The sequence below is a fragment of the Brienomyrus brachyistius genome, unplaced genomic scaffold, assembly GCF_023856365.1.
Source record: "Brienomyrus brachyistius isolate T26 unplaced genomic scaffold, BBRACH_0.4 scaffold73, whole genome shotgun sequence".
Classification (NCBI taxonomy): domain Eukaryota; kingdom Metazoa; phylum Chordata; class Actinopteri; order Osteoglossiformes; family Mormyridae; genus Brienomyrus; species Brienomyrus brachyistius.
The window spans coordinates 895,924-968,012 of record NW_026042348.1 but is presented as its reverse complement, the minus strand read 5'-3'; the positions used below and the strand labels follow the sequence as shown (position 1 = coordinate 968,012).

The 72,089-nt window shown below is 44.8% G+C and overlaps 1 protein-coding gene across 2 annotated transcripts; it reads left to right on the top strand.

Moving 5' to 3' along the window:
- The first annotated feature begins 28,778 nt into the window (after positions 1 to 28,778).
- Positions 28,779 to 66,214, top strand: LOC125726503 (NACHT, LRR and PYD domains-containing protein 12-like). Of its 2 annotated transcripts, XM_049002882.1 has the most exons (10): positions 28,779 to 28,861; positions 35,722 to 35,828; positions 36,042 to 36,120; positions 37,328 to 37,595; positions 37,741 to 37,782; positions 38,112 to 39,954; positions 62,329 to 62,502; positions 65,202 to 65,375; positions 65,828 to 66,046; positions 66,092 to 66,214. In XM_049002882.1, exons 3-9 carry the CDS (start codon positions 36,097 to 36,099, stop codon positions 66,009 to 66,011), a joined length of 2,709 nt encoding a protein of 902 aa, XP_048858839.1. In that variant the 5' UTR covers positions 28,779 to 28,861; positions 35,722 to 35,828; positions 36,042 to 36,096; the 3' UTR covers positions 66,012 to 66,046; positions 66,092 to 66,214. The 2 variants fall into 2 exon arrangements, with proteins under 2 accessions (XP_048858839.1, XP_048858840.1); XM_049002883.1 differs by lacking the exon at positions 65,202 to 65,375 and having other exon boundaries at positions 65,828 to 66,213.
- The last annotated feature ends 5,875 nt before the right edge of the window (positions 66,215 to 72,089 follow it).

The following is a 72,089-nucleotide window of genomic DNA, read 5'->3' as shown; positions in this document are numbered from 1 at the left end:
GAGGGGGTGGCAAGGGCATCTGGGCACCTGCCCGTTTTGTCTGACGGGGCATAACCAGACCTTTTAAAGTGGGGTGGGGGTGGCAAGGGTGTCTGGCCACCCGCCCGTTCTGTCTCATGGGGCATAACCAGACCTTTTACAGTGGGGTGGGGGTGGCAAGGGTGTCTGGCCACCTGCCCGTTTTGTCTGACGGGGGCATAACCAGAACTTTTTTAGTGGGGTGGGGGCGGCAAGGTTGCCTGGGCACCTGCCCTTTTTGTCTGATGGGACATAACCAGGACTTTTACAGTGGGGAGGGGGTGGCAAGGGCATCTGGGCACCTGCCCGTTTTGTCTGACGGGGCATAACCAGACCTTTTAAAGTGGGGTGGGGGTGGCAAGGGTGTCTGACCACCCGCCCGTTCTGTCTCATGGGGCATAACCAGACCTTTTACAGTGGGGTGGGGGTGGCAAGGGTGTCTGAGCAACTGCCCGTTCTGTCTGACGGGGGCATAACCAGGCCTTCTACAGTGGGGTGGGGGTGGCAAGGGTGTCTGGGCAGCTGCCCGTTCTGTCTGACGGGGGCATAACCAGAACTTTTTCAGTGGGGTGGGCGTGGCAAGGCTGCCTGGGCACCTGCCCTTTTTGTCTGACGGGACATAACCAGACCTTTTACAGTGGGGTGCGGGTGGCAAGGGTGTCTGGCCACCTGCTCGTTCTGTCTGACGGGGGCATAACCAGACCTTTTACAGTGTGGTGGGGGGGGTAAGGGACCCTAGGCACCCGCCCGTTCTGTCTCATGGGGCATAACCAGACCTTTTACAGTGGGGTGCGGGTGGCAAGATTGCCTGGCCACCTGCTCCTTTTGTCCGACGGGGGCATAACCAGACCTATTTCAGTGGGGTGGGGGTGGCAAGGGTGTCTGGCCACCTGCTCGTTCTGTCTGACGGGGGTATAATCAGAACTTTTACAGTGGGGTGGGGGTGGCAAGGCTGCCTGGGCACCTGCCCTTTTTGTCTGATGGGACATAACCAGGACTTTTACAGTGGGGTGGGGGTGGCAAGGGTGTCTGACCACCCGCCCGTTCTGTCTCATGGGGCATAACCAGTCCTTTTACAGTGGGGTGGGGGTGGCAAGGGTGTCTGGCCACCTGCCCGTTCTGTCTGACGGGGGCATAACCAGGCCTTTTACATTGGGGAGGGGATGGCAAAGTTGACTGGGCACCTGCCCGTTTTGTCTGACGGGGCATAACCAGGCCTTTTACAGTGGGGAGGGGGTGGCAAGGACGTCTGGGCACCTGCCCGTTTTGTCTGACGGGGCATAACCAGACCTTTTACAGTGGGGTGGGGGTGGCAAGGGTGTCTGGCCACCTGCTCGTTCTGTCTGACGGGGGCATAACCAGAACTTTTACAGTGGGGTGGGGGTGGCAAGGCTGCCTGGGCACCTGCCCTTTTTGTCTGATGTGACATAACCAGGCCTTTTACAGTGGGGTGGGGGTGGCAAGGGTGTCTGACCACCCGCCCGTTCTGTCTCATGGGGCATAACCACACCTTTTACAGTGGGGTGCGGGTGGCAAGATTGCCTGGGCACCTGCCCGTTTTGTCTGACGGGGCATGACCAGGCCTTTTACAGTGTGGTGGGGGTGGCAAGGTTGCCTGGGAAACTGCCTATTCTGTCTGACGGGGGAGCAACCAGACCTATTACTGGGGGGTGGGGGTGGCAAGGGTGTTAATTATTTAAGAAAACTAATTTCATTATTTATTGAAATATATTAATAATTTTATTTACTTTAATCCACTGAACCAGGACAGTAACAGGACAAAATTTTATTTTCCAATGTTTTTTGTGTCTGTTATGTCTCCAGTTAAATGATTATTATACACATTGATTCAGTGTCATTGTGTCAGTTATGTTCAGCTGCAGTAATACAGTGAATTTAACTTAATCCAGCAGACTGTGGTTTCATTATGTTACTCAGTTATGCTTTGGGTGACGCTGAAGCAGGACATTAATAGGACAGAACAGAAAGCCTTTATTGTCACTGTACAGGGAGGAAATGCAGTAAATGGACATAAATATATAATATATAAAATGTACATATGGAGGGGAGAGGGAAAGCCCCCCCCCAATCAGGATTACATTTAATTACATTTTAGTCAAAGAAAAAAACTATTAAACTATATTTTTTCATGTCATTCAGCTCACTGAACACAGACATGTATTTTTTGTCAAACACACATTACTGTGCAAAAGTCCAAAGAAATGTTTAAAGCTGTTTATCTGGGTAGCAAGTGTACTTTGGCTTAGAACAAAAAACACAATTTAACATTAGAACATGTGCACATTAAGAGTAACACAATAAAAACTAGTAATAATTTCTTCTGTTTTCTAAAAAGTTACTGATATCTAGTTGGATGGCTAGATGAACACCGCTTCAGTTCCCAAACTTCTCCTCAGGGGCACCTCAGCCGTTCCATGATTTTGTTAAATTTCCCCAACAGCTCAATTAAATAATTAAACATATTGGTTTAAAAGGTCAGTGAGAGATTGACTAGCTGTATGAGGTCTGCTAGTGGCCAAGTCAAAACATACATGGCTGCACTGGACGGTCGCTGCAAATACTAGGATGATTTTAGCAGAGGTTCTGAAATGGCGAAGCTGACACACTTTGACAGGCATCATATCATAGTTTTACACCAACAGGAGGATAATCTAAACATCATTTTCTTTGCCTGCCTAAGACTTTTGCACGGTTCTGTACATTTCAGAGTAAAAAGGATTATAAAGGTTAAAAAGCAGAGATTTTACCTTTTTGCCAGGAGAACCAGCAACACGTCACAGTGACACTGAGGAGTTTCCACGAACATAAAATCCTGGATAGAGGGACTCAGTGAATGAGGAGGTGAATCTGTGCAGGGGGGTCAGTCCATCAGAGGAGACTCTGTAGAAGGACAGAGCACCAGCCCCCCAGTCCAGATACACTCCTACTCTGCGGGAGCCTGAGGGCTCTATGGGTATGAGAGTCTGTTTATTATTGTGCCAGACAGAGTATCTGTCAGTATAACAGCTCAGACTCCATGACTTGTCATTGTATCCAAGCCCACTGTCACTCCCTCCTTTCCTCCTGATCCCTTTATAAGTCACTCCTATCCAGGCTCCATATCCATCCCACTCAGCCTCCCAGTAACAGCGGCCAATCAGACTCTCTCTGCACAGAACTTGTTCCCAGCTGTCAAATCTCTCTGGATGATCAGGATATGGCTGCACTGCCCCCCATGTCACCTTCCTGTTCCCCCCCCGACAGAGATAGGAGTCTGTTTGCTGTGTTGGGGTCCAGCGTCAGCTGGCAGGAGTCTGTAGGCAGGAGAAGAATTATTAATCCCATCAGGCCGCCTGTACTTTATGTTTCTGTACGATATAAAAACAGCACAGCTTCCCCTAACGAAGCGGGAACTGAAGTTTATGAAACATAAAGTGGGCGCGCGACGGCGGTGGGAAGAGCCGCCAAAATGGGGCGCGAGCTAAACTAACAGCTTAATTGATTAAATTAAAAAATGACAAAGCACCGACATTCCTCAGACATATTCATCACAAGCATATTTACCACAAAACGGCACCAGAGACCAATACTAAAGTCAGTGTCTTTCCTTCTAACCGCTAATTCCGGCGCGTGCGGCTTGAAAATGGCCATCAATAACAGAATATTTAAGTAATATTATTACATGTTTAAAGTGATATTTAATAAACATTTGGATCCGGATTCTGATATAAATGATGATTCCGGAACAGATCGTGCATCATAAAAAACAGGAAGGTTCTCATTAATTCAGAAAAATATTGCTCTGAAAAACGGGATTATTAAGAACATAAGAACTATACAAACGAGAGGAGGCCATTCGGCCCATCAAGCTCGCTTGGGGAGAACTAAACTAATAGCTCAGAGTCGTTAAAATCTTATCTAACTCTGATTTAAAGGAACCCAAGGATTCAGCTCTGACTGCACGCTGTGTAAAGAAGTGCTTCCTTAAATCCAGCTTGAAATGTTCTCCCGCTAATTTCCACCTATGGCCACGAGTTCGTGTATTTAAACTAATGCTGAAGTAACTATTTGGTTGAACAGCATCCAAACCTGTTAGAATCTTATATACCTGGATCATGTCCCCCCTCAGTCTCCTTTGCTTGAGACTGAACAGATTTAGCTCAAGTAACCGTTCCTCGTATGACATTCCTCTAAGACCAGGAATCATTTTTGTGGCCCTACGCTGCACCTTTTCTAAGGCCACAATGTCCTTTTTAAGATATGGTGACCAAACCTGCACACAATATTCTAGGTGAGGTCTCACCAAGGAATTGTATAATCTTAGCATTACCTCCCTTGACTTAAACTCCACACACCTGGAGATATACCCCAACATCCTATTGGCCTTTTTTATTGCTTCCCCACACTGGCGAGAATGGGACATGGAAGCATCAACATACACACCAAGGTCTTTCTCATGATCAGCTACCTTTATTTCAGTGACACCCATGAAATACCTGTACTTTATATTTCTGCTCCCTAGATGGAGTACCTTACATTTATCGACGTTAAATTTCATCTGCCAGGTATCGGCCCAGTCACTAATTAAATCAAGATCCCGCTGTAGCTGCTGAGCCGCTAATTCAGTATCTGCTACACCACCCACCTTGGTGTCATCTGCAAATTTCACCAGTTTACTGTATATATTGGTATCCATATCATTTATGTAAATTAGGAACAATAGTGGTCCTAAAATCGAACCCTGCGGTACCCCACTATGAACGCAAGCCCACTGTGACATTGTGCCTCTTATAACTACTCGCTGTTTCCTATCTGTTAACCAGTTATCAATCCAGGTCGCTACGGTACCTAAAATACCTGTCGCTTTGAGTTTAAGTAGGAGCCTCTTGTGGGGGACAACATCAAAAGCCTTTTGGAAATCTAAGTAGATGACATCATAGGCCTTTTTATCATCAACTTCCTGAGTAGCTTCCTCAAAAAACTCCAACAGATTTGTTAAACAGGATCTACCTCTCCTAAATCCATGCTGGCTATCCCGCAAAATGTTATTGGAGTCCAGGTAATCTACCATTTTCTCTTTGATTATAGCCTCCATAACTTTACCAGTTATACAAGTTAGACTGATTGGCCTATAGTTAGACAAATTACTTCTATCCCCTTTTTTGAAAATAGGCGTTATGAAGGTGTGCTTCCAATCAGAAGGTACCACACCTTCAGATAAGGATTTTTGAAACAGTAAAGTTAAGGGTCGGCAAATAATATCCCTCATCTCTTTTAACACTATAGGTAAGATGCCATCAGGGCCCTGTGATTTATTTATTTTGAGCTTAGCTAGGCTTTGCAAAACATCTGCTTCAGTTATATACACACGTGGACAAAATTGTTGGTACCCTTCAGTCAATGAAAGAAAAACTCACAATGGTCACAGAAATAACTTTAATCTGACAAAAGTAATAATAAATAAAAATTCTATGAAATTTAACTAATAAAAGTCAGACATTGATTTTCAACCATGCTTCAACAGAATTAATAAAAAAAAAAAACTCATGAAACAGGCCTGGACAAAAATGATGGTACCCCTAACTTAATATTTTGTTGCACAACCTTTTGAGGCAATCACTGCAATCAAACGATTCCTGTAACTGTCAATGAGACTTCTGCACTTCTCAGCAGGTATTTTGGCCCACTCCTCATGAGCAAACTGCTCCAGTTGTCTCAGGTTTGAAGGGTGCCTTTTCCAGACGGCATGTTTCAGCTCTTTCCAAAGATGCTAAATAGGATTGAGGTCAGGGCTCATAGAAGGCCACTTTAGAATAGTCCAATGTTTTCCTCGTAGCCATTCTTGGGTGTTTTTAGCTGTGTGTTTTGGGTCATTGTCCTGTTGCAAGACCCATGACCTGCGACTGAGACCACTGAGAGCTTTCTGACACTGGCCAGCACATTTCTCTCTAGAATCCCTTGATAGTCTTGAGATTTCATTGTACCCTGCACAGATTCAAGACACCCTGTGCCAGATGCAGCAAAGCAGCCCCAGAACATAACAGAGCCTCCTCCATGTTTCACAGAAGGGACAGTGTTCTTTTCTTGATATGCTTCATTTTTCCGTCTGTGAACATAGAGCTGATGTGCCTTGGCAAAAAAGTTCATTTTTTGTCTAATCTGTCCATAGGACATTCTCCCAGAATCTTTGTGGCTTGTCCACATGTAGTTTGGCAAATTCCAGTCTGGCTTTTTTATGACTTGTTTTCAACAATGGTGTCCTCCTTGGTCGTCTCCCATGAAGTCCACTTTGGCTCAAACAACGACGGATGGTGCGATCTGACACTGATGTTCCTTGTGCTTGAAGTTCACCTTGGATCTCTTTAGAAGTTTTTCTGGGCTCTTTTGTTACCATTCATATTATCCGTCTCTTTGATTTGTCATCAATTTTCCTCCTGCGGCCACGTCCAGGGAGGTTAGCTACAGTCCCATGGATCTTAAACTTCTGAATAATATGTGCAACTGTAGTCACAGGAACATCAAGCTGCTTCGAGATGGTCTTATAGCCTTTATCTTTGACATGCTTGTCTATAATTTTCTTTCTAATCTCCTGAGACAACTCTTTCCTTCGCTTCCTCTGGTCCATGTTGAGTGTGGTACACACCATGTCACCAAACAACACAGTGACTACCTGGAGCCCTATATATAGGTCCACTGACTGATTACAAGATTGTAGACACCTGTGATGCTAATTAGTGGACACACCTTGGATTAACATGTCCCTTTGGTCACATTATTTTCAGTCTTTTCTAGGGGTACCATCATTTTTGTCCAGGCCTGTTTCATGAGTTTTTTTTTTATTAATTCTGTTGACGCATGGTTGAAAATCAATGTCTGACTTTTATTAGTTAAATTTCATAGAATTTTTATTTATTATTACTTTTGTCAGATTAAAGTTATTTCTGTGACCATTGTGAGTTTTTCTTTCATTGACTGAAGGGTACCAACAATTTTGTCCACGTGTGTATATATTAGCTATAGACGATGCTGGATAGGTAATAACTGGTAAATTACTAAGGTCCTCAACAGTGAATACCCGTGCAAAACTATCATTGAACTCATTTACTATATCAATGTCGTTTACTATTATAAGACCCTTACTATCCTGCAGATTAGTAATTTCAGGTTTTAGAGCTCTTTTAGAGTTAAAATACTTATTATCTCATTAATTCGGAAAAACAGAATTGATGTTTTTAAGATGAATGCAACACGCTTCCATAGAGAACCGATTACCGCGCGCGTGACTGTAGATGCTGCGCCGCTGCCGCGAGGCGTGAGCCCCGCATCTCGCGCACGCGGCCGCTCTAATCCGTTAACATGGGCGCCGAAATGAAATCTGATATTTTCCGCCTCACATCCAGTGTGTCCCGGGCGCTAATTTCTTGTAGCACCGTGGATCAGGAGAACTTTTTAATATTCATGAGCGAAGCCCTACACGATTGGCTAGCTGATTAATATTTATGAGAGGGGCACTACCTCATTGGCCAGTTAACATCGACTTGTGCTGCCTTTTTCTTCTACCTAAAGCAAGGGTGTCCAAATCCAGTCCTGGGGGGCCGGTGCCCTGTGTAGCAAAGTTCTTTCCCTGTTCCACCATAAATAATTCAGCTCAAGAGCTGTGTGGTTATTAGCACAAGGAGATGAATCAGGTGTGTTAAATGAGGGGAAACCCAAAAATGTGCAGGACTCTGGCCCTCCAGGACTGGATTTGGGCTCCCCTGGTTTAAGGGATTCAGTGACCAATCAGTAATATTCTCTCATGAATTTTAAGGATGTTCCAGAACCACCCTGTAAAAATGCAAATTCACATTTTGCACTTGAGGAGAGAGTCCGGTCTCACTGCCTACAGGTGCCTCCTTAGGACAATACTAACGAATCTCACACAGAAAACACATACACTCACGGCATCCGCAAAAAGAACAAATGCAAAGGATTCTTTTTTTGTGAAATTATAGATGTATAACTAATTCAGAATATATTTATTTAACCATCCTACACTCCCACACAAACACCAAGATAATACAAGCAGCTATAAAGCATTTGTAAAAAATATTTTTAAAAACGATTATATGAATTGATAGTGTTTTTGGTGATGATTTTGATTTTTTGTTTCTCGTTTGGATGTTGTCTAAAATGACATGAAACTCACCTAAACACAAACATGGAAATCCATCTACACACAGTGCAAAAAGCCACACTCATCACAACAATTGTGTGAATACAATCATAACATACAGTAGTATTCATCATCATCATCATCATCGTTATCATCATCGGGAACCCTTTATTGCTGATGCAATATACCATGGCACCAGTCACAAGTACCGGTGAAGAGCAGGCCATCAACCGACCTTACATATACACAGACATCACAGTAGGGGGAAGACCGGCCGGGAGACAGGGGAAGTGAGAAGAATAGAAACAAGATAACATGGTGGGAGAGGAGGAGAATAAAAAAACACCCCCCAGAATGCACTCCAGTAGGGAGTACATTGTGGGAACCGAAAAAAAACACCTCAGCAACATAAGCACATGGGCACTACACCTTACATAAAAATGACACGACTTGCAACGGGTAGCGGAAAGGGGGTGTGGAGGTGACCCAGCAGAGACAGACAGCCATCCGGTCCTGCTGCCATAGAAACGGCGCTGGTCAGACCCGCCTGTTCACGCTGGGGGTATGAAGCGGCGGAGGCGTGGGATGGGGTGAGGGTAAGTCCTTGGGATTGGGGGAGAGGAATGCAAGAGAGTCTCACTGCCTTGTTCTTCTGGGGGAGTTGTTAGTTCCAGCAGCAGCCTTGGCCAAGGCCAGTGCTGATATGGGGGAGCCAAATACTTGATAGAATAAGGTTGTTTGGGTTTCCATGCGGGGAGCTGAAATTTCCAGCTCCTCTAATGTCCACGCTGATCTCCGCCATCCAATAATTTTTGCAAAGCTGTTAGCTTCTCCACGATGTTATCCAGTTTGCGATCCATCTGCACAGTCTGAGTGCTAACAGCTCTGCCCACTCCATCAATCATTCCGGCCAGCCTAGTGGGGCTTTGAGAGGCTGTCACCGTCTTCTTCAATCTTTGATAAACCAGGGCAATGCCTAATCCAATCAGCATAATACCTGTAATCATGGTTCCGAATAAGTAAATGTCTTCAATGTCCTCCACGGAAAGAGCTGCCAGGCACACGACCCTCCACCGCTCCCATCCGTCCATCGTGTAGCCAGCTGCGTACGTTCCTGCAGGACAGTCAGGTTCCCCCGACCCTAGGCTTCTCGTCGAGAAGATGGTGTCAATTGCGTTGAGAGACCAGCTGATCAAATCCATAATTTTTCGTAGTTTGGAGAGCAGGGCTGAGAGAGTCTCTTCACAGACACAGTATAAGACAGTAGACTAGACGAGACGAGAGGAGCGAAGCAGGGAAGATAAGGGGAGGGAGAGGGTAAGAAGTGCGACCGCCTCCGCTGAGAGCCAAACGAGAATTAATGGTATTAATGGTATTATTAATAAAAACATGCAAACACACTTACATTTCTGTAAGCCTGGTCTGGTCCTGCACTCTCCACCGTGATCCACACTATAGGAGAAGCAGAATGACATAGTACTGCTGTATCCATTTATTTATTGGTGCCTCTTCTTCACATACATACATAATAGTGATGGGAATTCCGGCTCTTTCAGCTCCCAAGTGGCTCTTCAGATTTTTTTGGTGCTTAAATGAATTTATTACCAAAAATATTGTAAAATTATTAGTGAAATGAATTACTATGGTTGGAAATCACGTGCAATCATTTTAGCCAATTCCTCATCAATTGTGTTCTGTCTTACTGGAGTCATAGCTTTTTGCACAAGCTGTCTCATAGAGCTCTAGGTTGTACGTCTAGAAGAATGTGGTTCTGTACTGGATGACGGTGTAGACATTGACAAACTGGCACTTTCAACAGTTGCAGAAAACAAACTGTCACTTTCATTAGAAGCAGGTGCTGCAAAACGTCACCATATCACATGGTACAAAAACCTCACGAGAGGAAGACGACTTAAAGCCCAAGTTGAACGCACCCTATAGCACCGCCCCTCCCCGTCCTGCTCAGAGCAGACGCGCATCGTGCAGTTGACCAATCCGTACGGCTTGAAAAAAATAAAATAAAATAGCGGCTCTGACTCCAGCTCACAGGTAGGAGCCGGCTCCGATCGCTCACTTCAAAGAGCCGGCTCCGAGAGCCGTTTCGTTCGCGACCGACACATCACTAATGCATAAGTATCGGTAGCGTGTCAGACACACACTCTGTACTCACTTCAGCTTCTCCAGTTTACAGCTGGGATCCTTCAGTACAGCAGAAAGCAGCTTCACTCCTGAGTCTCCTGGGTGATTGTAGCTCAGGTCCAGCTCTCTCAAGTGTGAGGGGTTTGACCTCAGAGCTGAAGCCAGGGAAGAACAGCCTTCTTCTGTAACTCTACAGCCTGACAGCCTGCAGAGAAAGACAGACAAAAATTTCCCAATAAATAAGATCACCTCACCATTACAAGCATTACTCTTAAGCAAAAGTGACTCCTCTAATAAATATTTCAATAATCACGCAAAATTAACATCTTTTGAACATTTTATAAGAACCTATACTTCTCAGAACAAGAACCAGATCCAGTTGATATAGAATCATTTAAAAATAATCTAGACTTACCCATATTAACCAATGAAACAGCAGATACCCTTGACGCCAGAGGTGGAGATTTCAGGTCCAGAGAGTACAAATCCAGACCAAGATTTTGTTTCAACCAACCAGATAAATAAAAAGAGTCACAGTCACAGAGACTCAACTGGTTTGTTGAATCAAAATCTTGGTCTGGATTTGTACTCCCTGGACCTGAAATCTCCACCTCTGCTTGATGCACCATTAACATCAGAAGAACTCCATAAGGTCCTCAACCAAATGCCTGACAATTAATCACCAGACCGGATGGTTACCCTGCAGAAATCTATACACATTTTTGGGGCATATTATCTCCACTCTTAAATAGACTGGTAAGAGAAATTAAACATGCATCACAAATCCCATCAAATATGAGCGCAGCAACCATTACAGTGTTATTGAAACCTGATAAAGACCAAACACAGCCCTCCAGTTACCAGCCATTACAGTGTTATTGAGACCTGATAAAGACCCAACACAACCCTCCAGTTACCGGCCATTACAGTGTTACTGAAACCTGATAAAGACCAAACACAACCCTCCAGTTACCGGCCATTACAGTGTTTTTATGAAACCCTCAATATATGAAATTTAAATTTCATTAATACCTTTTCAAATATATCAAACTACACAATAAACTGGAAAAAACCCCATGATATTCTCACTGCCTGAAGATGCCTGGGATTCAGCTCATCAGGATGGTCCATTTCACACTGGAAATATCCGGTACTTGGGTATCTACATCTCCCACAGGCTGTCAGACTTGGTTACCCTCAACTACTCTCCCTTATTCAAAACAATAGATGAGTCTCCCACTTGAATCAATAAAAGTAAAATTACTCGTCCAGAATAATTTCAGAAAAATTCTTTCAAACTCTTAACTCATTAATGTCACATTTTTGCTGGAAAAACAAAAACACAAAATCAAACATTCCACATTACAGAAAAATAAATCTCAAGTTGGATTACAAACTCATTTTTCTTAATTATTACTTAGCAAATCAACTGCAAGACTTAACTAAATGGTCACACTACAGTAGTAACAGCAGCTCATGGTTACAGCAGGAGCAGCTGTACTGTAAAAATCTCAGACATGCAGACTTACTCAAAATGTCATTAAAGAAACAAAACTGCTTTAACAACACAGTGCTGCCATTTCTACAGCACTGACAGCCCAGTGGAAAGCCATTAAAATCACTAACTGTACTCTCATACCCTGTAAATACACGCCAATCTGGAATAATCTGGACTTCCTACTTCACAATATCACCATTCACCATCACTCACGGGGACAGAAAGGGATTACACATCTCCACCTCCTTTTCAGTAACAGTCATTTCATGACATTCGAAGACTTAATCCATAAATACGAGTTGAGAATATGCAATTTTTCTAATATTTACTAATTAAATCCAGCATCAAAACCAAAATGGGACTTCCGGTTATGGCGGCCACCTGAGAAGACGTGTTTCACACTGCTCTGTCTTAATTACTATAATTTGCTACTAAGAATACTGCCATTTGCAACAAAACGTGGTAGCATAGTGTTGATGTTAATAATATAATGTCGAAGTCTGGCAAAGTAAGTAAAGAAAATGGCAAAGCGACGAAGCAGCCGAAGTTAACTGTTTATCGCGTTTGCGGTGAGACACAGAAAGGTAACGAAGATATGGCGGAGGACGGGACCAGTGGTGAAGGAGTGAAGGCGGATGAAATATTAGCTGCCATAAACTCCATGAAAACTGAATTTTCATCCAGATTTGATGGAATTATGACGGCGATAGAAAGTATGAAGAAGGAAATGATCGACTGCAATGAACGAGTGTCGCAGGCGGAATTGAGGATATCAAACGCGGAGGACGGCGTTGCTCACTTGCAAGCTAAAGTAAATAAGTTGGAGTCAAAAAACAAGTCTCTGGAGGATAAACTCGTGGACTTGGAAACCAGATCCCGCTTGAATAACTTAAGAATGGTGGGCCTTCCGGAAGGTGCCGAGGTACGAGATGCATGCTCCTTTTTGGAGAAGTGGATCCCAGAGGTGTTGGATGCTGTGACGTTACAGTCCTCAGGTATTATCGAAAGGGCGCACAGAATTGGACCCATGAAGGACTCCAAGGCGCCGCCGAGAACGCTAATAATGAGGTTTCTGAACTACAAGGATAAACAGGCGGTCATCGCAGCTGCACGGGCTAAAAAAGACATTCGGTACAAGAACCGACAAATTCGGTTTTATGCTGACTTGGCCACTGGAATACACTAATTGAGGAAACAGTTTGACCCAATCCGCCAGGAACTGCGCGACTTGGGAATCCGACACGGAGTGGTTCACCCAGCCAGACTGTTGGTAACTTACAAAGAACAGACCCATAGCTTTAATACACCAATTGAAGCGCGGGAGTTTATCAAGAAAATTCAGGAGGACACTGGCGCGAGTTAAAATGATCGTAGAACATTCACATAGTATAGCACTTTGAAAGTGTATTAGCGTTCAGAAGTCAGACTCTGGTACAAAATATATATATATATATATTTTCAAATATACACGTTATGATTTGGCTATATCAGACATTATATTTAAGTTAAGAATAAGAAATTTGTGGTATAGATTTAAAGTAAACGTGTTGCAGATGTTGCAGATGAATGTTATAAGATAGAGCAGCAGTGAGTGTTCAGTTAAAAGGATAACAAAGGGTGGTTTGACTGATCCTCACTAGGTGTGGAACAGTCTTTAGTGATACTGGAAGTCAGGGTGGTTTTAGGGGGGATCTCACGGGAGTGGGAAAGGTGTAGTTCATGTTCAATGTGTTGGATGTGGGTTCAAGCATCCAGGTTTGCTATGTTTCCCTGTATTTCTCTATTGCAAATGTAACAAAGTTGTTTTGGTATGTATAATTACTCAAAATTCCTTATTTATTAAAATCCTGGTAAAATGAATAGGAGAGGGAGTAAGGAGAATTCCCAGAAGGCCCTGCTTCATGGTGCCTCCCACTGGTAAAAAGGGGGCGTGACGTGTTTCCTCTTCCTCTTTCCCTGTCTCTTCGAGGAAGAGGTAACATGGCTCTCTCATTAATCTAATTAAATAGAAAATAATCCTTTTATTATTATATAAAATTCCTGTAATAAAAGTTTAAACATATCATTATTAATATATATCAAGCAATATTTTAATGTATGAACTTAATTTGGTTTGTGTTTTTCTTTTTATTGTCGGGGTGCACATGGGCAGAATGTTGAGCTGCTACATGCTGCTGGGGAATTAATACTTTGCTCTTCATTACCAGAGAGAGGAAAAGACACGTGCCAATAAAGGGACGTCGGATCCCGAGTCCAGAGGAAGCCACGCGGTGTCGTCTCTCCCTCTCCCGCACCCACACACCACACACAACAAAAAAAATACACAACGCAGAGTGAGAGCATCAGCTCTCGGACTTTAACCGGGACTATGTTTTAACTGGACTCGCTTGGCGCGATCGGGCCGTAAACAAAGACCCAAACGAGACCGGTTACATTTGGTGCCGTGACTTCTCAATATTGGTCAACTCTAGAAGCTCAGCAAGTAACTCACTGCCAAAACTCGTGCCCTGATCAGAGTGCAGTCTTTCAGGAAAGCCATAAACACAAAAGAACCCATCCCAAAGTTTCTTTGCCACGGTCTTTGCTGTTTGGTCCCGACAAGGAAAAGCATGTGCCAGCTTAGTAAAATGGTCAGTAATCACCAACACATCTACAGACTTATCATTATGTTCTGCTGACCAAAAGTCAATACAGACCAGCTCAAGTGGAGCTGAGGTCTTAATATTCTCCAAGGGAGCTCTCGCTGAAAGTTCAGGAGTCTTACTGACAACACATCGCCTACATGTTTTCACGTGGGCACGAACATCTTTCTCCATGTCACACCAGAAGAAGCGCTGCCGAGCAAGAGACAGAGTACGGGGAAAGCCCTGATGACCAGCACTATCGTGAATACCAGTTAGTGCAAGTGATCTCAAGGACTTAGGAACCACAAATTGGAATCGCTTATGTTTGGTCATAGGATCTTTCGTGACACGATACAGGACACCATTCAATATTGTCAACTTATCCCACTGCTTTAGAAGTTTTAATGTCTGAACAGTCACATGGGCTCGTTCCCGCCTCGAAGGCCTACGCTTCCTCACCACGTAAGGTACCACACTGGCGATTACCTGATCTTGGCTCTGATGGGACTGTAAGTCAGACAGGGAAAGGGTTTGAAACACCTCGTTAGCAGGAGGGACCACATCACTCAGGCTTCCAGCCAAAGTCAATGCACGCTGGGCTGAGGCTGACTCCCAACCATCATGTGCGGACAATAAAGAAGAGACCACCTCAGATGACAACGGGGCAGATGCAGCGTCTGAATGCACAAGCGAGTGAGGCATGCAAGAAAGCCGAAAAGCATCCTGAAGAAGCTCATGCCTCAAACCCTGCGTCTGGTCAAGCAACACAGAGTATGATTCCGACATTAGCCGACGGTAAAGTGGTTTCACAAAGGGCTCCCTGCTCAATGCATCAGCCACCACATTCTGTCTGCCAGGAATATACTTGATGTCGAAAGAATAAGCAGCTAGTTTTGACACCCATCGCTGCTCGCAAGCGTCCAGCTTCGGCTTGGTTAAAATATAAGACAGTGGATTGTTGTCTGTCCATACCGTAAACTCATGACCCTTGAGCCAATGACTAAACTTGTCGCACACTGCCCACTTTAAGGCAAGAAACTCCAACTTGTATGCAGGATAATTAACCTGACTACGTGTAAGGGATTTACTGGCAAAGGCTACCGGCCTAGCTTTCTCCTCCCCCTCCGGGACCTGCGAAAGTACAGCTCCGAGACCATCAAGCGAAGCATCAGTGGACAGAACAAACGGACGACTGAAGTCAGGATGTGCTAGGACAGTGCTGCCCAACAGAGCAGATTTAAGATCAGCAAAAGACTTATCGCAAGCTGAAGACCAATCACTTGGTGTTAGCACACGGAATGTTCCTGGTTTCTTTCGCATTGATCGGCCCTTTTGCACACGTTTCTGACCTGCAGTCAAACCAAACAGCGGTTTAGCCAGAGATGAACAATCTGGAATAAAGTGCTGGTAAAACATGACCATGCCGAGAAAGGATCGAACCTTCTTCTGAGATGGAGTGCAGCCGTCTGCTTCCATCAAGTCCTCCTTCTTGAATTTTGTTATGACATTAACTTTCTCCTGATCGACCGAAACTCCACTTTCACCCACCACATGCCCTAAGAACCGGACAGACCTTCGGAGGAAATGACACTTCTTCTGGGATAACTTCAAATTGTTAGCTCTAAGACGCGAGAACACCATCTCCAGACGCTCCAGAGCTTCACCCTCCGATGGTGCAAAAACAAGTAGGTCATCTAAGTAACAAAGGAGATTGGAGAAATTAAGATCCCCGAAAATACTGAGCATCATACGCATGAATGAAGCAGGACTGTTGCAAAGGCCCTGAGGCAACCGGTTATATTCGTACAACCCAAGAGGAGTCGTAAAGGCTGTATAATGTTTGTCTTTTTCATGCAGAGGAATGTTGTAAAACCCTGAAGTCAAATCCATTGTACTAAAGAAAACATTACCACCAAGAGCCGCAAGACAGTCTGCCGGGTTCGGTAAAGGATGCGCATCCTTGAATGTTCTTGCATTCAGCATCCGAAAGTCTGTACAAATACGCAAGCCTCCATCTTTTTTCCACACCATCACCAAAGGTGAAGCATACTCACTCACTGACTTACTGATGATATTCTTCATTTCCATTTCAGTCAGAACCTCTCTTAACTTATGGTAGTGAGCTGGTGGAACCCTGCGGTAAGGCAATCTAAATGGCTTCTCATCAGAGAGTCTAATACGGTGTACGAAATCTCTCACTTCACCACAATCTAGATTCCCATGAGAAAAGACATCCTGGTACGAAAGAAGAAGCTCTGCCAACTTATTTTTCCACTCGCCGGACACCTCACACCCTTCGATGTTAATGTCACCTAATCCACACCCCGCAAGACTACGTACAGGATCAGGAACTGCTTGTGGAGACGAAGCATCAGTCACTCGAGAAGAATTAGCTAGCCCTTGCATGAAGGTCAGATCTTCTAGGGCAAGACAAGGGAATACATCCGCCAATTTCGCATTGCGACGCATGGTTACAGGGTGCTGAGAAGCATTCAGGATCTTCATGGGCACCCATCTGTCACCCCACATAGGTGTAACAACCCGGCCCACCATAATGTTCTTAGGTGTAGCACGGGAGGATGTTGGTTCCACAACAACAGTACTCCCTGGTGACATTGGAGCCTCACTGGGCAACTTTCCCCACACTACATACTCGCTGCGTGGAAGCAGTGTGATTGCCTGTCTGAGTTTTACTGTTCCAATTTTATTGGGCACAGTGGAACTAGACCAGCGGGAGACACAACTAATAAGCTGGAGAAACTGTTCACAGTCAGAATTAGCTGAACGAGAAGAAATAAGATCCCAATACTTCTCAGAAGATTTCATGGAACTAATGACTGACCGCAAGACATTACTACCTACGATGAAATCATCTAGTTGACCAGGCACAACCAGTGTAGGTACTGAAAATTTTAGACCATAGACATCAATGTTCAGTTCGTAAATGCATTTTGGCTTTGTGGTCAGTCCACCACATCCGACGAGGACTACTGACTCTGGGACAGGCTGAGCAGCCAAAGGAACATTAGCTGCCTTAAGAAGTGCTTCAGCCGTTTCACTGAGAGTGCAAGACATACTCCCTGAATCAAGCATACCTCTTAAAGTACACAAACCACTGACTGAAACTGGAGTGTAAAACAACTCATTTGCTCCTTCAAGAGCCTGGGGTTCGACTGGGGTGGCGGACTGGCTGTTAGTGAGACCACAAGAACCACCATCATCAGAGCGGTCGAGGGAAGTCCCAACATAGCTCATGCTATCCCTCATTCCACATGAGCTAGTTAGTTTAAAGCCGGCGTAGACGAAGAAAGACCCACCGAACGAGACTGTGAAGGAAGTAACGACGGGCACTGACTCCTGAAGTGACCAGGCTTCAAGCAATGGCGACACAACTTATCACGCTTACAGTGTGCATAGGTGGAATGATCTCTAGCACTACAGACTCTACATGTTGTACTTGTCACATCCTTCTGACATCGAGAACGGTGAAAACCCATAGCAGGCAACGACTGAGACTCTGCAGAACATATAGTCAAGGCTTTGTCAAGGACAGCAACCAGCTGGCTCAGACCAGAGTCAGAGGAATAAGCATTAGGGGACTGGACAGCTGAATGAGGAACCACTGGGGCCATTGCAGCTAGCGGCCTGGCAGAAGAGGACACCGGCTGCACCGAACTGTTCACATGGGTGTTGGGACTATTAAAATATGTGCCACCCGTGTTAGAAGGCGTCGGCCCCAACTCACATTCATGACTCGGCGGAACAGGTACAACCACACACTGACCATAAACAGACATGCTCTGAGAACGGTGCGCTTTAGCATTAGCACCCTTCAGATAACTCACGTGGCTGTCCAATCGCTCCTGCACCTCAGCAGCAGTCCACTTTTCAGCTGGCTTGAACTTGAAAGACATCGCAAGCTCGGGATCAGGACAGTGAGAAATAAACATGAGCACAACTTCAGCGTTTGGATCCTCAATAAGTTTCCCTCGTCTGCGCAAACATTCCCCAACCGCATCAATCATTTTGTTAAGCCTTATCCAATAATCTAAGGCCGACTCACCTGGCTTTGGAACTGTACTGTAAAAGTCTCTCATAGGCATATTAGAATAAGCAATATCACTGAAATTTCGTACAAGGATGTCAAAGACAGTTGCAGCAAGCTCTTCTGGCTCTAAATCGGCACTGCTCCGTAAAGACACTTTAACCACATCCCTAGCTTTACAGGTTAATCTGCTCATTACAAAATCATACATTTCACCATGAATGTCATACGACATTTTGGCAGCATACCGCTCCATCATCTCCTTCCATTCATGGATGGTAAACTTATCTGAACCATCACCTCTGTAGAAGGGAGGCAGATCTGAGCTTGGCTGAACCACTACCCTTAGCTCTGAAGCATCATGGCGTCCAGGAGTTTGTGAAACACCCAGGGACTTTGACAGGCCACTGCTGTGGTGATTCAGGGTGGACAAGTTAGCAGTAACACTCTCCCCAATTTGCTTGGCTAAATCGGCTATGATACTGCCCATAGCATCAACAGTAATCACTTGAACTGGATTATAGGAAGAGTCTGAAGCAGGGGTAGAATTAGCCACAGGAACTGGCTCAGGCTGTCTAGCTATAGGTGTAGTCTCACTTCTACCTGCATGGTTTAAAAACCAACCCCGTCCCCTACCAAGACTGCAAGGTGAAACTTCCCTATTAGTGTCTGACAAACCCAGCATACTAAACATACCTACCTTTGACATGGCTAGAAGAATAAATCACAAGCAGTGATATGAAAGTCAGTACTCACTTAAAAGAAAGTTGAAAGGGGAAAAAAAATCCTCTGTGATTATTACCAGCTTTAACTGATTAAACAACTACTCAAGGTAATACACTGTTAGACTAAACACTCACACTTAACTAGCATGACTACAATAATAAAACTGCACAACACGTGCTACTCCATACAATTGTACTACAGCTCACAATGTGGTCAGCAGTCTAAACATTCTGGTAATATACAGGAAATGTAAACAATCAGAGAGGGAAAAAAAAAGATTCATTAAATAACATGAAGTCACCCAAAAAAAGGACAAATTTCAACACTGAGCTGAACGACACTTTTTTTCGGTCATTAACAGCTGTTAGTCCGGAGAGCGCGACGGGGAAAAGCAGCGTCCTCGCGGTGATCCTCTGCGCGGTTTCGGCACACACACACACACCATCCGGGTCACGGCACCAGAGGAAGCCACGCGGTGTCGTCTCTCCCTCTCCCGCACCCACACACCACACACAACAAAAAAAATACACAACGCAGAGTGAGAGCATCAGCTCTCGGACTTTAACCGGGACTATGTTTTAACTGGACTCGCTTGGCGCGATCGGGCCGTAAACAAAGACCCAAACGAGACCGGTTACACAAGGTAATCTATCTTTATCATTTCTTAGAGGTGTCTCAAGGAGTATCTCTTAATTTTGTTTCTTGGAACTGCAGAGGTCTACAACAACTCAGAAAAGTTAAACAAGTCATGAATAAATTAAAGGAAATGGATTCCAAAATAGTATTTTTACAAGAAACACACCTATTAGAAAAGGATATTATAAAGATAAGGAGGAGATGGCAGGGTAGTGTATTCTCAGCATCATTCTCATCACAGGCCAGAGGAGTTATAACCCTTGTTCATGGTACAGTCCCATTTCAAGTGAAACAAGTACTCAAAGATAAGTTTGGGAGATATTTAATAATTCAAGGTTTTCTATTATCAGAAAATTTAAATTTAGTAAACCTGTATGGCCCAAATACAGATGATCCTAAGTTTTTTGTAGATTTGTTTCTTACTCTTTCAACATTAGCAGGATTATACATAATAGCAGGGGATTTCAACTGTACACTGGATCCCTGTATGGATAGATCCACAGGATTGGATCAGTCACATAATAAATGTAGAACAGCTATTCTTCGTTTAATCAGTGAATTTAGACTGTTGGATATTTGGAGAGAATTGAAACCACATGCTAAAGCTTATTCTTGCTACTCAAATGTATTTAAGACATATTCTCGAATAGACTATTTTTTAATTTCTTCAGAATTACGATCTAAAATTCATAATAGCTTCTACGATAACATCGTGATCTCAGATCACGCCCCATGTTGTATAGAATATGTAGATAGAAAATTAACAAAAGACCTGGCTAAATGGCACTTTCAGCACAAATGGTTACAAGATGAAGAATTCGTGAAATATATAGAAAAACAGATAGAAGATTGTTTTTAAATTAATACTACACAGACTTCTGCATGTACAAAATGGGAAGCATTTAAAGCTTTCCTCAGAGGACATATTATTAGTTACACAGGCTCAAAATCAAAAAAGGCACGTGAGGAGAGAATACAGTTGGAACATAAAATAAAGACTCTTCAGAAAAAAGTTTATGAGAGTAGTGATCCACAAATACAAAGTGAGTTACTAATTTTAAGGGCTGAATATGATAAACTGTCTGCATTCAGAGCCGCCTCCAGTCTTATGAGATTAAAACAATCTTTCTTTGAACAAGGAGATAAATCAGGTAAATTACTAGCATGGCAGATAAAACAATTGGAGGTAAAAACACCAATCACAACTGTTATAACAAATGGAGAGGTCGTAGTGGATCCTACAGAAATTAATGGTGCCTTTAGAGGTTACTATAAAGAATTATATGATGCAAAAAATGAGACTAATATGCTAAATTTAAATAGGTTTTTAGATGAACTATCCATACCTCATCTCCCAGATGAACATAAAGAAGACCTGGAGATGGAAATTAACAAAGAAGAAATAGGGAAGGCTATCGATAGTATGAAGTCAGGAAAAAGAGCAGGACCAGATGGTCTCCCAATAGATGTGTATAAAAAATTTAAAAATAAACTGCTAACTCCTCTTCTGGAAATGTTTCTGGAGGCATTTCAGGAAGGTCGTTTCCCACCCTCTATGAATAGTGCTCTAATTATCTTATTGCTAAAACCAGGTAAACCCTCTAACAAATGTGAAAATATGAGACCCATAAGTTTGTTAAATTCCGACCTTAAGATAATATGTAAACTTTTGGCAAAAAGGTTACAAAAATTATTGCCAAACATTATTAATAAAGATTAAAATGGATTTATAATGGGAAGACAGGATTCCATAATGTAAGAAGGGTATTAAACATTATTCACACTAATAAAGAGATGTCAGATACAGCACTCCTATCATTAGATGCCGAAAAGGCCTTTGATAGGGTCGAATGGCCTTACCTTTTCAGTGTTTTAGAAAGATTTGGACTTGGAGATAGCTTCATAAAATGGGTTAAAGTAATATACAAAAATTCAACCGCAGAAATTTTGACTAATAGAAATATTTCAAAACCAATAAAAATTAATAAAGGTTGCCGACAGGGTTGCCCAGTCTCTCCTTTGTTGTTTACGCTAGCAATTGAACCTCTTGCAATTGGAATACGTTCAAATCAGCAAATTTGTGGAATAACAATAGGACAGACAGAACACAGAATATCCTTGTATGCTGATGATGTCATTCTATTCATGTCAAAACTAAGTAAATCAGTTCCGGCTGTGCTGCAGCTAATTAAAACATTTGGTGATATCTCTGGTTATAGGGTAAACAACACAAAATCTTCTGTATTACTGCTAAATTCAAATGAAAGAAGAAATCCAATTTTAGAGGTAACTCAGTTTAATGTTGTTGAGCAGTTTAAATACTTGGGAGTACAGATTTTGCCAAGATTGGAAAATATTGTTGATGCCAACTATGAACCTTTAATGGAAGAATTTAATGAATCAATAGATGGATGGATGCCACTACCAGTATCTGTAATTGGGAGAATTAATATTTTAAAAATGAACATACTACCCAAACTACTTTATTTATTTCAAAATATACCCTTACCGCCTCCTTCAGGTTTGTTTTCAAAAGTCAAAACCATGTTTGTCAGATTTATATGGAACAATAGGAAGGCAAGACTTCGTTTATCTTTGTTGTATTTACCATTTGACAGAGGAGGTTTAAAATGTCCAAATATATTGTGGTACTACTGGGCAGCACAACTGAGGTCTATTATGTTCTATTTTTCAGCAAATGAGTCTCCGCATTGGATAGAAATGGAATCTCATAATCTAACCCTACCTCTTCCCTCATATATATATTCGGACACAGCAAAAAATTTACGGAAAAGAACTAAAAATCCAATTGTAAGACATATGTTAAAGATATGGTATGATGTACAAAATTATTTAAAAGACTCTCATTCGTTATCTCAATATAGTCCAATATGGGGGAATCAGTTCTTTGTACCAGGAAGAACGGATGCAACGTTCAAACTGGGAATCGAAGGGACTTAAAATGATCCAAGATCTCTATTTGACGGACTCTGATATTATGTTGTCTTTTGAGGAGTTGAAGTTTAAATTTAGTCTTAATAGGAAACATTTTTTCAAATACCTCCAGCTGAGAAGCTTCGTTAAAGTAAGTCAAGATAATGCTCTTAGTAGGCCTCCACTTTCATCTTTAGAAAAAATTATGATAATGGATAATCTGAGAAAAGGTATTATATCTGAATTTTATGAATTGCTAACAGCTTACTCACCTGAGAATTCACAATATAAGTTGAATGCATGGAAGGAAGATTTGCAATTAGAAGTTTCAGAAGAAGATTGGAAAGAAGCTTGTACTAAAGTTCACACAATGTCTATAAACACACGGCTTAAACTTATACAGTATAAATGGGTAATGCGGATGTATGTAACACCGGTTGAATTAAACAGATATAATAAAGACATACCAGACATATGCACAAAATGTAAGGAAGTTAGAGGAAGTTTGTTTCACTATTTGGCAATGCAAAAATATTCAATTATTTTGGGAAGAGGTAAAAGTCATAATTGAAAAGATAATTTTAAAACAAATTGTACTGGACCCTAAGCTTTTTCTGCTGGGATTATACCCAGAGAAACATAATTATAGTAGAAGTGAACAAGCATTTATAGACCTCAGTGTGCTTTATGCCAAAAAATGTATAGCTCTGTTATGGACTAAGATGCACAGACCAAGTACTAATCAGTGGATAAGACAGATGTTGTCGAGTCTTCCATTAGAAAAGATAACGTACATATTAAAGGCCAAACAGTATGTATTTGAAAGTATATGGACTCCTTTCATTAACTATATTAAAGATTTGGATTTAATGGATAAAGAAGTGGATGACTAATCTTTACGGACAAAAGCAGTTCCGACCTCATAGATTGATAAAATCTTTAACATATTTGTTTCATTTAGTACTCAGTAGGATTATAAAAGCCAACTTTGAATAGATTACCATGGGCTGAAACAGGAGTAACATTCTTGTTTAGTGTTGTTTTGTTTTTCTCTTTTCTCTTTTTTTTCTATCCCTCTAGAGTAAATGCAGCAATCTTATGTTTGTATGATATTTGGAAAACTGCACAATTGTAAAAGGCTGTATTTCAAAGTGTTTAAAAAATGAAAATAAAATAAAAAAAATATTGTGGAAAAAATAAAAATAATGGAATCTATAGTATATGATCAAATTAATAGCTATTTTTATATAAATGATTTATTAACAGAGTTTCAGCATTCATATAGAAAAAGCCACTCTACTGCCACTGCACTGACTCATATGTCTGATGACTGGCTTAAAGAGATTGAAAAGAAAAATATTATTGGTGCTGTATTTTTAGATTTTTCTGCTGCCTTTGATATCATAGATCACAAACTGTTATTAGCAAAGTTATCTTGTTATGGTTTTGAGCTGTCAGCAATTACATGGATGTACAGTTATCTGTCTAACAGAACACAGACAGTGTTTTTTAATGGCAGCTTCTCAGGTATCAGAAATATTACATGTGGAGTCCCCCAAGGCAGTTGTCTGGGTCCACTATTATTTAATATTTTTACTAATGATTTACTGTACATTTTACATAAGGCTAACATTGTCATGTATGCTGATGATTCAACTATATATACATCAGCAAGTACACAAATGGAATTAGAATCTGTTTTAAATTTAGAATTACAATATGTAGTAGATTGGATTAAATTAAATAAATTGGCATTAAACCCAGTAAAAACAAACTGCATGATTTTCGGTTCAAACTATAATATTAATCAAAATCCTGTAATTAATATTCAAATTAATAACGTAAATATTAAACAGGTGCATGAGACCAAACTGCTGGGTGTAATAGTTGACTCTAGATTATCGTGGAAAATACATATTAGTAATATTATTGCAAAAATGGGAAGAGGTATATCTATTATGAAAAGACATGCATATTTTTTAACTTCAAATATTATGAATTATGCTATGAAAGCACTACTATTGATATACCTCGACTATTGCCCTGCAGTTTGGGCAAATGCTACTGGTGAATATATGAATAAATTACAACTTATACAGAATAGAGCTGCTCGTGGGGCGGCATGGTGGTGCAGTGGTTAGCACTGTCGCCTCACACCTCTGGGACCCGGGTTCGAGTCTCCGCCTGGGTCACATGTGTGCGGAGTTTGCATGTTCTCTCTGTGTCGTCGTGGGGTTTCCTCCGGGTACTCCGGTTTCCCCCCACAGTCCAAAAACATGCTGAGGCTAATTGGAGTTGCTGAATTGCCCGTAGGTGTGCATGTGTGAGTGACTGGTGTGTGAGTGTGCCCTGCGATGGGCTGGCCCCCCATCCTGGGTTGTTCCCTGCCTCGTGCCCATTGATTCCGGGATAGGCTCCGGACCCCCCGCGACCCAATAGGATAAGCGGTTTGGAAAATGGATGGATGGATGGAGCTGCTCGTGTAGCACTTAGGTGCAGCTATAGGAGAAATATTATATTAATGCACAAAGATCTTAATTGGTTGTTGGTTGAAGACAGACTGTTGTATTCACTGTTAATCTTCATAAGAAACATTTTCATCTCAAAATTGCCTTCTGTTTTGTTTAAGCATCTTTCTTTTAGTGTAGACAATCATCAGTACAGTACCAGACATGCAACTAAAGGCAACTTCACCTTACCCATAGCAAGAACAAATGCCATAAAAAACACTTATGTTCAGAGGTATGAAGGAATGGAATAAATTGCCAAAGCATATCATACTTACTAACAATGTAAATAAGTTTAAAGTATATGTAAAAAAGCATCTATCAAAATAATATATCTGACTGCTTATATTCATTTATATATGTGTGTGAATGTGTGTATTTGCAATGTGTAGGTATATTTTTGGGGGATTATTTATGGGTGTATGTGTATAAATGCGTTTTTATATGTGTATATTTCATGCCTGTATGAGGGTATATTTGTACGTTGATTTGTGTATATACATGTGTATATGTGGGTGTATATGTGTATATGTATTTATCTTTTTTAATTATTTGTTGTATGTTTAATGATTTTTTTTTCAGGACCCCAGGAAGAATAGCTGCAGCATGGCTGTAGCTAATGGGGATCCTTTGAATAAAACTCAAACTCAAACCCCAAAGGTCTTGCCCATGGTCTCTGCAACAACGGAGTACTGAGTGTAACCTTGTCTGCATAGAAACATCACATTCCCGTCCATTACAAACCCACCAACATGCTGAGACTCGTCCACCCCAAAGATCGGATACCGAAACAGAAGAAAAGCATCGTAGTTTGTGCCGTTCAGTGCAGCGAAGTGTGAACTTTACATTGGAGAGACCAAACAACTGTTACATAGGAGGATGGTCCAGCACAGAAGGAGCAACACCTCAGGGCCGGAATCAGCTGTGTGCCTCCATCTGAAAGATAAAGGACATTCTTTTGAGGACATGAACGAGTGAATGATAGAGAAGACAAGTGCTTTGAGAGAGGGGTGAGGGAAGCCTTGCGTGTGCAAATCCACAACCCCTCACTCAGCAGAGGTGGAGGCCTTGGGCACAACCTGTCTCCAATTTATCCTGCGGCCCTCTCATCCTTTCCCAGAAGAAAAGTTATTCCCAGGAAATATCAGACCCATTTCACACCTAGGGGACTGCTAAGGTGTGGCGGTTACATCTACCCACAACCCCCCCCCCTTTGTTTCACTCAACAAGCCAACTTAGAGCAGGTGGGAAGTGAAACCACCCAGGAGGATAGATATGTGGACACTGACAACCTTCCTCAGACTGAAGAAGCTGCTTGGATGAGCAGTGAAACGTTTCTACCTTTCAGAGAGAAGTTCAGTTGCCGTGACTCAACCACTAGACAAGCAGTTCACATTTGTTCACATTGACCGTGAGACACACACTCCGCCCCTAATAGATGTAATCTCACTCGAGACTTTTGAAGAAACTTGAAGATTCTGGATTTGGCTGGTTTTACCAAACACAAAGACACACTGTATGACTATGTAATGTGTCACTTTTTCTCTGAAAGAGAGGATCAGCTTAATTTTCCATTTGAATAAGGTGGACAGGAACTCCCTCGGTTTCATGTACCCTATTCTGCTCTCTGTGTGAGAGACAGCCTTTGGGGTCAGAGCCCAGGATCGGCCAGCATGCAGCATCCCTGGGGCAACTGGGATTAAGGCTCAAAGGTTCATCTTTTATATGATTACTCAGATAGCCACAGGATTCAATCCCACAACCACCTGGGCACTGACATAGATCTCAGTCCTGCTTTCTATGTGAGACACAGCCTTTGGGGTCAGAGTCCAGGGTTTGCCAGCATGCAGCACTCCTGGGGCAGCTGGGATTGAGGCTCAAAGGTTCAACTTTTATATGATTACTCAGCTGGCCACAGGATTCAATCCCACAACCATCTGGACAATGACATAGATCCCAGTCCTGCTTTCTGTGAGACACAGCCTTTGGGGTCAGAGCCCAGAGTCTGCCAGCATGCAGCGCTCCTGGGGCAGCTGGGATTGAGGCTCAAAGGTTCAGCTTTTATATGATTACTCAGCTGGCCACAGGATTCAATCCCACAACCATCTGGGCACTGACATAGATCCCAGCCCTGCTTTCTGTGTGAGACACAGCCTTTGGGGTCAGAGCCCAGGGTCGGCCAGCATGAAGCGCCCAATGAGCAGCTGGGATTAAGGCTCAAAGGTTCATCTTTTATATTATTACTCAGCTGGCCACAGGATTCAATCCCACAACCATCTGGGCACTGACATACAGATCAGTCCTGCTCTCTGTGTGAGACACAGCCTTTGGGGTCAGAGCTCAGGGTTTGCCAGCATACAACACTCCTGGGGCAGCTGGGATTAAGACTCAAAGGTTCAGCATTTATATGATTACTCAGCTGGCCACAGGATTCAATCCCACAACCATCTGGGCACTGACATAGATCCCAGCCCTGCTTTCTGTGTGAGACACAGCCTTTGGGGTCAGAGCCCAGGGTCGGCCAGCATGAAGCGCCCAATGAGCAGCTGGGATTAAGGCTCAAAGGTTCATCTTTTATATTATTACTCAGCTGGCCACAGGATTCAATCCCACAACCATCTGGGCACTGACATACAGATCAGTCCTGCTCTCTGTGTGAGACACAGCCTTTGGGGTCAGAGCTCAGGGTTTGCCAGCATACAACACTCCTGGGGCAGCTGGGATTAAGACTCAAAGGTTCAGCATTTATATGATTACTCAGCTGGCCACAGGATTCAATCCCACAATTATCTGGACACTGACATAGATCCCAGTCCTGCTTTCTGTGTGTGACACAGCCTTTGGGGTCAGAGCCCAGGGTTGGCCAGCATGCAGCACTCCTGGGGCAGCTGGGATTAAGACTCAAAGATTCAGCATTAATATGATTACTCAGCTGGCCACAGGATTTAATCCCACAACCATCTGGGCACTGACGTTGATCCCAGCCCTGCTTTCTGTGTGAGACACAGCCTTGGGGTCAGAGCCCAAGGTCGGCCAGCATGAAGCGCCCGATGAGCAGCTGGAATTAAGGCTCAAAGGTTCATCTTTTATATTATTAGTCAGCCGGCCTCAGGATTCAATTCCACAACTTTCTGGACAATAGCACTAATCATGGTCCTTTTATCTGCCCCCCCACTTCTCCTCACAGCTGCAGACCCTCTGCTGGACAGGCGATTGGGCCAGAGACAGATAATGTGACCCCTACAAAACAGCTCATTTCAGCCAGTTGTTAAGTTTTTGTAACATACTAAAATAAACTGTATCTCATAGCAAAGTAAAGCATTTTATTTCCTTCAAGTATAAGAAGAGCAGCTCTATAAAGCAAGACAAAATAAAGTACAAAAAGAAAGCAGTACAAAGTAAAGTATAAATTCGAAATATAACTTTAAAAAGTATTTAAAATTTTTTACCTGATAGTGTTTGTTGCTGCTCCGCCCCTTACCTGGAGAATAAGGAAATCGCTGCACCGCGGTGATTCTCTCTATAACGCCAGTCACCTACATACTGTACGTCTGCCTCCCCAGCCAGTTACCATTCAAGGTAAGACTGACAAATTTAGCAAAATGACATCAGTTATTTTAATAGCCTTTATTGTTTTTAATTTGAGGGCTAGAAGTGTGGAATGCTGAAGATTCAAGTAACAAAAATGTTGACTTTTATGAATTTATTTTAAACGACTATAATTAGTCAGATAAGAATGTTCCTATTAGCCATAACTCTCTTTGCGTGTGTGTCTCAGTGTTCCTCTGTCAGGTTTTTGTGGGGTATTCTTACTTACACAGTAATTACTACATCAGGTGGTTCTAGACCCTATTTGGGGGGGGGGGGGGGGGTGCAGGTTCAGCTGCCTTGTGTTTTGTCTTAGCCCCCCCAGAAAAACTGTAGAGAGTCTCGTATTTCTTCAGGATGGCTGAGCCCCCCTGAGTCAAATCCTTGAATCGCCCCTGAGTAGAACAGTGTGCTGATAGTGACAGACAGAGGGGTTTCTTTTCTTCATGCTTATACATGTCACACATATTTCCGTTGATAGAGAGCTTGCAATGCATCGATCTATGTGTCATTCTGTCTGTCAGTCAAATTTATTTGTTTTTACCTGCCCTCTAAATTATAGCTCCGTTCCCTTTAAATCCTCACACGAAACAACATACCTAAGTATCTGTATATACTGAGCGTTTAAACTTTGCGTTAACATTGTTGTCTTTATCCAGTATTCATGAATTATAAGAAAATGGTGAGATTTTCTTATAATATATAAATGGTGACATTCCGTTTGGGGGTTCTGCCATTAATGTATAGGAATTTGCAGTCAGTAAATGGTAACATGACTTTAAATATTAGTATTTTATAGTTTTTCTCAATTGCTTTGACAAAATTTTCACATCAGGAATGGTAAATGGACTGCATTTATATAGCGCTTTCGAGTACTCAAAGCACTTTACATTTTATGCCTCACATTCACCCATTCACACACCACATTCATACATATCAGGAATGTTATTCTCCTTACTTTCCTTACTCTTAACAATTTTCAAAGCAGGTATGCATTTCCTCACCTGAATTAGCATTTCTCATTGTGTTTTTGCACACTAAAGATGTTTTGTCATTGTGTTGATGCATTACTTATCCTACTCATGGAAACAGGTTGTATTTTGTTCAGTCATAATTACAGATCACTCAGTCACCTTAATACTGTCCAGCATTGCAATGGTGTTTTCAAATAAATCACTTTAAACTGTTTTCAGATACGAATGTATAAGCAAGGCCAATTACACACTATCAGGGTTAGTAGTAAATTGTCCTTCAATTGAAAGCAAACAGAAGCAGAACAGGCGTAACTGAAACCAATGGAAGCACACGCTCTGAATCTTGTATTACTGGTGGCTGTCATGGCACTGCAGTAATTACACAGAAGCTAATATGACGCTCATGTTTAACCCAGTGAACAGTGCTGATCATGGAGCAGGAAGAAGGTGTCAGGTAAAGAAGCGAGATTTGTGAGAAGACGTGGTGTCTGAATGTGTGGTATGGCAAGGGGGAGAGGACCACACAGAGAACATGGGGCTCAGGGGCAGGAGTAAAGGGAGAGGAGCACATAGAGAACATAGGGCTCAGGGGCAGGAGTAAAGGGAGAGGAGCACACAGAGAACATGGGGCTCAGGGGCAGGAGTAAAGGGAGAGGAGCACAGAGAGAACATGGGGCTCAGGGGCAGGAGTAAAGGGAGAGGAGCACAGAGAGAACATGGGGCTCAGGGGCAGGAGTAGAGGGAGAGGAACACAGAGAACAGGGGGTTCAGGGGCAGGAGAACAGAAAGAGGACCACACAGAGAACATGGGGCTCAGGGGCAGGAGTGGAGAGAGAGGAGCACACAGAGAACATAGGGCTCAGGGGCAGGAGTGGAGAGAGAGGAGCACACAGAGAACATAGGGCTCAGGGGCAGGAGTAGCGGGAGAGGAGCACACAGAGAACATGGGGCTCAGGGGCAGGAGTAGAGGGAGAGTAGCACACAGAGAACATGGCACTCAGGACAGGAGTAGAGGGAGAGGAGCACACGGATAACATGGGGCTCAGGGGCAGGGGTAGAGGGAGAGGAGCACACAGAGAACACGGGGCTCAGGGGCAGGAGTAGAGGGAGAGGAGCACACAGAGAACATGGCGCTCAGGACAGGAGTAGAGGGAGAGGAGCACACAGAGAACAGTTGTGGAGCATCTTATCAACCATGGCCTAAGTTTGGCTGGAGCTGGTGGACAGACCGTGTAGCCTCAGGGGATACGGTTTACGGTGGCATCTGTAATGCGTACATTCTGGAATGAAAACAGGGATCATCACATTTTTGCCGTTTATAAGTCAATTCAAGTCACGTTTATTTACAAAGCACTTTAAGAACAACAATAACAGTTGACCAAAGTGCTCGACAAGCAAGGAAATACGATCTGATAAACAAACAGAACATACAAAAATAAAAACATAAAAAATGAACGGAAATTAAATAAATAAATAAATAAAAACATTCACGCTGAATTGAATGGCAGGGCATAAAAATGAGTTTTAAGACAAGATTTAAAAACAGCCAACGAAGGAGCCCGGCGTATGTGCAGTGGCCCGGCGTATGTGCAGTGGCCCGGCGTATGTGCAGTGGCCCGGCGTATGTGCAGTGGCCAGGCGTATGTGCAGTGGCCAGGCGTATGTGCAGTGGCAGCGCGTTCCACAGCTTAGGTGCAATCACTGCAAACGCCCGATCACCTCTGCTTGTTAGTCTAGAAGGAGGAATGACTAGTTTCTCAAGAACTTTAGATAAAAAAGGAAGTTTTGAGATGGGTCTGTAGTTAGAAAGGATTGACGTGTCTAAGTTAGGTTTTTTAATCAACGGCTGTACAACAGCATGCTTAAATTTCCTTGGCACAACACCTGAGGCAAGGCTAACGTTCATAATCTCTAATATGCTGGAACCTGTAGTCTCAATTGTCTGTCTAATAAGAGGAGGAGGAAATGTTCATTTTCTAGGAGAAGTAGCAATACTATCACACACTTCCACATGAAACACTGAAATGAAGAGCACTGAGCCACTGCACCCATGTGTGCCCGGTGGGAAAACTGCAGGGGGTCCAGCCGGTGTCCTGAGGCCTTCTTCAGATGGGACAACACCAGACATTCAAGCGACTTCATGAGCAGTGATGTCAGGGCGACAGCTCTATAGTCATTCAGTCCAGTGATGAAGGCTTTCTTGCGAACCGGGATTGTGGTGGTGCGTTTGAAGCAGGTGGGAACTTCATACAGCTCCAGGGATCTGTTGAAGATCTGAGTGAAGACTCTCATCGTTGGTATTATTCCGGATAACACTTCACTTGACATGGAGCGAATCATATACAGGTTTTTTTTGGGTCCATAAAAAGTCTGCAATCTAATCCTCTGAATTTTAAGCCTTAAAATGTGCCAAATTCACAGGTATTAAAATTGACGGCATTATTAATTTAGAGTTACAGTAGGGTCCATGGATTCAATTATCTGCAGTTTACTGCAGTCTGAAAAAAAGTTACAAAATTTCAGGGCAGATCATAAGTTTAAAATCACGTGCAGGTTGTAAGTCAGGTTGTAAGTCAGTGAGTACCTACTAAAGGCTACCAGGCGGTAAGCCAGTGAGTACCTACTAAAGGCTACCAGGCCGTAAGCCATTGAGTACCTACTAAAGGCTACCAGGCCATAAGGCAGTGAGTACCTACTAAAAGCTACCAGGCCGTGAGCCAGTGAGTACCTACTAAAGGCTACCAGGCCGTAAGTCAGTGAGTACCTACTAAAAGCTACCAGGCTGTGAGCCATTGAGTACTTACTAAAGGCTACCAGGCTGTGAGCCAGTGAGTACTTACTAAAGGCTACCAGGCTGTGAGCCAGTGAGTAGCTACTAAAAGCTACCAGGCCGTAAGTCAGTGAGTAGCTACTAAAGGCTACCAGGCCGTAAGCCAGTGAGTACCTATAAAAGGCTACCAGATTGTGAGCCAGTGAGTACCTGCTAAAAGCTACCAGGCTGTGAGCCAGTGAGTACTTACTAAAGGCTACCAGGCTGTGAGCCAGTGAGTACCTACTAAAGGCTACCAGGCTGGGAGCCAGTGAGTACCTACTAAAGGCTAACAGGCCTTAAGTCAGTGAGTACCTACTAAAAGCTACCAGGCTGTGAGCCAGTGAGTACTTACTAAAGGCTACCAGGCTGTGAGCCATTGAGTACTTACTAAAGGCTACCAGGCTGTGAGCCAGTGAGTACCTACTAAAAGCTACCAGGCTGTGAGCCAGTGAGTACTTACTAAAGGCTACCAGGCTGTGAGCCAGTGAGTACCTACTAAAGGCTACCAGGCTGTGAGCCAGTGAGTACCTACTAAAGGTTACCAGGCTGCTTTCTTATTTACAAAATCCGTTCCACCTTAAATTGACATAATGCGTGATCTGCCTTATTGACAGCTGCTAAGAAAAATTTCACATTCATAAATTTACATAATGGAGCCAAAAAAATTACTTTTGCCGAATAATCTATAAAATGAGTTTTATATAATTTCAGCTTCGACGTCCTGCCAGGGTGACAGAAGGCAGGCATGGCTCCTTGTTCATTGGTCTGTTTCAAGAAAGATGCTGCACTAAAAAAATACAGGTTGCACAGAGGCAGGCTGACGGCGTGGGGCTTGATCAGGGAAACATGGATCGTAGGGTGGATTTGACACATGGACACTGGCACCTTCAGATGCACTGCAGTGGGGCTGACAACCTTCGTAATGGGGAATGGAACCACGAGACAGGGAGCCAGCTTGATATGACAGCAACGACTGATATGTAAAGGCAGGTTCCAAACCCGCTGACCCACCCGAAAGGAGGGTTCCTGTGACAGGTCCCTGATGCAAAAGCTGCCATTTGCTGCTAAGAGAGCAGCAGTGACCTCCAAGCCAGTGTCCAGGTCCATTGATTGCAGTGCAGGAATTGATGAACTGATGGGACCATGACCTCCTCCTCCAATGCAGGGAACAATGGGGACTGGTAACCCAGACAGCACTGAAATGGGGACAGGCCTATAGAAGACACTGAGAGTGAATTATCTGCATATTCAGCCCAACACAAGCAGAGATTCCGGGTGCTTGGAGAGCGGGAGGCCAGCCATCGTATCATTCTCCCTAAATCCTGACTGACTCGCTCTGTTTGTCCATTAGTCTGAGGGTGCAACCCTGAAGAGAGACTGAGGGAATCACGATCAGTCTACAAGATCCCCTGCAAAACTGCGCACCCCTGTCAGAAACGACATCCGTCGGCAAACAAAGGAGTCGGAAAACATGATCAAGAAGGAGCTGAGCTGTCTCCTTACCTGAAGGTTACTTAGTTACACAAACTGTACAGCCTTTGAAGAGCGGTTCACCACTGTGAGGACCCCAGTAAAACCCCTGGATGGAGGCAATCCAATGATGAAATCTAGGGCGATATGGAACCACGGGAAGTGAGGTGCAGGAAGCGAATGCAGCAACCCGGCTGGAGCTCGACAGGGATTCTCATTTTGCACATAGATAGAACAGGCAGCAGCAAAGCTGCAGATAACCTGGAGCATGGTGGGCAACCAGAGACACTGTTCAAGCAGGGTTCAGGTTCACTGGATCCCGGGATGACAGGCGAAAGGGGAGGAATGTCCCCACTGGAGAGTCTGGATATGCAGGAACTCAGGAACGAAAAGCTGGTTTGGTGGGAATCCCACAGGAACCATGACAAATGCTGCACTGCCTTAACGGCTTCCTCTTTCCTCCAAGTGACATCTCCAGTGAAACAGCTGGCAGGCAAGACTGGACCTAGATCTTCTCCTCCGCCATCATCCTCAAACTGCCTGGCCATATGCATAACTTTCCATGTATGAGGGTCATTATGACTTAACAAGAGATGCAAAAGTCGAGGTTTAATGGGTTTGTCTTACTGAGTACTGTACATGCAAACTGAAAAACACAAATACGCAGATATTGACTTACATGTTTTATTTAGGAAATTGATTTGATCTGCTGTACTGGGACTGAACCTGCTCCTTTTTAAACTAATGACATCCTCAACTTTTGAAAAGATACGGACACAAAGCACAGAGGTTGCTGGTAGAGCTAGATATCTATGGGCCAGTGTATAGAGATGGGGGATGTGCTTGCCAGTACACATAACCTTCGTGGGCGGTTGTAAATGGAAATGCTCTCATACTGGAGACCTGGGTCTCTTGCTTACATTTTTCATATTTATGTACTGAATAGCTGAAATCTCAAACACTATCGCAGTAAATGCAACCAACGAAACAGCTGGAAGTACAAGACAGACTTATTTTTTACGTGGGAATGTAACTGAAACAATATAAAGGTGAAGGGCACTGTGTAAATAAGCACAGCATGCTTTATTATATGAGTCACCCTCCAAGGTAAAGCTCAGTGTGGGGCCTCCAAGCACTATTGCTTTGAAAACTCGACACGTGATTCAACATGGTGTATCGAGCAGCCCGTCCATAATGTACCCTCAAGTAAAATGTTACCAACTAATGTTCCTGATATACCGTCCTTGATAACGGTGGGCTTCTAAATATTTAGTCTAGTAAAAATCTGAGTATCAAATGAGTTCTTCTATCCCAAGCCACAGTCTAAAAGCAATGATACTGCCGCCGATTACATCTGTTCTAGGGAGATGCACTCCTATTGCCACTAGGGGAGCTGTCACCTTCTCTCAGGCCTGATAAATAATGTAATGCCGTCTAGGAAACCAATTCAGTTGAATTAGATGCGAGAAAATGTGAGAAATGTTCTGTTCTCAGACAACAAAGTTAATTTAAGAAGAATGATTCGTTTTCAAAATTTTAGGTGTGTGGAACCGCTGTACATGATTCAAATGAGAAAAAATCATTTTTATTTTCAGTGTGGTTGGTTGAAACAAAATCCTCTGGATTTGTACATTGTGGACCTGCATCTTCCACCTCTGTTTGTAATGGAGTACTTTTGTGAGTATCTTCCCCAACACATAAGGTGAGTAATGAAACCGACAGGTGCAAACAATTCAAAGCAAGGGAATTTCAAACTCAGACGAAGACAGGAGCAGTCTGGGTAATGTAGTCTGTTAATCCTGGCCTCTGACATATACAGCCCTACAGACCATATAGTTGGAAGGCTGCTATGGTTGACAGTTGGTGAACTGACTATTGAATATAAAGCTAACATTACTTTTGGTTTTTATTACAGAGTCAGATTGTGAAACACGGGAACCGGTTTATATACAACCATAATCATCTAAGCGATGGATCACCATTCCCATGGAGAGGTTTGGCTATAACATTTCAGTCTGTGATGCATGTTGTCCATGAATACGAGACACTGAAAGGCAGGAGAACTTAAGCTGAGTAACTGTTTTCAGCTGAAGGTTGTTGAAAATAACAGACGAAAAGTTCACTCTCTACAGTGCTCTTCCTCCAGCTACTTACTTACTGCACTGCACCAAATGTTACAGACGGACTGTAACAGAACAGAATATCTTAGCAGACAAAACCTCACTCTCTGCAGTGCTCTTCTTCCAGCTACTTCCTTACTGCACTGCACCAAATGTTACAGATGGACTGTAACAGAACAGAATAACTTAGCAGACAAATAGCTCACTGCAGTGTTCTTCCTCAGGCTACTTCCTTACCATATCGCACTGCACCAAGTGTTACAGACGTACTGTAACAGAACACAATAACTTAGCAGACCAAAAGTTCACTCTCTACAGTGCTCTTCCTTCAGCTACTTCCTTACTGCACTGCACCAAATGTTACAGACGTACTGTAACAGAACAGAATAACTTAGCAGACAAATAGCTCACTGCAGTGCTCTTCCTTCAGCTACTTCCTTACCATACCGCACTGCACCAAATGTTACAGACGGATTGTAACAGAACAGAATAATTAAGCAGACAAAACCTCACTCTCTGCAGTGCTCTTCCTTCAGCTACTTCCTTACTGCACTGCACCAAATGTTACAGACGGACTGTAACAGAACAGAATAACTTATCAGACAAAAAGCTCACTCTCAGCAGTGCTCTTCCCCAAGCTACTTCCTTAGCATACCGAACTGCACCAAATGTTATAGACATAATGTTACAGAATAACTCAATCATAAATATGTATAATAATATAGGATGCTGTGTTAGTGTATATTAGTCTATGCTGATTTTGCCATCATTGTGTTAATGTGATCTGTTGGGTCTTAAACTATTTTTCTTGCTGTCTATCTTGGACGCATCTCTCTTTCAAAAGAGATTTTGAAAATCAGTGAGTCTAACCTGGTTAAATAAAGGTTTAATAATGATTCAGAACATAAGCACACACATGTGCTTCTTATAGTGATGAATGAATCATAGCAGGTGTCTCGAGCAGCCACATAAGACTGTGAGCAGGAAACCTGCCTTCTGTTAACAGAAAGGACAGTGTATGTGTGGGAGTGACCATGTACAGGTTTGTGACATCTCACAAACACATCTCCAACTTCTGCAGACCCAGACCTCGCTCACTGACCTCTTGCTGGATTATCTAAAGGATCTCAGTGATGAAGAGTTGAAGGAGTTTAAACTGCGTCTCCCAGTGAATAAAGAGTTAAAGCCCCTTCCCAAGGGTCAGATGAAAACCTCGGGCAGAACAGACTTCGCCGAAATGATGATGAATTCCTACAGTAAAGCCGGGGCTCTCAAAGTCATGCTTGAGATCCTGAAGAAGATGAACCTGAATGACCTTGCTCAGAGACTGAAGGAAGACCTGCAGAAGTGTAATGATATTTTTAACATTTCATGTAAAATGTAACTTTTTTTAAGCTCATGAAAAACTAAAATATTATATAGAGAAATGATGAAGAGTTTGTTTAATACTAATGTTGAAGAAAGAAATGAATTTGAAGTTCTTCCTTATTTCAGGTAAGCAAGCAGGAAGTGAGCAGAGTGACATGTTGGAGACGAGTAAGAGCTTTATGCTGTTCAGTGCGTGTATGTGGTGTTTCAGAAAGAAATATGTATGAGGTGAAATTTAAAGTTTCATTTATCACAGTGAAATAGTGCGTGTATGTGTTTCTGTCTGTGCGTGTGTGTGTGCGCGTGTGTGTGTGTGTGCGCATGTGCGTATGTTTGTGTTTGTGTGTGTGTGCGCGCGTGTGTGTGTTTGCGTGTGTGTGTGTATGTGTGTGTTTGTGTGTGTGTGCGCGTGCGTGTGTCTGTGTCTTATATATCCTTCCTCCCATTCTGGTCAAGATCGCGGTGAAAATTTGCATTTTCCTCTCATTTTTCTTCAGGTCAACTCATGTTGCACAAAATAAAATGTTCCTTGAAAGAGAAATTTGAGTGTGTGTATGAAGGGAAAGCTAAGGAAGGACAGCGAATACTTCTCAGTGAGATTTACACAGAACTCTACATAACTGAAGGTGGGACTGGAGGAGTCAATGATGAACATGAAGTGAGACAGATTGAAACAGCATCCAAGAAAAGGCGAACAGAAGATACTACAGTCAAGTGCAATGATATATTTAAACCCTTATCTGGGCATAAGACACCTATCAGAACTGTACTCACTAAAGGGGTGGCAGGTATCGGGAAAACAGTCTCTGTGCAGAAATTTATTCTCGACTGGGCAGAAGGAAAAGCAAACCAGGATGTTCACTTCATATTTGCTCTCCCTTTCCGGGACTTGAATTTGATTAAGGGTGAATACAGTCTGATTAAACTGCTTCACCGCTTTGTCCCAGAACTGAAATCACTGAAATCCACTGAGTTATTTGGGTACAAAGTCTTGTTCATCTTTGATGGTCTGGATGAGTGTCGCCTTCCTCTAAATTTTCGGAACAATGAGAGTTGGTTTGACGTAACAACAAAAATGTCACTGGATCTGCTGTTGACTAACCTCATTAAGGGGCATCTGCTTCCATCCGCTCTCCGCTGGATAACCTCCCGGCCAGCAGCAGCCAATCAGATACCTCCTGAGTACATCCACCGGGTGACAGAGATACGAGGGTTCAGTGATGCCCAGAAGGTGGAGTATTTCAGGAGGAGATTCAGTGATGAGAGCCTGGCCAGCAGGATTATCACACATGTGAAATCATCAAGGAGCCTCTTCATCATGTGCCACATACCTGTGTTCTGCTGGATTTCAGCCACTGTGCTTAAGAGGCTTTTTACTGAGAATGACAGGGGAGAAACTCCAAGGACTCTGACTGAAATGTACACACACTTCCTGATTCATCAGGCAAGTTTTAAAAAAGACTCGTATATGAAAAACTATGAAAGCAAGCTAAATGAAAACAGCAAGGAATTCCTTTTGAAACTTGGTAAATTGGCTTTTGACAACCTTGAGAAAGGCAATCTCATATTTTATAAGCAAGATCTGACAGAGAACGACATTGATGTCACTGAAGCTTCAGTTTTCTCTGGAGTGTGCACAGAAGTCTTTAAAGAGGAGTATGGGTTGTACCAGGAGAAGGTGTACTGCTTTGTGCATCTGAGCATCCAGGAGTATCTCGCTGCTTTATATGTGTTTCTGTCAAACTCATCAGCTGACCTGCTGAAGACTGCAGTGAATCAGGCATTAGAGAGCAAGAATGGACACTTGGACCTCTACCTCCGCTTCCTCCTGGGCCTCTCAACAGATTCCAGTAAGACTCTGTTACAAAAGCTACTGGGGCCGACAAGAATCAGGTCACATACCATTATGGAAACATCCCAATACATCCGTCCATCCATTTTCCAAACCGTTCATCCGTTAGGCTTGCTGGGAGTCCTGAACCTATTCCGGAAACCATGGGCACGAGGCAGGGAACAACCCAGGACGGGGGGCCAGCCCATCACAGCAACCCAATACATCAAGGAGAAAATACAGGAGAACTTATCTCCAGAAAGGACCATCAACCTGTTCCACTGTCTGAATGAACTTGGTGACAATTCTCTAGTAGAGGAAGTACAAAGATACCTGAATTCAGGAAACATTTCAGCAGATGACCTCTCACCTGCACAGTACTCAGCTCTGGCCTTTGTGATGCTGATGTCAGATGAAGACCTGGATGTGTTTGACCTGAAAAAATACATCAGATCAGATGAAGAGCACTGCAGGCTGCTGCCTGTGGTCAAGAACTCCAGGACGGCTCTGTAAGTGACGTGGGGATGGGAAATCATGTCTGGTCTGGTAGTAATACATGAATATTGTTTGAAATGTGTAATATATATTATATATTTCTCCTCATGGATTAATAAGTGAGTTTTATTTTGATAATCACAGCTATAGCTGTTTGTATTGCAGTAGCTAATCTTGACCACAAACTTTATAATGACTGAAGGTAGTGATGTCACTTTTTGTTTGTTACTACGTTTCCATTCCCATCCAGTCTGCCTTCTGATCACAGCACAGCATCCTAACCTGCTATAGAAACAGTGAGGGCTCTTTATCCACAGGGTGTATAAGTGGTATGTGAGTGTTATTGTCAGCAGGCGTGTTCATGTGATGGAGCCCAGAGCTGGGAGCTTCCGTATGACTGCTGTCTCTGGCTGCTCACTGGCGCCCTCTGCTGGCCTCAGCTGCAGCTGACTGAGGATGTGACGACACATCTAGTCCGGCAGACATAGATAAACATTGTTTAAAATATAAAATGAATATGTATACATGTAATTTATTTCCCCTCTTTTATCAACAAGGTTCCTTTTTAATCTAGTTTATATTAACTGAAGGTAGTGATGTAGTAAAAACAAAAAAGACAAGATTTCCACGACCGTCCTTTGTGTAACAAATAACCAAAGATACAGCATCATACAGAATGGTCCAGTTTTCATTAATAGTGGGAAAACCACTCATATTTGTTTCAGTTCTGGATGCTGTAGGAAGCATTTCTGTAAATACTGGGTGTGGTGCCTGACTCTCTGGGTTCAGACTTTGTGTTCATAAGCGGAAGGTCGCTGGTTCAGATCTCTTGGCCGGCAGAGTGATGTCATCGCTGGGTCCTTGAGCTCCAGGGCAGCAGAGGAGCCCTAACCCTAACCAGACTCAAAGGGGGAGCCCATCCTCCAGGGGGCAGCAGAGGAAGTCAAATGATCAAGATGGCAAAGTCCTAATTCACATTATCCCATTCTTAATATGTCAGTCACAAAGCGGGGGGCAGGGAGGTGATGACAGGCATGTGCTGGAGCTGCTTCAGATGGGGGGGCGAACAGTAGTACGACAGCAGGGTAAACAGGGGAGATGTCACAGGCAGAAGGGTGAGCAGGCCGGAAGGACGTCACAGGTAGTGGAGACGTCACAGACAGCAGGGTAGGCAGGATATTCTTAAAATTTGGGGTCTCCAGGCAGCACAGTCCAGGGGGAGTAGGGGAAATAAAATGTGCAGTTAGCCAAAGTAGGAGAGACTAGAGGCAGTGCAAACAGTTAGGTGAGTGCAGTATGTAAGCTCCGGCAGATATGGCTATGGCAGCATAAGCAGGAGGGAGAGGCAGGTGGGAACGCAGGCATGGGGAGTCCCTGAATGTCAGCACTCCAATTCCACAAGGGGGTGTGAAGCTAAAGTGACAGACTGACAGTTCAGTTTATCCAAAGCCAATGGCACCGATCCCCACCCAGCTCTACACCTCACACTGTAGGTCTGACTGGGAGTGAGCAGTTAGCTAGAGCTAGAACTAGAGTCCCTACAAGCTAAACTAAACAGGTGTGATTTTAGTCTAGACTTGAATATTGAGAGTCAGCCTGAATCCCACACATCCGATGGAAGACTGTTCCACAGCTGAAGAGCTCTATAAGAGAAAGCTCTGCAGCCTGCCGTAGCTCTTTCTACCCTGGGTACTAACAGATATCCTGCTCTTTATGATGGAAGAAAGTGAGGAGGGTTGTATAAGGCCAGCAGGTTGCTAAGGTATTCTGGTGCAAGGACATTCAGTGTTTTATAAATCAATAGCAGTATTTTGTAGTTAATCCGAGACTTAACTGCAAGCCAGTGAAGGGAGCATAGAACAGGGATAATATAATAAATTTTTTTAGTGTTTGTAAGAACTCTGGCTGCTGCATTTTGTTCCAGCTGAAGTTTATGTAAGGATCCAGATGGGCACCCAGAAAGGAAGGCATTACAGTATCCAGCCTGGAAGTTATAAAGGTGTTAGTGTTTCCGCTTCATGAAAGGAGAGCATCTTCCGAAGCTTGGCGAGGTTCCGTACAGGATAGAACACAGCTTTAGTGATGCTTTTTATGTGAGCATCGAAACATAAATCTGAATCAACCAGAAGACCAAGATCTCTGACCACTGTGTCAGGTTGGGTAGGAAGACCACCAAGGTTGAGGTTGTCAGACTCATTTCGAGCCGCCTTCGGACCAGTTAACAGTACTTCTGTATTTCTGTGTTTAACATAAAGAAATTATTTGCCATCCAGCACCGGATATCTAGTCGACAGTTTTCTAACCGAGAGCTGTGATGCATCATCCGGCTTAACAGATATATATAACTGTGTATCATCAGCAAAACAATGAAACCCAACACCATGATTTCTGATAATGTGACCAATATATACAGTGTACAGTAGTGGGCCCAGAACTGATCCGTGTGGGACACCATTGTAGGAATATTTAGCTCAGGTAAATTTTAATATCTCCACCAGTATGTTTTGAAATTAATTACATTTGAATTAATCATTATTTAATGATGTTTATTACCTAATTGTTATGCTGAATGGTTGGTTCCTCCAAACTCAATTGTGAATCCCCGTGAGTCGGTTAATGTGAGACTTACATGGGATTCACTAGTTACCAGTATCGCTTAGTAACCTGGGTTAGAAGGTTCGTCCAGCGAGCTGCATCCCCAGGTAATGTAAACGATCGGTAGCGAAGCTCCCCTCATGGCCAATGAGAGGGAGCCTCGCGATATTTCAGGCGAGTTTGAGGTTTTAGAGCTCAGTAGCCAAATCGCACAGAGGCAGGGACTATTGTGAGCACTCAATGAACAGAGGCTGAAGTGGTGTAAAACTGGATTTTCCATCGGATTGATACCAAACATGCCATACCAGCCTAGCGGTTCACACCGAATACCATCTGTAATGATTAATTAATGATTACTTATTATGTCATTATGTTATATTACTCACACCAGTACCTGGTCTAAGTGGTCTAGGTTGCACCTCAATCAGAGGTTACCCTTTATACAGACATTATATGACATATTCTCATGTCAGCAGCACATCTTACCCTTAGATAGACATGGTAGAATACAAAGATCAGATAAGGGCTGCTGAGGAATGTGGAAAAGAAAAGGGGGGGAAGGTTAGTCAGTCAAAGAAAAAGAGTCTTTGAAAGTTAGGACACATTACAAACATAACCTGTCTGTATATTGAGACTAGTAGTCATGGGTAAATAAATATACAGATATACTGTACAACAGCCAAACATAAAAGAAACTTTCTTTAGGGTGTTGGGTGAGTGGTATGTAAGGCAGGATGTCTGGGGAGGGGGTTGTGTGCCAAGTCGAGGGACCCCTGTCCTTGAGGTCCACTCTGCTGTCTATAGGTCATTAAAACTTTGAGCAATAAAAGTTGGAGTGCTGCCCCCCTTGTTATCTGTGTGTGTTTAAGTGTGTCTGTGTGTGGGGTCACGAACCCCCTTTGAGGCCTAGGCCAATGTGTGCCTATCGTACCAGGGTAGGCCTTGTCTCAGGCCACCTGGAATTTAAGCTTTGTGATATGTACATCTGTGATCCTACACCAGATTTAAAATGGATAACCTTAAAAGGGAAATACTGTTCTGCAAAGCAAGCACAGTTTGTGGAAACACGACCATAAAGTCATAAAGCAGGCTAACAGAACTGCTTAGGTTGTTAGAATGAAAGGAAGCTGATTTACTTGTTTGCAGAGTGGAGGGGGTCTTGGCAGTATTAAATAATATCTGCTTTTGTTTCTAGTAGAATAAATTACTGTAATGCCCTCTTGTCTGTTTCACATCTACTGTTTCACATCTACACCGGGCCCAGAATGTCGCTGGCGGAGTGTTAACACGCACCAGTCACAGGGATCACATCTACAACGGGCCCAGAATGCCGCTGGCGGAGTGTTAACACGCACCAGTCACAGGGATCACATCTACAACGGGCCCAGACTGCCGCTGGCGGAGTGTTAACACGCACCAGTCACAGGGATCCCATCTACAACGGGCCCAGACTGCCGCTGGCGGAGTGTTAACACGCACCAGTCACAGGGATCACATCTACAACGAGCCCAGAATGCCGCTGGCGGAGTGTTAACACGCACCGGTCACAGGGATCACATCTACAACGGCCCCAGAATGCCGCTGGCGGAGTGTTAACACGCATCAGTCACAGGGATCACATCTACAACGAGCCCAGAATGCCGCTGGCGGAGTGTTAACACGCACCGGTCACAGGGATCACATCTACAACGAGCCCAGAATGCCGCTGGCGGAGTGTTAACACGCACCGGTCACAGGGATCACATCTACAACGGCCCCAGAATGCCGCTGGCGGAGTGTTAACACGCACCAGTCACAGGGATCACATCTACAACGGGCCCAGAATGCCGCTGGCGGAGCGTTAATACGCACCGGTCACAGGGATCACATCTACAACGGGCCCAGAATGCCGCTGGCGGAGTGTTAACACGCACCGGTCACAGGGATCACATCTACAACGGGCCCAGAATGCCGCTGGCGGAGTGTTAACACGCACCAGTCACAGGGATCACATCTACAACGGGCCCAGAATGCCGCCGGCGGAGTGTTGACAAGCACCAGTCACAGGGATCACATCTACAACGGGCCCAGAATGCCGCTGGCGGAGTGTCAACACGCATCAGTCACAGGGATCACATCTACAACGGGCCCAGAATGCCGCCGGCGGAGTGTCAACACGCATCAGTCACAGGGATCACATCTACAACGGGCCCAGAATGCCGCTGGCGGAGTGTCAACACGCATCAGTCACAGGGATCACATCTACAACGGGCCCAGAATGCCGCCGGCGGAGTGTTAACACGCACCAGTCACAGGGATCACATCTACAACGGGCCCAGAATGCCGCTGGCGGAGTGTTGACACGCACCAGTCACAGGGATCACATCTACAACGGGCCCAGAATGGCGCTGGCGGAGTGTTAACACGCACCGGTCACAGGGATCACATCTACAACGGGCCCAGAATGCCGCTGGCGGAGTGTTAACACGCACCAGTCACAGGGATCACATCTACAACGGGCCCAGAATGCCGCTGGCGGAGTGTTAACACGCACCGGTCACAGGGATCACATCTACAACGGGCCCAGAATGCCGCTGGCGGAGTGTTAACACGCACCGGTCACAGGGATCACATCACACCTGCTCTCACATCCCTGCACTGGCTTCCTCTGTCTTCTAGGATTGATTTTAAAGTTCATTTGCTAATTTGTAAATATTTACGTTGTTTAGCTCTGTCCTGCCTCAGTAACATGACTGTAAGGTATGTCCCAGGCAGATCAGTCAGATCATCCGGCAGTAATTTACTGATTATTCCTAAAACCAGGCTGGGGGAGGGAGGGGCAGCTTTTAGTCACTATGGGCCCAAACTCTGGAACTCTCTCCCAGAAAACCTGAGAGCTACTGAATGTCTCAGTACTTTCAAAACTAGGCTGAAAACGCATCTTTTCACCAACGCATATAATAATCTATGATAATCATTTCTATTATTTTATGCTTTTATTAATATCAGTAATTGTGGGGGGGGCGGTCGCTTCCCCCAGAAGACATAGGGGCTAGAGGCCCCTTTGAGGGAGGGCCCCCTAAAGAGGACATGGGTGGTTAAAGTCCTTTATGATGGTATTTTTTTATTTTTTATTTTATTTTACTAAAACATTTTTACTCTATTTTTTTTCACTTATTGTCGTTTATTCTGAGCTTATTTGAATTTCTTTTTCTTCTTTTGAAATGTTTGCAAAACACTTTATAAGCGTTGTGGTTAAAACACGCTATATAAATAATGATGGATTGATTGATTCAGACACATAGATGAGAGAGAGAGAGAGAGACTTTTTTTTTTTTTTTACTTTTAACCACCTTTATTAAACAGTTAGCAGCCAATCCTAATCACAGCCCGAAGAGTAACTCAGCGTGAATCACCAGGCAAAAACCAAAACTCCATCAGCAGAAATAATCACAATAATGTCGAAAACCCATTTTTTCTGAAAAACAGCCAAATTGTCCGTCACCTGATGAAACACAAAGTCCACATGAACACGTGACTCCACCAGGGTCTTAAACAAGTCCAACACATCAATGTCCTGACCCTCCTGACGCAGACGTAGAGTCTTCCAAGTGCACAACATTTGATCCATTCAAGGTTTGGAACATTTTCAACCAAAAATAAAAATCAGTGAGTATGATCAGTGAGTGGTGCCAGTCTGACACAATGACAGAAGGTATGGAAAACAGTGTCACGCTCACTACAGCACAAACACTGAGACACAGCATCAGTGAGTATGATCCCCAGACCAACGACCCAGTGACCCAGCAGCCCACTCAGTGGTGCCAGTCTGACACAATGACAGAAGGTATGGAAAACAGTGTCACGCTCACTACAGTACAAACACTGAGACACAACAGCAGCATTAAACTGAGACACAAAACTGTTGGTGGGCAGTATGCAGTGCAGGATTCTCCACTGGAGGCCCCCTGAATGTTTGGGAAGCCGTCTCTTATAGAGGAGCCTCCATGATGGCAAAAACTCCCCTGGAGCAGCCAAATGGGCCTCCACTTTGTATCTGGCCTCCCTTTCAGGTCATGAGAGAAAAAAGACTTAACGGCAACATGGTACAGGAGTTTCCTCCCTGCCAGGGAGAACCGGATATTCAGCAAGTACCGGAAGGAAAGTATGTGACCAGTGTCACTGTGATCAACAGCTACCAACAGGGTAACACACAGTTCTGGGAAGGAAGGGCAGGTCGCACCTCGACCCGGAACCCACTGTAAATATTCCTGAAAGGTTGGGGGGAAAGAACCTTCAAGTGCATGTAAAGGTTCCCAAGCAGCCCCACAGACCGGAACCCCACTTGGGTAGCAAGTGAGTCAGGTGAAAAAAAGTGTCCAGACTCAGCATATAAAATATGTTTTACCCTTGTGACCCCAACTCCACAAGTATCTTTTCGACTGAATTTGTAAGTGTCAGCCGCGAGGAAACAAAGGAATCATTAAACAATGGTTCCTCAAGGCCATAGTGGTCGTTCTCCATCCGTGCCCCCCGGAACAAGCGCCAAGCGTTCAGCACCGCAGCATAAAAACCACTCAGTCCAATAAGCTGAAGTGCATCTCCAGGAAGTAAAAACATTTGTTTATCATATGCAAGGCCTCCGCAGCTGCGGAGCAGGGCGAGGGCCACATGCATCCACGGCAGGTGTTCGGTGCTGTAAAGCAGTGTCTGTGCACACTGGAGCCTCAGCAGATGAACCAGGCCCTGCCCTCCCTCAGACACTGGCAAATGAAGAATCCCCGAAGGGAGCCAGTGCTGCCCATTCCAGAAAAAAATCAATGAACCTCTTCTGGACCTGATGCAGCAGGTCCATCGGAGGATCCGGCACCATGAGTCGGTGCCACATCATGGAGGCAGCCAAACTGTTAATCACCAGCACTCTCCCTCGATATGAGAGCTGGGGCGAAATCCACCTCCAGCGCTGAAGTCGTCCAGTAATCCTGTCAATCCGTCCTTGCCCCATACACACTGCTGTGGCAGCTGAGGAGGGCCCCGCCCGGACCACTGGCCCAGCAGGTACGTGGCGCTTTTGCTCCAGTTGACGCGAGCGGAAGAGGCACGCTGGAAATCGCCAAGAAGTGCTGTAAGCACCTCCATATCCGTGTTGGACCTGATAAAAACAGTGACGTCATCTGCATAAGCAGTAAGTGTAACAGTCACTCCTCCCCCAAGGCTGATGCCAGGTACCGGTGCTCCCTGGAGACGCCTTCGAAAAGCCTGAAGCAGCGGCTCCACCGCCAGTGAGTACAGCAGCCCAGACAACCCACAGCCCTGCCGTATCCCCCTGGTGACAGGAAAAGGCCTGGTGAGAGAGCCATTAATGTTCAGGAGGCTCCACACATTGCTGTACAAGAGTCTAATGTAAGAAACAATCTTTGGACCAAAACCAAAAGCTTGAAGGGTCTTAAACAGAAAGGTGTGGTTCACTCTGTCAAATGCCTTTTCCTGATCTAAAGAGACCAGACCTACGTCCAAACCTCGTTCTGACACAAAGGACAAAAGATCTCTAGCTAAAAAAAGGTTATCAAAAATTGAACGCCCTGGTACACAATAAGACTGATCCCAGTGAATGATCGTTGAAACACATGTTTTCAGCCGGTTAGTCAGAGCTTTGGACAAGATCTTATAATCCACACCGAGAAGCGAGACCGGCCGCCAGTTCTTCAGAAGTCCCAGATCCCCCTTCTTGGGCAGCAGCGTTAGAACAGCCCTCCGGCAGCTGGATGGAAGAAGGCCCATATCAACACTTTCTTGAAAAACACAGAACAAGTCTTCACCAATCAGAGGCCAGAAACATTTATAAAATTCCGCGGTCAGTCCGTCCAGGCCTGGTGCTTTCCTGACTGACTGCTCATGGACAGCAGCAGTAAGTTCTGTCAGAGTCAAAGGCTCTTCCAGCTCATGTCTGTCTGCGGCTGAAAGACTTGGTAAGTCCCAAAGAAACTGATCAGCCACTGTCTGATCACAGGCCTCAGCACAGAACACGTGAAAGGCTATTGTGTGTTAAAATCTCGTGCTTGTCAAACGTACTACGCCCATCGGGGAGGATCAAGTGCCGAAAGGTCTTTCTCTCTTCCCTGTGCTTCTCCAATCCAAAGAAAAACGCGGTGGGAGCGTCCATATCAGTCTCCTTCGTATAGCGGCCCGGGCCAACGCTCCAGCCCCTCTCTCCACCAGAAGGACTTTCAACAGGAGTCGGTTCCTCTGCAGGGCCTCAGCATCTCCCACCCTGCCAGGCTCTGCTCCTGTGCTCAGCCGCAAGATCTCATCCTCCAGTCTTTTAAACCGGTTCTGTAGTTCAGTCTGGAAATATGCAGCATAGTTCTGGCAGAAGAGCTTAACTTGCACTTTTCCAACATCCCACCATTGACTGAGGGACTTGAATTGTGATTTTTTTCTCCCTCCACACCTCCCAGAAGTAGAAAGATCATACAAAGTTGTGGTCCTGAACTAATTTATTATTAAAATGCCAGTAACAATGTTGGGAGGAGAAATCAGTGCAAGAGAAAGTGACAGAAACAAAATGATGATCGGAGAGAGGGAAGGGAGCGATGCCACAGCTTAAAAACCTGCCCTTATTCCGATAGTTTATATAAAAGCTGTCCAGCCGAGCAGCAGACACCATGTTAGAGTTCACCTTCACCCAGGTGTACTGTCTGCACTTTGGGAAATGGTCTCTCCACACATCAATCAGACCATGGTGGTCAATAACAGATCGCAGAACAGAAGCTGAACCAGGGTGAGGCTCCTCGTGATTCCTGTCGAGCACGTGCTCCAGAGTAGAATTAAAATCACCAGCCAGAACAACAACGCTCTCCTGTGACAGTGTCTCTAAGAACGTATGTAAATCTGTAAAAAAGGCCACCCGTTCTGAGCCTACATTTGGTGCAAACACATTAATAAACGAGAACAACAGGTCATGCAGGTAAAACTGAACACGCAGGAGCCTCCCAGGTACAACATTTGTAACCACCGGTCGCAGGACTGGGACCCTCTGTGAGAACAGCAGAGCGACCTGTTGGGGAAAGCGCCCGGCGTTTCCACCCCAACTCCACCTTTTATTGAGACAACACACTTTATAGTTTTTACTTGCAAGGGTACCCACACTCTCTGCAATGCAAACTACAGCAGAATGTGTCACAAAGGGTGGTTCCCCTTGACTCCTTTATTTATAGTCAGTGGGAGGCGCAAGAGTCATGCAGAATAGGGAGGTGAGAGAAAGTTCTGGTTTTGCTAAGGTGGGAATGCTATTATTAATATAATCTAAAGTATGAGGCTAGGGAAAAACAAAATAATGTATATACATATTTACATTCATTGCTGATCATACAGGAGTGATAACAAAATGATTAATAACAGTTTCTTCAACCTAACAGTCCCTCCTGTTTATCATGACAGTATGATCAGAAGCATCAGTATTGTACAAGTTGCAAAAGCATTTCCAATACAACCGTCATTTAGATCACATCATCATCATCCTAACTGTGGAGTACAGAAAACCATCAGGAGTCGTTCCTCCTGTTTATCATAGAAAAACATCTAATTCCGTTACTTCAGGTCCGAGCCCTGCACGGGTGCTTTCGGCTCAGCCGTCATTATGAATTACATGTCTTCTTCATCGCTATCGCTGGAAACAGGCTCTGTCTCCATATTCTGAGTAAGGGAGAGAAACATTGTACTGTGTGTCCGAAAAGCGGCATTAAGAGCTTGATTAATAAACATTTTCAAACATGGTATAACAGTTATAAAACAACAGAAAAACAAAATAAAAAACAAAACAAAAGGTAGGCACATTTTCATCAGTATGGACCACCATGTTCCTGTAACAAACCAGTCCAGCCAGGAGGACTGCGGTTGACTGTCCATGGTCATCACTTTTTGTAAGTCACGGAGGCGGTCGAGGGCAATTGTCATATTAGGTGAGTGCACGTTCTCAGGAATGTAAGTGCAGCACGTTTGGTTCAGGAGGACACATACTCCTCCTTGTGCAGCTGTCAGTAGGTCTAATGTCATACGGTTCTGGATAACCATCTGTCTGGTTATGTCCAATTGTTCGTTTTGTTGTTGATCAATTAGTATCGAACTATTTATGAAAAGACCTAGTCTATAATTTAGAGTTTCTACTCGTAGCATGAGCTTTCCGACTCCTGCCCAGGGGAATAGGGACAGCGCAACTTTACTGCCTGTTCCCCACAGTTTATGTTCGGGGGGTACGTCTGTTCCCCACAAACTGTCATGGGGTTGTATTGATATCGAACGCTTCCTCCTGCTTCTGATGGAAACCTTACTTCCCTGTGCTATCAGGAAGGTGTGATCTGAAACAAAAATAGGAGCGCACACTCCAAACCAGTTCGGTGGTAGGACAAAGTATGCACGAGGTCCGCATAACCAAGCCACTCCGTCCACCCAATAAGTTCCATTACTGGGCCCCAAGAACAAGACAGGAGAGCCGTACATGCTGCTAACGAAGGTCGTGTCACAATTCGTGGTATTGCCTCCGATCCACCTAGTGCCATTATTCTGTTTGTAGCAGACTGAATGATTATATGTGGTTGGGTCTTGATATATTAGGACAGAAAAGGGGAATGATACATTGGTTTTAGTTACGGTGAAATCCACCCAAAAGTCTTGGAGACATGTGCCGTTTTGGAACCCAGGGTCATCTGGGTATATTCCTGTGGCATCTTGCACAACAGTTTTTACGGTTATATTACCTGACCCATTGGTGATATTAACATAGTCTCCATCTACGGAAAATATAAGTGAAACAATACTTTGGTACCCTATACCTGCAAAAGATGCAGCACATTTGGCCTGGGACATATTCATGGGTTTTCCATATACAGTGGGTCCTTCACTATGAGTAGGCATCACAGAACAAACATAGCAATTCGTCACATTTTTTGCTGTTACAGTGTCATGTACATATCGATACCAGTAGTTCTTCATGAACGGGTGTGAGTGGTCAGCAGGCAACGGGCGCAGATGGAAGTCGTCATGGGTCCATCGCCATAGGTGCTGCAATGGAGCTAGTGGGAGCAAGGACAACCATACAAGTCCAACAACAATAATGACCCCTAGAGTCACCTTACCACATCCCCACCCCGTCAGAGCCATCCTAATAGAGTGCAGTTCAGTTGTTTTCTTCACCGGGTTGAGACAGCAGCACCCTATTGGTTACTGTGCCTTTGTAGCGGACTTCCACTGCTACTCTGTCGCTGAGGCCTCTGATAAGGGCTTGATGGGTTTACAGTGACTTTTGTGTATCCAGGAAGGTCGTTCTGCTATTTTCACAGCTGTTGGTGTTGTGAGAAGGACTTGATAAGGACCGTCCCACCGGGGTGTGCTCCACTCCTTCCGCAACAGGACCTTGACCAGGATCCCTGGCTGCAAGTTATCCTGTTGGTTAGAAACAGAATTTACTGGCAGACTACTGGGGCTATGTTTTTGTTGTAATGATAGCAACTTTCGCATCCAATTAGCCAACGTATTTTCTCTGTCCGCTTTCCCTATATCACTCATTTCGGTTGCTAGGGGAAACGGCCTTCCGTACACTATCTCAAAAGGTGTTAATCCTGCAGGAATGGGAGTTATTCTCATCCACAATTTTACTAGAGACAAACATTCTGGCCACGGCCTTTTTGTCTCTTCCATTGTTTTTCTGAGCCTTGTTTTAATAGTGCCGTTAGTTCTCTCCACTAAGCCTGCACTCTGAGGGTGATAAGCACAATGATTCTTAAGCGTAAAACCTAATGCTTGTGAACAAAGGGACATGGTCTGATTTACAAAATGAGTCCCATTGTCTGATCTTATAATATGAGATATGCCATAAGTAGGGAAATAATGGCCTACCAAACATTTTGCAACAGTCATTGCATCACAGTGCTTTACAGGGTATATTTCTACCCACTTAGAAAAGGTGTCTATAATGACTAGACAGTACTTCTTCCCTTGTGACCAAGATAATTCAATAAAATCCATATGTACAACTTGAAACGGGTACTCAGCTACAGGGAACTGGCCACGTTTTGGTCTCATGTTACCCTGTGCATTATGTTTACAGCAAATTAAGCATGTTCTACAAAATTGCTTTGCATAATCAGAAAAATTTATAGCATAAAAGTATTGCTGGATAATATGTACCATCCCTCCTGTTGAGACATGAGTATTTCCATGGCTCACTAAGGCAGCTGTTTTGTATAAGTTTTTTGGTAGGATGGGCTTGTCATTCATATAGTAAACTTTCCCTTGCTGTATTGCTCCTCTCTTGATCCAACTCTGTATTTCTGTTTTAGGAGCATGAATCTGTGCATCACACAGCACATCACTATCTATGAAAAGAATGTCTGCTACTGATAAGGTGGGCTGTTTCAGGGCCGCTTCTTTGGCAGTTTTATCTGCAAAGTTGTTTCCTTTAGCTATTGTGGAAGCATCGGTTTGGTGTGCTTTACATTTGCACAGTGCAAGGCGAGTCGGTAATTGTACAACATCTAATAATCTAAGTAGTAAGTTTGTGTGAGTTAGAGACGTTCCCTGCGATGTTTTAAAACCTCTATTTTTCCACACTCTTGCATGGTGATGAACAGCTCCAAACACATATTGACTATCAGTGTATATAGTAAGTGACTTATTTTTGAATAGCTCGCATGCCCTAATTACAGCATAGAGTTCAGCCGCTTGTGCTGAACAAGCAGGTGGGAGTGCATTGGCCTCTAACACTTCAGTGGACGTAACTACAGCATACCCGACCTTATTTTTTCCCATATCATTTTTTGATGCTGATCCATCTACATAAACAACCATTGAATCTGATATTGGGGTCTGTAAAATATCTGCTCTGGGTTTTGTTTGCTCTTCCACAACTGCTTTGCACGAATGTGGCTCTCCATCTTCCGTTGTCGGAAGAAGGGTGCTAGGGTTAAGAGGACCTCATCGCTGTATAGTAATGTTTGACTGTGAAAGCAGGAGTGAGACTAAGGTCAGATGTCTAGCATGTGTGAGGAATGGCAGTGGCGTCTGCAGTAAAACTAATGAAACTGAATGTGGCACCTTCAGGGTGAGTGGGTGACACAACAGTAATTCTGCTGATAATTTTACTGCTTCTGCAGCAGCTGCACATGCTTGCAAACATTGTGGAAAACCAGCTGCTACTGCATCTAATCGTTTAGAATAGAATGCTAGTGGTCTTTCCTTTGTCCCGAACGGCTGTGTTAATACCGCTTTCATATAACCTTGATTTGCATCAACACATAAGGTAAATGGTTGTTGATAATCTGGTAAGGCAAGTATCACATTTGTTTGTAGCATCATTTTTAAGTTTGTGAATGCCAATTCTCCTTCTTTTGTCCACTGAATTTTATCTTTTAAGGCCATGTCTTTCCCATAAATTAAGGTTTGCAGAGGTTGAACGAGTGCGGCATAATCAGGTAGCCATTCTCTGCAATAATTACAAAGTCCTAAGAAGGACATCATTTGCTGTTTAGTCTTTGGCTTTGGTGCCTCTTGTATTGCCTGTTTTCTAGTTTCTAACAACGATCGACCTTGTTGGGAGAGTTTATGTCCAAGATGGATTGGATTGGATTGGATTGGAAAAGCCCTTTATTGCTGATGCAATATACCATGGCACCAGTCACAAGTACCGGTGAAGAGCAGGCCATCAACCGACCTTACATATACACAGACATCACAGTAGGGGGAAGACCGGTCGGGAGACAGGGGAAGTGAGAAGAATAGAAACAGGATAACATGGTGGGAGAGGAGGAGAATAAAAAAACACCCCCCAGATTGCACTCCAGTAGGGAGTACATTGTGGGAACCGAAAAAAACACCTCAGCAACATAAGCACATGGGCACTACACCTTACATAAAAATGACACGACTTGCAACGGGTAGGGGAAAGGGGGTGTGGAGGTGACCCAGCAGAGACAGACAGCCATCCGGTCCTGCTGCCATAGAGGCGCTGGTCACAGACGCACGCTGGGGGTATGAAGCGGCGAAGGCGTGGGATGGGGGGAGGGTAAGTCCTTGGGATTGGGGGAGAGGAATGCAAGAGAGTCTCACTGCCTTGTTCTTCTGGGGGAGTTGTTAGTTTCAGCAGCAGCCTTGGCCAAGGCCAGTGCTGATATGGGGGAGCCAAATACTTGATAGAATAAGGTTGTTTGGGTTTCCATGCGAGGAGCTGAAATTTCCAGCTCCTCTAATGTCCACGCTGATCTCCGCCATCCAATAATTTTTGCAAAGCTGTTAGCTTCTCCATGATGTTATCCAGTTTGCGATCCATTTGCACAGTCTGCACAGTCTGAGTGCTAACAGCTCTGCCCACTCCATCAATCATTCCGGCCAGCCTAGTGGGGCTTTGAGAAGCTGTCACCGTCTTCTTCAATCTTTGATAAACCAGGGCAATGCCTAAGCCAATCAGCATAATACCTGTAATCATGGTTCCGAATAGGGAGATGTCTTCAATGTCCTCCACGGAAAGAGCTGCCAGGCACACGACCCTCCACTGCTCCCATCCGTCCATCGTGTAGCCAGCTGCGTACGTTCCTGCAGGACAGTCAGGTTCCCCCGACCCTAGGCTTCTCGTCGAGAAGATGGTGTCAATTGCGTTGAGAGACCAGCTGATCAAATCCATAATTTTTCGTGGTTTTGAGAGCAGGGCTGAGAGAGTCTCTTCACAGACACAGTATAAGACAGTAGACTAGACGAGACGAGAGGAGCGAAGCAGGGAAGATAAGGGGAGGGAGAGGGTAAGAAGTGCGACCGCCTCCGTTGAGAGCCAAACGAGAAGATATATAACTTCCTCCCTGCAATATTGTAATTTTTGTTTTGATGCTTTATGTCCTGTATCATATAAATGCTGTAACACCAACAGTGTGGCTTCCTTACAATGCTGTTTTGTATCTGAAGCAATTAATATATCATCTACATACAGTAGCACTTGACTATGGGATGGTATTTTACAGGTACTCATAGAATATCTAAGGGCCATGGTATATACATGTGGACTTTCTGAAAACCCTTGAGGGAGTCTAGTATATGTGTATTTTTTTCCCTTATAGGTGAAACCAAATAAATGTTGAGAATCAGGGTGCAATGGTACTGAGAAAAATGCATTACTAAGATCCACTACTGAGAAGTAACTTTTATCAGGGGTTAATGAGTTGAGCAATAAGTGTGGGTTGGGCACGTCTGGTGCTGCGTGTTGCACTATGTTATTAACTGGTCTTAAATCCTGCACCATGCGCCATTTCCCTGTATGTCCCTTCTGGACAGGGAAGATAGGAGTATTGCAAGTGGCCTCAGGAGCCTCTCGCAATATTCCTGATGCCAACATATCCTGCACTACAGGGGCTATACCTTTCTCTGCCTCAGGTTTTAACGGGTATTGTCTAACTACCGGGCGGTGTTCTGATTTCACAATTACTTTGTATGGTGGGAACCCCTTTACCAGTCCTACATCAGTGGGGGAGGACGACCACAACCCTTCCAGGAGGCGATCTAGATCTGGACATGATCCCCCCTCCAGAACAGAAAAAATTTGTCAGGTTGGGTCCTGCAAGTGTGTGGTGAGAGTGGTTTGAACTCTCCATCCCAAAGGAAACCGCCACACATTGTGTTTTTTGTCATAGCTCCAACATGAGCCAGGTACGGGTTGGTAGTCATTGTAACTGTGCATGGAATCTCGTAGGAACATCTCTACATCCCTCCACTGCATCTGAGGTGGTTTTGATAGAGATACATGTGGTGTTTCCCCTCTGAACACAGCCTGTTGTTTATTAGATAAGATGACTGAGGCAGCAGAAAAGCCAGTAGTGGAGTTAACATACAAATGTTGTAAGGTGATACAACTGTCTTGGAGGGCATGAAACATTTTGTCATAGGCATAATCTGGTCCTAGGGTGCCTTTGTACCACATAGTGACGTGTAAGGCATCGTCAGGCATGAACTGGGTTTGTTTAGGGGACTGCTTTTCTCTAGTTTTTCGCAACAATTCTCGTGTCTGTGCAGTTCCCCCTAGGTCCAGTGACCAGTAATATTGTGGTGCTCCGGTTCCTTGCACAACATAGGCTTCCTCATTTATGATTGCTTTCATGCCAGAGTTTGTGGCAACTACACTAATGCCCATCTGTACCATAAGGTCACGGCCTAACAGATTGACAGGGCAAGAAGGGCTTATTAACACTTGTGCTTGACATTCAATCCCAGTTTCCTTATCTTTTACTGCAACTGGGTTTGTTAGCTGATGACTGTCTGTTTGGCCTCCTGCTGTTTTTATATTTATGACAGATGAGGAGTATGTGACTTCAGGAGGACTGGAGGTTAGGACAGTCCTACAGGCTCCAGTATCACACAGGCATTCGTATACTTTTCCATTTATGATTAATTTCCGACTTGGCAAAGTTCCCCACTGCCTTTCTGCTAATAGCTGACATACTGCTTGCAAATCTATTTCCTCATCCAGGAGGTCTTGTAAGGTAACCTCCGTTTCTTCCCTTAAAATGACCTCTGTTTCACCTCGGATAGTGTCGGCAACAGGGGTCTCCGAGGAAGGTCATTGGTCATTTTCGGTGGAGTTTGGATTAAATGGTTGCTTCCCTGACCTGCAGTCCCTGCTTAAATGTCCGGGTTTCCCGCATGTCCAACACTCTGTTTCCTGTGAAAACCCTCCTGTTTGTTTATTTCTAAATCTTCCTCGGCCTCTAAATCTTCCTCTTCCTCTACCTCTGAATCCCCCGCGTCCCCGAGGGTTCGTTTGCACTAGCGCTACCACGTCAGAGGCGCTGAATATTGTATCTGTCTTTTGCTGTTTCTGCGCTTTCTGTGCGTGTTGGGCATATTCTAAGGCTTGTTGGACTGAGCCAGTATTCTGATGTACCCAATGTTTGTCGAGATATTTTCGCAATTCAGACTTTAGGCCTGCGACAAAAGCTCGTTTTAATTGTTGCTGATACACTCCTCCATCTTCCTCGTCGTGAGGAATTCCTGAATTTCTCCTGAACACCACTCGCATCCTATCCATAAAATCCTCAGGTTCCTCTCCATCTTTTTGTTTGCACTGCGCTATTCACCCATAATCTGCACGTCTCACGAAGACTGTGTCTATCCTCTCTCGCAGCTGTTGTAATGCTTGTATGAGTTCCTGCGAGTTATATGCTAAGGGCTGATTATTGGCACCGTGTCCAGTGAAGTCGCCTGCCACACGTCCCCATTTATGGGTAAACAACTGTCTTAGGCATTGGTACATTTCCCTGCCGTTCAAATGAAAACTACTTTGTAATTCTAGGATGGCAGTCCAAAATTTGGGTACCCCTTCTTCAACCGGGGGTATTCCTTTTAAAGCCGCTGTTCTATCCTCAGCGGTCCAGGGTCTATATACTAACATAGTTTCGGGTCCTGCATTATTTGGCCCTCGATTTGGGTTTGCCACTTCTACGAGGGGACACTGCCATTCTACCTCCTCTTGTTCTGTGTTATTTTTTGGATGCCATTGTACTTTAGCTGTGGCCAAATCTTTTACAGGATATAGAGAGGGATCAGACCCTCGAGTTAACATGCGAGATGGTTCCACCCCCCCCCCCCTGCTTCTTGTCTATCTGTGGCTGGAACCAGCACCGGTGCAGGCACCGGAATTTGTGGGGGCGGTGGAGGAGCTGGAGGGGCAGAAGGTCTTGCTGCCGTTTCTTCGTCTAGTGTGATTAAAGCCACCTGCAGTTTTTTCTCCTTATTTCCCTTTTTCTGTTGTCTCTTATTATCTCTTAGTTTACTCTGTTCTAACCATGCATCAGAGAGAACGTATTCCTTTTTTCTATCTTGGCCTTTTTTATTATTGGTAGTCTGTAACATCTCCAGTTTTAAGTTTCCCTGTAACTTTAATATGTCTGGAGTATGGAGTTTTCCTTCAAACCCATGTTTTTTCCTCCATCTCTGACTACTTATTTGTCCTGATCCTGGTTTATATCCTTCCATAAACTTCTCATCTCCCTCTAGTTTGATTTGTTTACTCTGGTTTTTTCCCATTGTTACCTTTTAATGGATACACTACAAAACATAAAAAATCCTAAAAGCAAGTCTCTGGCATGAGACCTCAGGAGGACACTAACACGGCCTTCTACTGCTCACTATTAGAGCAGCGGTGTTAGTTTTCAGGGATGAAACCCATCCTTAATCCTTCAGTCACCAGTATGTTGTTGCTTTTAGGGTGGATCGTGTAGGTTAGTCTAAAACCTGTAAGGACACATCCACATAGAACGCCGTACACTCTCTCCCACAACGCCTACTTTCGCTCCCGCTTAATTTCAGCTAAGCTTAACCACATGCATGCCTTGGCCACCTACTCACTTAGGTGCCGTATGTCTCACTTGGCCACCTATTCACTTAGGCGCCGTGTTTCTCACCTATGTAGTGTGCTCTCTGTTCCGTCACCGAGGTCCTTCAGACATCACCAGACGTCGAGCGCAGTTCTAACCACCGGCCTGATGACGAATTCACATCACAGGTCTTTCTTGCACCCGACTTCGAGTGGCTGTCGACAGACTTCGGTGTCGCTTCTCTCGGCGTACTGGAGACGTCTTCGGGGTTCCTCGGATCCGGCTCGAAGGACCAAATTCTATGTTGGGGAAAGCGCCCGGCGTTTCCACCCCAACTCCACCTTTTATTGAGACAACACACTTTATAGTTTTTACTTGCAAGGGTACCCACACTCTCTGCAATGCAAACTACAGCAGAATGTGTCACAAAGGGTGGTTCCCCTTGACTCCTTTATTTATAGTCAGTGGGAGGCGCAAGAGTCATGCAGAATAGGGAGGTGAGAGAAAGTTCTGGTTTTGCTAAGGTGGGAATGCTATTATTAATATAATCTAAAGTATGAGGCTAGGGAAAAACAAAATAATGTATATACATATTTACATTCATTGCTGATCATACAGGAGTGATAACAAAATGATTAATAACAGTTTCTTCAACCTAACACGACCCCAGCACTGACACAAGAGCAATGACTAAAAACAACCTGACTGCCCCAGTCAGCCCGCCACTGAGCCTGGTTCCCCTCATCAATGTGAGTCTCTTGTAAAAACACAACGTCTACCTTTTTTACAGCAATATAATCAAACAACGCAGCTCTTTTAGTAGCATTGCGACACCCGTTAATATTTAGCGAGTCAAAAATCAACAAAGCCATAAAACTGGTAAAAAGAGCTGATAAAGGACAAGAAACATAGAAGATAAACCCACTGTGCTGCTAGCGGTGGCATAACACACTCCTAACAGTGCTCATCAGCTTCTTTAAGCTGCACCGCTTCTGTTTATCAAGCTCGTCCAAAGTAAATTTCCTCATCGCCATCGTACATGAAGGTAAAACAGTTTCCAATCAGGGGCATAGCACTCTATCTTAGGTTTTCTCTGGCCTTTAGTGCTGTCCAGAAAGAAACAGATCTGCTCAAGAGAGTAAACCTTGGTCTTACCTACAGGGGTGCTGGAGTCCATGGAGGCCTGTGAGTCCAAGTCATCAGCCAAACTCTGTACGTCCTCATGATCTTTATCAGAATCCAGTAAGTGCAGGTCCAGCTCAGGCTCGGGATGTTCCGCTGCGGTGTGTCTACAGGTGGGTCAGTGCCGGGCTCAGCGGGAGCGGAGTCACTCACCGCACTGCCACCAGCGGGCCCTGCTGCGTCCGGGCCGGGCTCCTCTGTCAGCCCGCCGTCTCAGCGGGAGCGGAGTCACTCACCGCGCTGCCGCCAGCAGGCCATGGTGTGTCCGGGCCGGGCTCCTCTGTCAGCCCGCTGTCTCAGCGGGAGCGGAGTCACTCACCGCGCTGCCGCCAGCGGGCCCTGCTGCGTCCGGGCCGGGCTCCTCTACCAGCCCGCTGTCTCAGCGGGAGCGGAGTCACTCACCACGCTGCCGCCAGCAGGCCATGGTGCGTCCGGGCCGGGCTCCTCTGTCAGCCCGCTGTCTCAGCGGGAGCGGAGTCACTCACCGCGCTGCCGCCAGCAGGCCATGGTGCGTCCGGGCCGGGCTCCTCTGTCAGCCCGCTGTCTCAGCGGGAGCGGAGTCACTCACCACGCTGCCGCCAGCAGGCCATGGTGCGTCCGGGCCGGGCTCCTCTGTCAGCCCGCTGTCTCAGCGGGAGCGGAGTCACTCACCACGCTGCCCCCAGCAGGCCCTGCTGCGTCCGGGCCGGGCTCCTCTGCCAGCCTGCTGTCTCAGCGGGAGCGGGGGGGACAGTGACTACGGGCGGGGGGAGGCTTGTCCTCTCGGTCCCCACGGTCTGAGTCCAAGTCCGTTACTACAGTATCAGCTCCCCCGCGGTGCTCAGTGTCCCGCACCAGCGCCGGGGCCTCGCGCCCCTCCTCGCACTCCCCCGGGGGGGGGGGGGGGTCCCCTTGCGGGCAGGCCTGCCGCACATGCCCAAAACCACCGCACGCAAAATACTTCACACTCTCGGAGCTGATAAAAATCATATAAACTTTCCCTTCCACTGTGATCTTAACAGACACGTCCAGGACCTCCTGCAGCGCGTTAAGAATCATAAATGTTTGCCGCCTAAAAGACAGGAATCATCCTAATCGGGTTCACCAGCTTCCCATAGCGCCCAGAATGTTGGACAGTAGTTCATTTCTAATAAATGGGGGAACATTAGATAAAACAACTTTTGACGGGCTTGATAAAGGCAATATCTGTACGAATTCATCTTTAATGTTGAGACCACTTTCTATGAGGTCATCAACCATGGAAACATCTTTTAAAAAGATCACAATAGCTTTGTTCATTCGGGAAGCTGAAACAACATTAGCGGCTCCAACTACTTCACCGACCGCGAGCAGACAGTCCTCCACCGAGACGGCGGGTCAGGGACACACTTAAAGCCGTGCCTGAGACTGACACGAAAAACTGAGTTGGGAAGCTCAAAATTCCCACCAGAAAGCTGCACTTGAATGACTGACATTCTGGCTGCTGACTCAGAGATAGAAGTTGGTGATGTGACAATACTGAACTTATAAGAATGGCGAACGCATGGTTACTGCAAGGGACAATGCTTGTGAAATTCTGTGCAATGTTTCTTTTTAACTGCCACAGAATCTTAGGCTAGAAAGCTGAACTGAAAGCAAATCATGAATCCTTCTGTTATCTTGCTTTGTATGTAGCCTAAGGGCGTTTCCCCAGCAAAGATGATAATCGCCGGTTAGTCACTGTCAGATATCGACACCGGGATACTTGTCTGATTACGCTCAATATCGTCATATCACACAGACGTAATTGGTGATTTGACATGTTCCCAGGTATAACAATACAGGGAGAAAAAGGATTTTACTCATGGGATCAGGAATCCAAGTGCCAGTTGCTGCTGCATTAGCTGCTGGGAATGTTCACATCTCCTCCTTTCAGTGATAAGTCTCGAGTGTAGGGACACCTGGCAGAAAGATGGCTAAGGACTGCACGGGAAGCACTTGTCTGACTATTATGGGAGGGTTCACGTCCATCTTGCTGTTGATGTGTTCCTATATATTCCTGTATATTCTGTGATTTTTGGCTGTAGCTTGTACTTAATGTTTTTACCTCTAGTTTTGAGCAAAGATGCACTGACTCACAATTAGTGATCATATGACTGCAGCAGATTGTCAGGACGCACAGAACACTCTGCAGACTATAATTCATTTTGAAGTGTAAGCTGTGCTGCTAATTATACTGAAAACAAATGCTTATTGTAATGCTTTGTATTTTACTAATGTGTAGGATGTGTATATGTCTGTGTCTTAAAGTGTTTTCTGTTTCAGGCTGAACAACTGTGATCTCATAGATAAACACTGTGAAGTGCTGTCTTCAGCTCTAAGATCAAACTCGTCTCCCGTGAGAGAGCTGGACCAGAGTGAGAATAACCTGAAGGATTCAGGAGTGAAGCTGCTCTCTGCTGCACTGGGGGATTTACACTGTAAACTGAAGATATTGAGGTCAGTATTACTGGGTATTCTACACTCTAAACTGGGGATACTGAGGTCAGTATTACTGGATATTCTACACTCTAAACTGGAAATACTGAGGCCAGTATTGCTGGGTATTCCACACCGCAAACTGGAGATTCTGAGGTCAGTATTACTGGATATTCCACACTGTAAACCGGGGATACTGGGGCCAGTATTGTGGGGTATTCTACACCACAAACTGGAGATACTGAGGTAAGTATTACTGTGTATTCCACACTATAAAGAGGAGACAGTGAGCAATAAGCTAAGGAAAAGAGAGGAGGGGTCCTGCCTTGTCTTAGACACTAAAATGTAATTCTTGAATTATTTATTAGAGCATCACATTTATTTAATAATTATAATGGTGAGGTGATATTATTTATTGGGGAGTTTCTGTTGAAGAGAGGGGCAGAGCTGTCAACTGATCACTACCTGGTGGTGGGTTGGCTCCGCTGGTGGGGGAGGAAGCCGGCCAGGACTGGTAGGCCCAAGCATATAGTGAGGGTCTGCTGGGAACGTCTGGCAGAACCCCCTGTCAGGGAGAGTTTCAACTCCTACCTCCGGCAGAACTTCTCCCATATCCCGGGGGAGGCGGGGGACATTGAGTCCGAATGGGCCATGTTCCATGCCTCCATTGTGGAGGAGGCTGACCGGAGCTGCGGCCGTAAGGTGGTTGGTGCCTGTCGCGGCGGCAATCCCCGAACCCGCTGGTGGACACCGGTGGTAAGGGATGCCGTCAAGCTGAAGAAGGAGTCCTATCGAGCCTTTTTGGACTGTGGGACTCCAGACACAGCTGACAGCTACCGGCAGGCCAAGCGGGATGCGGCCTTGGCGGTTGCTGAGGCAAAAACTCGGGTGTGGGAGGAGTTTGGCGAGGCCATGGAGAACGACTTCCGGACGGCTTCGAGGAGATTCTGGTCCACCATCCGGCGGCTCCGGGCGGGAAAGCGGTGCAGCATCAACACTATTTATGGTGCGGATGGTGCGCTGCTGACCTCAGCTCGGGACGTCTTGGGTCGGTGGAAGGAATACTTCGAATACCTCCTCAATCCCACCGACACGCCTTCCGATATGGAAGCAGAGTGTGGGGACTTGGGGATGGACTCGCCTATTTCTGAGGCGGAGGTCACTGAGGTGGTCAAAAAGCTCCTCGGTGGCCGGGCCCCGGGGGTGGATGAGATTCGCCCGGAGTTCCTCAAGGCTCTGGATGCTGTGGGGCTGTCCTGGCTGACACGCATCTGCGGCATCGCGTGGACATCGGGGGCAGTGCCTCTGGACTGGCAGTCCGGGGTGGTGGTCCCCCTCTTTAAGAAGGGGGACCGGAGGGTGTGCTCCAACTACAGGGGGATCACACTCCTCAGCCTCCCTGGCAAGGTCTATTCGGGGGTCCTGGAAAGTAGGGTCCGCCGGATTGTCGAACCTCGGATTCAGGAGGAGCAGTGTGGTTTTCGCCCTGGCCGTGGAACAGTGGACCAGCTCTATACTCTCAGCAGGGTTCTGGAGGGTTCATGGGAGTTTGCCCAACCAGTCTACATGTGTTTTTTGGACTTGGAGAGGGCATTCGACCGTGTCCCTCGGGGAGTCCTGTGGGGAGTGCTCCGGGAGTATGGGGTTCCGGGCCCCCTTTTAAGGGCGGTTCGGTCCCTGTATGACCGGTGCCAGAGCCTGGTCTGCATGGGCGGCAATAAGTCGGACTTGTTTCCGGTGAGGGTTGGACTCCGTCAGGGCTGCCCTTTGTCACCGATTCTGTTCATAGCTTTAATGGACAGAATTTCTAGGCGCAGCCAGGGCATTGAGGGTGTCCGGTTCGGTGACCTCAGGATTAGGTCTCTCCTTTTTGTGGATGATGTGGTTCTGTTGGCCTCATCGGACCGTGACCTTCAGCTCTCACTGGGGCAGTTCGCAGCCGAGTGTGAAGCGGCTGGGATGAGAATCAGCACCTCCAAATCCGAGACCATGGTTCTCAGCCGGAAAAGGGTAGAATGCTCTCTCCGGGTTGGGGATGGGGTCCTCCCCCAAGTGGAGGAATTTAAGTATCTCGGGGTCTTGTTTACGAGTGGGGGAACGATGGAACGGGAGGTCGACAGGTGGATCGGTGTGGCGTCAGCAGTCATGCGGGCGCTGCATCGGTCTGTCATGGTGAAGAGAGAGCTGAGCCAAAAGGCGAAGCTCTCGATTTACCAGTCGATCTACGTTCCTACCCTCACCTATGGTCATGAGCTATGGGTAGTGACCGAAAGAACGAGATCGTGGGTGCAAGCGGCCGAAATGAGTTTCCTCCGCAGGGTGGCTGGGCTCTCCCTTAGAGATAATGGTGAGGAGTTCAGTCATTCGGGAGGGACTCAGAGTAGAGTCGCTGCTCCTCCGCATCGAGAGGAGCCAGATGAGGTGGCTCGGGCATCTGATTCGGATGCCTCCGGGACGCCTCCCTGGGGAGGTGTTCCGGGCATGTCCCACTGGGAGGAGACCCCGGGGAAGACCCAGGACCCGCTAGAGAGACTATGTCTCCCGGCTGGCCTGGGAACGCCTCGGGATCCCCCCAGAGGAGCTGGATGAAGTGGCCGGGGAGAGAGAAGTCTGGGCTTCCCTGCTGAGACTGCTGCCCCCGCGACCCAACCCCGGATAAGCGGAGGATAATGGATGGATAGATGGATGGATGGGGAGTTTCTGTCTCTCTCTCTCTGCAGGCTGTCAGGCTGTAGAGTCACAGAAGAAGGCTGTTATTCCCTGGCTTCAGCTCTGAAGTTAAACCCCTCACACCTGAGAGACCTGGATCTGAGCTACAATCACCCAGGAGATTCAGGAGTGAAGCTGCTCTCTGCTGTACTGGAGGAACCCAGCTGTAAACTGGAGAAGCTGCAGTGAGTACATAATATGCATTTTACACAAAAGTAACGAGACACCAAGAAAACCCACAATGCCTTTCAGCAGTTACATAATAAACAAACACAAACAGCTTCTGTTTTCTTCTCCTACGTCCTTATATCCCACAATCTTATCAGCCCTCGATCGATGTTAGAAATAATTAAGCAGTGAAGCAGGAAACATCCATTCAACCATATACTGTAATCCATGCAAAACATTTGTGTTGGTTAGCAAAGTTAACAGCACTGTTACAGTTAAACATGCTGACTTTAACGTGTTATGGACAAAAAAATAATGGACACCAAACAGAATCGGGATGATTGTTAAAATGATTTTTAATAATTTAATTGTTTTCTGAAAATCCATTATGTCATGGCCCTTATTATCCTCATTTGAATACAGTGCTGCAGTGTAAAAAGTGGATTTAAAAGTGTTTAATTTTTTTAAGGATGGGCTGGTGTGAACTCACAGAGAAATGCTGTGAGGCACTGGCTTCAGCTCTCAGATCAAACTCCTCACCCCTGAGAGAGCTGGACCTGAGTGACAATGACCTGCAGGACTCAGGAGTGAAGCTGCTCTCTGCTGGACTGGGGAACTTACACTGTAAACTGGAGATACTGAGGTCAGTCTGACTGGGTATTCCACACTGTAAACTGGAGTTACTGAGGTTAGTATGACTGGGTATTCCACACTGTAAACTGGAGATACTGAGGTCAGTCTGACTGGGTATTCCACACTGTAAACTGTGGGTAGTGAGGTGAGTATTACTGGGTATTTCACACTGTACGCTGGAGATAATAAGGTGGAACATAGCTAATGATTTCAAAATAAAGCAGGAGTATCTAAGTGTACAGGTTGACTTAAAAAATAACATTAGACTCGCTACAGTAAGTGGAATGTTGAAAGGAAGATTGTATTGGAAGCTAAAGATGACATTAAAATTTTCTTCCAATATTTTAACTCCAAAAGAGCTCTAAAAGCTGAAATCACTCATCTGCAGGATAGTAAGGGCCTTATAATTGAAAATGAAAACTGATATAGTAAATTAGTCAGATGATTATTTTACAAGGGTGTTCACAGTAGAGGACATGATTAACTTACCACCATTTAGTACAAATACAGTATCATATATAAACAATATACAGTCCCTCCACAATTATTGCCCCCCTTGTAAAGATTTGTAAAAAATGTTTGAAAATAATCCACCTTTTGGCGAAGCAGCTTCATCTCACACTGAAAAAAAAAGAGAAAAATCCAACCTTTCATTGAAATAAATTTATTCAAAGAAAAACAAATCCTTCATCAAGGAATCCTTCACTGTTTATTTTCAACAAAAACACACGATTATTGGCAGCCCTGCTTTTAATACTCTGTACAGCCTCCCTTTGCCAGTATAACAGCACTGAGACTCCTATGACATTTTATAAGGTTGGAGAATACAGAGCAGGGCATCTGAGACCATTCCTCTTTACAGAATCTCCCCAGATCACCCAGGGTCCTCGGCCCTCTCTTGTGCTCTCTCCTCTTCAGCTCAGCCCACAGGTTTTCAGTGGGGTTCAGGTCAGGGGACTGAGATGGCCATGGCAGAAGCTTGATTCTGCGGTCAACTGACCATTTTAATGTTGATTTGGACATGTGCTTAGGATCACCGTCCTGCTGGAAGATCCAATGAAGGCCCAGTTTTTGTTTCCTGGCAGCAGCAGCCAAATTTTGATATAAAATGTCCTGGTATTTCATGGACCCCATAGTGCCATGTACCCTAACGAGGTTTCCAGGGTATTTGGAGGAAAAACAGCTCCACAACATCACAGAACCTCCACCATATTATACAGCTGGGATAAGGTTCATTTCATTATAACCATCCTTCTTTTTACGTTAAACTCACCTTGAATGTTTATTGCCAAAAAGCGTTTTTGTTTCATCAGACCATTGAATTTGATTCCAGTCAAAGTTGTATAATGTTTTGCAAACTCCTGGCACTAACATTTTAAGTAACTGACAGAAAAAGCTTCTTTCTGTCACAACTTTCAAAAAATCTGTTAGCATGAAGGGGGCATCTGATGGTTTTTTGGAGACGTGGTAACCCCAAGATTTTACTTTGTCTGGTAATTGACTAACAGTCATCCTTGTGGATTTTTTGTCTCTCTTACGATCCTCCTCACTGTATGTGGGGGCAAAATAAACCTGGGTCCTCTTTCAGGCAGATTTCTAACAGTTCCAGTTGATGTCCACTTTTTAATTATTGCCCTAACAGTAGAAATGGGCATTTTAAGGCGAGTAGCTATTTTTTAATCCCCATTCCCTGACTTATGAAGGTCAGCACACTTCTCCCTCATTTGGTCTGTGTGTTTCTTATCTTTCCCATGTTGATGGATAACTAAGGGAATTTGGCCTCTGTGTTTCCTCATGTTTGTACCCCAGTTACTCAAGAAGTCATGGATTACAGTTTGAAGGTTCCTATTCACTCCAATCAACTCAAATATGTATAATTTACATGGGAAACATGCTTCAGTTACATTGTGTTCACTATAATTTGCAGGGCTGCCAACAATCATGGCTCATGTGTTTTTGTTAAAAATTATTTCTTGATGAAGGTTTTGATTTTCCTTCAAATAAATTGATTTTAAGTAAAGGTTGGATTTTTCTCATTTTTTCCGTGTGAGAAGGTGGATTTTTTCTTACCCCTTGTACAAAGGGGTGCCAATAATTGCGGAGGGCATGTATGTATAACTGAGGCTGATGTGGTACAAAGCCTAGCTAAGCTCAAAATAAATAAATCACAGGATCCTGATGGCATCTTACCTATAGTTTTAAAATAAATGAGGGTTATTATTAGTCAACCTTTAACTTTACTGTTTCCGAAATCCTTATTTGCTCGCCTGATAACTTATGATTGGAAGTATGCTAATATAACACCCATATTCAAAAAAGGGGATAGATGTAATCCAGCAAACTATAGGCCAATTACTTTAACTTGCATAACTGGAAAAGTTATGGATACAAATAACCTGGATACAAATAATATTCTGAGGGGTAGCCAACCTGGATTTAGGAGAAGTAGATCCTGTTTAACTAATCTACTTAACATTCTACTTGTTCTTTGAGGAAGCAAAAATAGAAATTGGTCACAAAATGTACTTAGATTTGCAGAAGGCCTTTGATGTTGTCCCCCTCATACACGTCTTGCTTAAGCTCAAAGCTGCAGGGATTTTAGGAACTCTAGCAACTTGGATTGAAAACTGGTTAACAGACAGGAAGCAGCAGGTAGTTATTAGAGGCACAATGTCACAGTGGGCCTGCGTTCATAGTGGGGTACCGCAGGGTTCAATTTTAGGACCACTATTGTTCCTATTTTACATTAATGATATTGACACCAATACATACAGTAAACTAGTTAAATTTGCAGATGACACCAAGGTGGATGATGTAGCAAATACTGATCTAGCAGCGGAGAGGCTAAAAAGGGATCTTGATTTAATTAGTGGGATTACCTATCATCCATCCATCCATCCATTTTCCAAACCACTTATCCTACTGGGTCACGGGGGGTCCGGAGCCTATTCCGGAAGCAATGGGCACGAGGCAGGGAACAACCCAGGGTGGGTGGCCAGCCCATCGCAGGGCACACTCACACACCATGCACTCACACATGCATTCCTATGGGCAATTTAGCAAGTCCAATTAGCCTCAACATGTTTTTGGACTGTGGGGGGAAACCGGCGTACCCGGAGGAAACCCCACGACGACAGGGGGAGAACATGCAAACTCCACACACATGTGACCCAGGCGAAGACTCGAACCCAGGTCCCAGAGGTGTGAGGCAACAGTGCTAACCACTGCACCACCATGCTGCCCCCGATTACCTATCAATGCTTATGAAATATATCATAATTTTGTGTATATTTTAAGAAATATTTCTGAACGGACCAAAGCGAACTTGTTTGTTCCTTCGACAGCCCTATATCCCCCTCTCACATTAAAACAATATTCTAGGTGGGGTCTTACCAAGGAATTGTATAATCTTAGCATCACCTCATTGAAATTAAACTCCACACACCTAGAGATGTAACCCAACATCTTAATGGCCTTTTTAATTGCTTCCCCACACTGGGGAGAGTGGGACATGGAAGCATCAACATACACACTGAGGTCTTTCTCATAATTAGTTACCTTTATTTCAGTGGAACCCATAAAAAATCTGTACTTTTTATTTCTGCTCCCTGCATGAATTACCTTACATTTATCTACATTAAATTTAATCTGCCAGGTATCAGCCCAGTCGCTAATTAATAAAATGAAAAAGTAGCCACAAGCCATCTACACTCGGACGTGCTATAATCACCCACCTTCACACATGGACCGGGGAGCCCCTTTCAGTCCTGGTAGGAGACCAACACATGATTCCTGAGAAGTGCCAAGCGATGCGCGCTCTATCCCACGGCTGATCTCCGGTCAGTGCTGAGCTCTTCCCCTTCCTTTATACTAAATCTGGAGCGGTACGCGTGCGGACAGGGGGTGAGCTGGTCAGGCTCACGCCTCCCCTCAGGGACTGTGCTCTTTATTCTCCAAATTCTGTCCAAGTGAGGCTGTTTGCGCTTGTGGTTACGAAGCATTTTGGGCAAGACTTTCCCTTTTCCCCTGGGAGAGAAAAGATAAGCGTCCGTTTCCGCTGGGAAAGGCAAGATAGGTGTTCTAACTCTTTCTGAGAAAAACAAGTTATATAAGTGATCAGTGAAAAAACATGTTTGTGCAGTTCACCTGTGGCACAACAATAATGTGGGTGAATCACGGTGGAAGATGTATTTGAATCCCGGGGTTTTTAGTCCAAACACGATCAGAATCAGTCCATACCTCAATCACCTCATAGGTATGTCTGCTAGGTGGAGTTGGAGGTGCAGTATAATCCCGTTATAATGGAATATCGTCTGGAACAGACGAGGTCTGCCGGCTGTGCACCTTTAAGAACATGCAGAAAAAGCATCGGATATAGCGGACTCACGTATAATGGAGTGTGTGTTAGAATATCTGAGGTAGGATACGAGTGTGTGAGAGTGTCTTTGGCAGGATACGTGTGTGTGAGAGTGTCTGCGGCAGGGTACGCGTGTGTGAGAGTGTGGCAGGGTACGTGTGTGTGAGAGTGTCTGTGACAGGGTATGTGTTCATGAGAGTGTCTGTGACAGGGTACGTGTGTGTGAGAGTGTCTGCGGCAGGGTACGTGTGTGTGAGAGTGTCTGTGGCAGAGTATGTGTGTGTTAGAGTGTCTGCGGCAGGGTATGCGTGTGTGAGAGTGTGGCAGGGTACGCGTCCGTGAGAGTGTCTGTGACAGGGTACGTGTGTGTGAGAGTGTCTGCGGCAGGGTACGTGTGTATGAGAGTATCTGTGGCAGGGTACGTGTGTGTGAGACTGTCTGTGGCAGGATACGCGTGTGTGAGAGTGTCTGTGGCAGAGTATGTGTGTGTGAGAGTGTCTGTGACAGGGTACGTGTGTGCGAGAGTGTCTGTGGCAGGATACGTATGTATGAGAGTGTCTGCGGCAGGATATGTGTGTGTGAGAGTGTCTGTGACAGGGTACGTGTGTGTGAGAGTGTCTGTGACAGGGTACGTGTTTATGAGAGTGTCTGTGACAGGGTACGTGTGTGTGAGAGTGTCTGTGACAGGGTACATGTGTGTGAGACTGTCTGTGGCAGGATACGCGTGTGTGAGAGTGTCTGTGGCAGGATACGCGTGTGTGAGAGTGTCTGTGGCAGAGTATGTGTGTGTGAGAGTGTCTGTGACAGGGTACGTGCGTGCGAGAGTGTCTGTGGCAGGATACGTATGTATGAGAGTGTCTGCGGCAGGATACGTGTGTGTGAGAGTGTCTGTGACAGGGTACGTGTTTATGAGAGTGTCTGTGACAGGGTACGTGTGTGTGAGAGTGTCTGTGACAGGGTACGTGTGTGTGAGACTGTCTGTGGCAGGATACGCGTGTGTGAGAGTGTGGCAGGATACGCGTGTGTGAGAGTGTCTGTGGCAGAGTATGTGTGTGTGAGAGTGTCTGTGACAGGGTACGCGTGTGTGAGTGTCTGCGATAGGATACTTTGTGTGAGAGTGTCTGTGACAGGGTACGTGCGTGCGAGAGTGTCTGTGGCAGGATACGTATGTATGAGAGTGTCTGCGGCAAGACACGTGTGTGTGAGAGTGTCTGTGACACCCCACCCCCAGTACATTAGGTGACCTGCCCCACCCAGAGGCACAGGGGAAAAGAACCATCCATCCATCCATCCATTTTCCAAACCGCTTATCCTACTGGGTCGCGGGTGGTCCGGAGCCTATCCCGGAAGCAATGGGCACGAGGCTGGGAACAACCCAGGATGGGGGGCCAGCCCATCACAGGGGGAAAAGAACCACTCCCCCAAAATAGGGGCTAGTGGAAGTGGCAGGACTGGGGGGCGAGTGAAGTCAGTATTTAATGTGAGGAGTCGTAGAGGGGAGAGGTAAAGAAAAGGAGATAAACGCAAAGAAGGAAAAAAACAAAGACAGGATTGTATTTGTATATGATGGTTGTGGAGAATAGGAGCCGTAATTGTCAAAAAGAAATTAGTAAATAAAAAATTATCACACATATACACTGCTCAAAAAAATTAAAGGAAAACTGAAAACACATCAGATATCAATGCGGAAAAAAATCATGCTGGATATCTATACTGATGTAGACTGGGTAATGTGTTAGGA

Excerpts from the sequence above, each read along its gene's own strand:
- LOC125726503 (XM_049002882.1), top strand. The coding sequence starts at position 36,097 with ATGGATCACCATTCCCATGGAGAG. Across the intron at positions 37,596-37,740 it reads GAAGGAAGACCTGCAGAAGT|GTAAGCAAGCAGGAAGTGAG; the intron begins GTAATGATATTT and ends TCCTTATTTCAG. Across the intron at positions 65,376-65,827 it reads TGTAAACTGGAGAAGCTGCA|GATGGGCTGGTGTGAACTCA; the intron begins GTGAGTACATAA and ends AATTTTTTTAAG.